General features: G+C 42.2%; 1 protein-coding gene across 4 annotated transcripts; it reads left to right on the plus strand.

Annotated features, from left to right (window-relative positions):
• Window positions 1-41,852: 41,852 nt before the first annotated feature.
• Window positions 41,853-56,256, plus strand: RBM24 (RNA binding motif protein 24). 4 transcript variants are annotated; one of them, XR_003943060.1, is made up of 5 exons: window positions 41,853-42,357; window positions 43,180-43,303; window positions 49,333-49,387; window positions 49,685-49,816; window positions 54,466-54,551. XR_003943060.1 is itself a non-coding variant. In XM_030211318.1 (5 exons), the coding sequence occupies exons 1-4, from the start codon at window positions 42,190-42,192 to the stop codon at window positions 49,704-49,706; spliced, it is 369 nt and encodes a 122-aa protein (XP_030067178.1). In that variant the 5' UTR covers window positions 41,853-42,189; the 3' UTR covers window positions 49,707-49,742; window positions 54,466-54,546. The 4 variants fall into 4 exon arrangements, 2 of the variants coding, with proteins under 2 accessions (XP_030067178.1, XP_030067161.1); XR_003943061.1 differs by having other exon boundaries at window positions 49,685-49,800; window positions 54,466-54,541; XM_030211318.1 differs by having other exon boundaries at window positions 49,685-49,742; window positions 54,466-54,546.
• Window positions 56,257-70,566: the final 14,310 nt, after the last annotated feature.

A 70,566-nucleotide genomic window follows, 5' to 3' on the forward strand; every position in this document is an offset into this window, starting at 1 on the left:
CTATGACAGTTTTTACCATCTGGCATACGCAGTCTATGGAACTCACAGACCCAATAGTGTACAGAGGACTATAACCGATTACTTCAAGTAAGCCTAACATCAGTTAACAGAGACTGTATACTGTACGTATATTAATAAACAGTACTGTACATATGTTTATCAGATGTCAAGCTTCTTTGGGTTACAACGGTTAAGTACACGCTCCGGTTAACTATATGTATTTCTTTGGTCCCAGACCCTTGCACTTAAGCGGATTGCACTGTATTTGATATACATGCAGAATATACTGTAAACAACAAATGATATGTAAGCTCATTGGGGTCTCTTACTAAGTCTGACTTCTAAATCAAGGATTATATCATCCTATTCCATGTACCCATATGATTTTTTTTTACAATTTATATTTTTTATTTTACATTTACATATTAACATAAATGTTTCAGCAATATCTCACATAACATTATCCAAAAATCATTGGAAAGAATTTTGGAAAGATCCAATTGTGTGGACAAAGTTGAAGAATATGTTTTCTTTGGAAACTTTGTCCACACAATTGGATCCAAGAACCAGGAAATAAAAAAACATTCAGTGAAAAATAATCATCAATAGAGCAGTAGACAGCTTAACACACGCAACCGATATACGGCAAATCAATTATTGAGTGTGACCGGGGTATCCCTAACACCTTCTTTAGAATTTCAAATTCTATCAGTTTCTTGGGGTCAAAGAAAACACAATTTATTGAATTCAAAGTCACTAAACATCTGCAAGGGAATTTCAAAACAAACGAACCACCTAAATTAAGAACTTTAGGTTTTATAACCAAAATTTCTGTCCTTCTTTTCTATGTTTCCCTTGCTAAGTCAGGGAAAACTTGTATTTTAGACCCCAGGAAAACTGCTTTCATATAGCGAAAATACATGCGGAAAATATTATTTCTGTCTGGTTCTGATGCAAATGTCACTAGAACGGTTCTTCTTTCCGTTATTACTTCCAGAAACCTCTCTAGGAATTCAGTCAAATTTAAATCAGGTTGAGATTGTACAGTCAAAGATCTGGAAGTTCCTGTGATGTATTGGGCTCTAACTATAGGTGGATAGCCTTCTGTCGGAATTCCCAATATCTCCCCAAAATATTTCTTCAGCATATCAAATGCAGGTATAAGAGGTGACTTTGGGAAATTTAAAAAATGCAAATTGTTTTTCCTCCCTTGATTTTCCAGGTACTCAAGCTTACGTGCTTGAAACTCCCTATCCTTGATAGCTGAGACTGCAAAACTCTGTAAGTGAGCAACCTCAACTTCTAGTGAGGTCATTTTATTCAAATAATTTTCAATTTGTCCAGACAGAGTTTGACACGACTGTTTCAAATCTGCTATCTCTCCCCTAAAGGAGTTGGATAACTGAAGAAGGGAGGAATTTCATCCCTGTATCGCATCCCATAATGATTCCATAGTTACAACAGCTGGTCTCACTATACCTCCTGGAGTGGCGGAGTAGCCTAGTGGTTAGTGCAGTGGACTTTGATCCTGGGAACTGAGTTTGATTCCCACTGCAGCTCCTTGTGACTCTGGGCAAGTCACTTAACCCTCCATTGCCCCTGGTACAAAATAAGTACCTGAATCTATGTAAACCGCTTTGAATGTAGTTGCAAAAACCTCAGAAAGGCGGTATATCAAGTCCCATTTCCCTTTCCCTCCATTCTCTCTGGAAACAGCATTCTGGGCAGTAGAAGAAGAAAGCTCCAAACTTTGGCTTTCCTCCGATAACAGCCTATCCGGAGTCAACACACCAACGGCCCCTCTTCTCACAGTTAGGGAAGACTGGCCCCTCTCTTGTGCCTCTCCTAGCTGTGACCCCATCAACGCGTAGCTACTTCCTGGTCTTGGAGGAGCTGCGTCAGGTAGAGGGCTTAACGAAACTCCCTCACCGCTGTGGTCCACCTCCGTAGTTGCGGATTCCGTCGAAGCGTGTGTCAGCTGTCCCAGCGCATTGACCCCGAAACTCTCCAGGGTGGTTTATTGGGTGGTTGGGGCTTCCACCAAGCCCAAAGAGGTGGGTATTTTGAGTTTCCCCATCCTTTTCCCCATTTCCAGCATGGGGAAAATTCCCAAAAACAATTCCACTCACTGGTGATCGGGAGCTCCACCACACCACAACTGTTCAAATCGCCACCTTGGATCTCTCTATACCCATATGATTTGAACATTGTAACTACTGTATGTCCTGCCAGTATTGCCCCTGGTCAGCAAAAGAAGTTGATGTCTCTTGCGGTTTGCCTCTAGGACCCAGCAGAGCAAAGAATTAATGTGGAATCTGATTCCAGAATGGAGAAGAGTAAGGAGAGATTTCCTGGAAGCAACTGGTACTTTGAATATTTGCAAACTCTTACCCTAGGAAAGAAATGAACTCTGTTCAACTCTCCTGGTGGTTAAACCTATTTGTTAGGAATAGATTCCTGTATATTGTATCTTTGGGTTGTTTCCCTCCTGATTTCAGAAATACTGTTAATCCTTTAGTTATGCTCATTTGGGATCAAGAAAATGACCCATGAGTGTTTCATGGCTATTAAGGTATCTAGTTTAGGTGGGCTTTTACTAAAGTTTAGCTTGAGTTATCTGCAGCAGGGCCCATAGGAATAAAATGAGCCCTGCTGCAGATAACTCGAGCTAAGCTTTAGTAAAAGACCCCATTAGTGATTTAAAATCCTGAATTGAAAAGAGCTGGAAACGGCTCAGTGCCAGTAGAAGGCCTCTACTGGGAATTTCTTTCAACTTGCTCACTTTGTAATCATCTATAAGTGATTTGTGGTGAAGGTATTTTCCTACATTGTAGATGGGTAATATAAGAGCTGTGACTTAAATGCAAAGGCACATCTTGGGAATCACCAGACTGTCAGTGGTCTGTTTCTTGCTGCGCAGACTGGGATCACAGTGTCTCCCACATGGTTTTCCCCTATGGACAATTCAAACCAATTGAGAGCAATATTGGTCATTGGTCAGTGTTCTAGTTTTTACATAGTGTTAACTTGAACATAATTCTATGCTTTTGGCCCAACTCTCCAAAATCCTAATGTTGAGTCACAGTTGACACTTTCAATCAGTCCAGGTTTTTAGTGGGATGCTCTAGGTATGCATAACGAATACTTCTAGGTATAATTTAAAGAATTATAAACACACACATTTGTTAATATGCTATAAAACTGTGCTTGCATTTTTTTTTAAAGGAACTCAATGATGTGTTGCTCACTAAAAGAAGAAACCAATAGCTATCACTTACAACTAATTGTTTTGCTAAGACAGTTCATTATACTGCTATTACCTGGAAGAAACAAGGGGGAGGACAGTTTCCCCCAGTCTCCCAAATGTCACCAGGTACTGAGCTTAGTTGCCTGAACAGAGCATGTATTCTGAGCCTCTTTATTTATTTATAAATACCATATGCCTGTCATGTCAGGGACCAGTTGAGGTAAAGTAGTCATTCATTAGACTGGTTAAGATAACAAAGCCCTCCATTGTGTTGCACTCCCCTCATTCTTGCCATGCTCCATTTCAGAATATGGTGATGATCTATAGGACATCTAGAATGGGGTGTCTCGGTCAATTCAGTCTTTCTTTGATATCTGAACCTGTAGTGATGTTGCTCGATTGAAAGCCTGCAATGACTTGCTGCTTGGTATAATTGATAAATGTCAGTTTTATTTTCCCTCCTTCCAGTATTTCAGAAAAAAGTAATTTTACTTGTAATGCAGTTTGTTCAAATGTTTCACTCCTGTAATTGTAACAACTAAAATTTTAGGCCATATGCCCAAAGGGGGAAATGAATGGCAGTCAAAGTTAGGCGCCAGGATGATCTGCGCTAAGCTAGTATTTCACAGCTAACTGTGGGCACATGCATTTGTGGCTGACGAAGGCTGGTGTAAATGTTTACACTCAACCAATGGCATTTAGGTGCGCAAATGTAGGTATTTTATAACATTGACCCTAATTTCTGGGAACACCCCTGACCCGCTCATGCCTCTCCCATGGCCATGCCCCTTTGAAGTTGTGCACTATGAAATTTAGGTACGCATGTTATAGAATTGGGCATAGGGCAGATCCTTATATAACTCCTAATTACTGCCAATTAAGTGCTTGTTAACACAAATAATTGATTGTTATCACCTAATTAGTAAATTAATTTACATATGGATCTAATACCCATGTCCAAACTGTGCGCCTAACTTTGGGCAACCTATACAGAATCTGGCAGCAATTACTCCTGCAAAAAAATTTTTTTAAATGGCAGCACACTAATGGTGCAAAAACAAAAAAGGAGGTAAAAACCCTCACGAAACCGTGGGATATAAAACAAAAAGTGAGGAGAGTGGATGAGTATACCAACAATTATATATTTATTCACTTAAAAAATGAGTTAAAAAATAACAATGTACATAAAAATGACCCGACACGGCCGTGTTTCGGCCCAATGGCCCGCCTCAGGGGTCTTTGTAACCTCGGAAGATGTAACATGGAATGTGTACTCCAAGGGAAATAACGGGACACGAACCTCTCAGGTCTCCTCTCTTTAAAAAGATATATATGAAATATATATTAAAGAGCAGAACAAACTTGTAATACTCCTCTCCGAAGAGATGTCTACAATTGTGAAAATATTGGAATATTCCAATATTTTCACAATTGTAGACATCTCTTCGGAGAGGAGTATTACAAGTTTGTTCTGCTCTTTAATATATATTTCATATATATCTTTTTAAAGAGAGGAGACCTGAGAGGTTCGTGTCCCGTTATTTCCCTTGGAGTACACATTCCATGTTACATCTTCCGAGGTTACAAAGACCCCTGAGGCAGGCCATTGGGCCGAAACACGGCCGTGTCGGGTCATTTTTATGTACATTGTTGTTTTTTAACTCATTTTTCAAGTGAATAAATATATAATTGTTGGTATCCTCATCCACTCTCCTCACTTTTTGTTTTATATAGCACACTAATGGTAACATTAACACATCAAACAACACAAAGTAGAGGGAAATCCAAAGCGAAACAACAAAAGCAAATAGCAAAAAAAGCACAAGGAGCCTTCATGAAAAGGAGTGTCTCAACCTTGCTTAATTGGTCAGACCCAACACGCTCCATGTTTCGGTGGCAACCGCCTGTGTCAGGGGCTATCAATGGTATCTGAATTCGAGAAAAAAAAAACATCCAGTGTTGCAAAACACCCTTCTCTTTAAAAAGACAGATACTGCTGTAAATTGAAATAAATGGCGCCAAACCAAACAGTGCAAAATCTTCCCGCCTTCAACACAACCGCCATAGATTCCAAAGTAACTGAACCCTGCACCCTTAACTATAAATTTCAAAAGGAACACTCACTCATTACTCACCCAGTCATTTTCAATATTCAGTATCCAAAGGTACTTATCTACTTAGTAGATGCAGGCAGGAGGCATATTCAGCAGCACTGCACGCATAATGCCAATGAATACGTCCTTTGACCATCTTGGCACTATTTGGACAGTGTCAGGGCAGTCCACGGGTGGAACTTGAACGGAGCTGAAGTTTATCGTTAGCAGCCATATTCAAACCGCTAACTGGATAAGAAACTGAATAAAGTTAGGACAGCAAAAGAGCTGTTCTAATTGTATCTGATTAGCAATCTGAATATTGGTGCTCACCACAAAACACTTCAGTGCTGAAAACTGATATTCAGTGCTGGCTGGTACCTGGGTACTGGTACTGCATATTTGGTTTTGATTTAATCATGGTGGCCAGCACTTAGTTAACATGCTGACTACCGTAGTTCAATATCAGCCTCTACATTATCAGATGAAGCAACACTTCAACTATGGTACAGTACAAGCAGTGATAAACATTCAGTGGCCAAATGCTGAAAGCAATTTTTAAAACATTAAAAATCTGCCATCTAGTGATTATTAGAAATAATTTTTCTTCATAACAAACATCATCAGCTGGTATATGTGAGGGCTGAATGAAAAGTAATGCCTCCACCTCCTTAATGTTTGTTTAAATTAAGATACTGTAATGAATAAAACTCAAAAACAGTGCTTGAAACTTGCTCTTTTATCATATGTATTTTCTACATAGTGTCTACCATTTGCCATACATTTTTGCCAATGATGAACAAGTTTTTGAAAACCTGTCGCAAAAGAACTGCATATCTTGTCTCATCAACCAGTTGCTCACAGTTCTTTCCACCTCTTCATTCGAGTCAAACAGATGCCCCTGAAGGTATTCCTTCAATTTTGGAAAAAGACAGAAATCACATGGTGCTAAATCTGCGCTGTATGATGGATAGGGTAAGACATGAGATCCATCTTTGCAATTGCCTCTGTAGTGCTTTGTGCTGTGTGAGACCTAACATTGTCACTTCGCAACAAAATTTTATTCTTGTGTTTTTGAACTTTTCTCAATCGTTCTTTCAGTTTTCAGAGCTGCAATGCAATGTATTGAGTGATCCTCCAAAGTTTGTCAATCTTTTTCATGTAAGACTCAACTGTTGCTATCACAGGTTGCCAACTTTGTTTTGATCACATAAATCAACCCTTCCCAGTCCACAATCTTCACATTTTTTGGCTAGTGATGCACAGTATAGACATCACTATAAACAACCTGCATGCAGTGGTGAATCTCAATTGGAAGGACTTCTTCAACAGTCAAAAATTCTATCACTGCATGTTGCTTAAATCACACCAAGTGCTCACTGCATGCTTACATTTCACAAGCAATAATAAAACAGCCTCTTACACAGATACTTCTCACCAACTAAGATGAAGTGGAGATTTCAAAGAAGAAGTAGCGTGTCAGTGCTGCCATCTGTTGATGAATTATGGAGGTGAAGGCATTACTTTTCATTTAATCCTTGTATAATTATTTTTCTCATAGTTAAGTATTGCATATATTGTACCAGTCATGTTACCTACACTCCTGATTACTAAGCAGAAAACTATGATTTGGATTATTCTTCCCAATGTGCATCGCTTTGCATTTGTCCACATTAAATTTCATCTGCCATTTCGATGCCCAGTCTTCCAATTTCTTAAGGTCATCCTGCAGTTTCTCAGTCTGCATGTGATTTAACAACTTTGAATAGTTTTGTGTCATTTGCAAATTTAACCACCTCACTCTTCATTCCCATTTCTAGATCATTTATAAATATGTTAAATAGCATCGGTCCCAGTTTAGATCCTTGGAGCACTCCATTATTTACCTTCCTCCATTGAGAGAAATAGCCATTTAACCCTAAGTTCTGTTTTCTATTTCTTAACCAGCTCCCAATCCACAACAGAACATTGCCTCTTATCCTGTGGCTTTTTAATTTCCTCAGGAGTCTCTCATGAGGGACTTTGTCAAATGCTTTCGGAAATCTAGATACATCAACTGGCTTACCTTTACCAAGATATTTATTCACTCCTTCAAATTAGTGAGGCAAGATTTCCCTTGGCTGAATCCCTTTAAACTATGTCTGTCAATGTGTTCAGTAATTGTTTCTTAATAATAGTTTCTATTATTTTACCCAGCACTGAGATCAGGCTCATTGGTCTGTAATTTCTTGAATCACCCCTGGATCCATTTTTAAAAACTGGCATCACATTTGCCACCCTCCAATTTTCAGGTACTATGAATGATTTTAATGACAGGTTTCAGATCACTAATAGAAGATCAGCAATTTCATGAACGAGTTCTTTCAGTACCCTGTGGTGCATGCCATCTGGTCCAGGTGATTTACTACTCTTTAACTTGTCAATTTGGCTCAGTACATCTTCTAGGTTCACCAAGATTTGTTTCAGTTCTTCTGTATCATCACCCTTGAAACCCACTTCTGGCACAAGTGGATCTCTTACATCCTCTTCAGTAAAGAATTCATTCATTCTCTCTGCTTTGACCTTGTCCTCCCTGAGTGCCTCTTTTACCTCTGGATGATCTAACTGTCCCACTGATTCACTCACAGGATTTCTGCTTCTGATATATCTTAAAAAGTCATTGCTCTGACTTTTTGCCTCTGTGGCAAGTTTCTCTTCAATTTCTGTTTTAGCCTTCGTTATCAGTGCTTTGCATCTAACTTGCCAAAGCTTATACTGCTTCGTGTTTTCTTCATTCAAATCCTTTTTTCCATTTTGTGAAGGATGTTCTTTTGGCTCTAATAGCCTCTTTCACTTCCATTGAAATATAGATGGAGTTCCTTTTCCCACCAGCTTTTTAGATTTTATTTTGTAAACTGGTCTGATCTGGTAAAGATGAGTTGTATATCAAAGTTTTAAATAAACATAAACATAAACCATCTGGCCTATCCAGTCTGCTCATCCATGCCATCTGCTCTCCTTATCACTCCCTTAAAGATCCTATATACTTGTCCCAAGCTTCCTTGAATTCAGATACTGTTTTCATCTGCACCATTTCCACCAGGAGGCCATTCCACGAATTAACCACCCTTTCCATGAAGAAGTATTTTCTCAGGTTAATTCTAAGTCTATCCCCTTTCACCTCCATCCTATGCCCCCTCATTCTACAGCTTCCTTTCAATTGAAAGAGACTCACCTCCTGTGCATTTATGATGCATAGGTATTTAAATGTCTCTATCATATCTCCCCTTTCCTGCCTTTCTTCTAAAGAATATATATTGAGATCTTTAAGTCTGTCCCAAAACGTTTTATGATGAAGACCACTGACCATTTTAGTATCTGCCCTCTGGACCGATTCCATCCTGTTTATATCTTTTTGAAGGTGCGGTCTCCAGAATTGTACACAATATTCTAAATGAGGTCTCACCAGTGTCTTATACAGAAACATCATCACCTTCTTTTTCCTCAACCAACCTTCTTTCTAGATTTTGCCGTTGCCTTTTCTACATATTTGGCCGCCTTAAGATCATCACATATGATCACACCCAAGTCCCGTTCCTCTTGCGTGCACAAAGGTTCTTTACTCCTTAAACTGTACCATTCCCTTGGGTTTTTGCTTTCCAAATGTATGATCCTACTAACTGGGGGAGGGATCAGAAAAGCATTTTATGCTATATAGGAGACAGGTTTTCAGTTGGTTAGAAGTTAAAACTTGAGGAGAGAATGTGTTGTATGTCTGAATATTCCTCAGGAAGGATTCTTTAGAAAGAAAAAAAATGATTTTCTAAATCTGAAGGTGTGCCTGAGAATAAGCATGTATTGTATATTAGAGAAAAAAGTTGATTCTGCTTTTCCTAGAAGAAACTGTGATAGAAACTGTTGTTTGATGTGGTAACTGAGTAGAGAAATACATTTAATCTGCCTACTGGCTTTCTTTTGACATTACCTAACAAGAAAGCAAAGGAAAGGGGCAGAAATTATTTTATAATGTACTGTGAGAACTCGAGAGAAAAAGGTGTGAAAAGCACTTATTGAATTCTAACAGAGAGAAAGAATCTAGAAAGCTTAAAGTGTGTTGATAGAAAAAAAATAAACCCCTACTGATTGGATTTCGTTATGCCAAAGGAAAAAAATGTATAACTTGTTCATTTGACTGAAATATAGGTTGGCACTATACTTAAACTGAAAGATTGTTGTGGGGCTGAGTGCCTGGACATGACACCGAAGTCAATTGAAAATCGTTTTTGTAACTGACGAGCGGTAGGACTGCTATTTAAGCAAATTTAAACTTATTTAAAATAATTATAACTTAAACTTTTACATTTATTTAAAATAATTATAAGAAAGGCTCAATTATAAATACTAGGAGCCTGAGTTAATCCTAAAGAAGAATTAAATTGACAACTTTAATTGATTAGAAATTCAGAAGGAACTTAGGAGCTCTTTTTACTAAGGTGCACTAAACTCTAATGTGGGCTTATTTCAGGACACGCTAAAGTGTCTCATGGTAATTTCCCTGTTTGAGCATGGTAATCACATGTAAACTATTTTTTACATATTTTTCTGAGAGGGGAGGAATTAGGGTGTCTCAGTTCTATTTTGTTTAATGGGTAATTTAGGAACACAACATTTAGGTTCCAGTAGTAGGCAGGAACGCTAGTTTAAATATGTCTAGATAGGTTTTTACTTTTTTGATTTAGCGAGTTAGAATAGTAGGAAGAGGAAAGAAGAGAGGAGATCTACTCATCAGTGTCTAGGATCAGAAATCCAGTCCTGCAAGTTAGCCTACCCAAGAAAGTACATAGGAAGATGAAAGAAACAATAAGTGCTGACTTGCACTTAAACATATTTCCTCACTGTGCACTCTGAGTAAACAATACATAATCTTATTGAGTACTGAAAATATAAGAAGCAATGTTGCTTTTTACCTTAATTGGTCTAATCTAGAGATCCCAGAAAATAAATCTATTAGTTAGAAAAATATAATTTTGTAAGAGGAGTTTCAATAGATGAAAGGGAAACTACAGTGGTTTTGACATAACACAAGAGTTTATCTTACTTATCTGAAAGATGTTCTTTGGAACTGAAACATTTTGTTAATATGATTTTTGCTGTACCTTGATAATTAATGGTCTAAGTGTTGTTGTGAATATTTACTATATCGTTACCTATATACCATCTTCTGATACAATAAAATTTATTAATAGCAATACGGAACTGATTTTGTAAATTTCTTCTCACACTTCTTGGTAAACTCCCAGTTTAGTAGGGTATCACCTTCAGGGATCCACCATTTGGCTCACATGACTTATTTATCATAATTTGTACAAAAAGGGAGTGTGATACCATCAACAGCTACTAGGGGACACTACAAAAGTGGCACCTTTGACAAGATTTGAGCTGGATAAACACATAATCAGAATACAGGAAGACAATGAATCTACATTAGTGTGGTGTGGCATTCCCCAAATCTATATTTGAATCATAAAGTAAAAGATATATATACCACCTAATTCTATAATCTTGTGTGACCATTTTTGCCCTTAGCCCACAAGCTTGGGCACGCAGGATATAGAATGCTGCCAGTTGCACACGTTACTTAATTTTTAATGTAAGGCACTAATTGGTATTAATGATCAATAATTGACTATAATTGGAGTTACTTAATGCTAATTGACAATAGTTTGCAGTTAGGTATATAACTGCACTTAGTTAGCATTCTATAATCTAGAATACAAATTCTATAGTGCATAACTGCAAGGGGGTGTGGGCATAGAAGGGGCAAGATCAGATCGGGATATGCCCTGCATTTACACGCTATGGTTATAGAATACTATCAGTTACACATGTAACTGAGTGCATTTAGATGCATGCATTTACACCAGCCTTTGACATGGTGTAAGTGGTCATACCTAAAGTTAGGCAAGTAAATGCAGACTTATGCTAGTATTGTATAATGGCAATTATGTGCATAATTGCCAATAAAGAATTCTTGCTTATCAAGCATCATTCCGGCACCTAATTTTAGGTGGCCTGTAGAGAATTACTCCTTAAAATGTTCTGGTTTGAGCTTCTCATATGAGGAAAAGTTAAAGAGGTTAGGGCTCTTCAGTATGGGGAGAGATATAATTGAGGTCTACAAAATCATGAGTGGTGTAGAACGAGTAGAAGTGAATTGATTTTTTACTCATTCCAAAAGCACAAAGACAAGGGGACACTCAATGAAGATACATGGAAATCCTTTTAAAACAAACAGGAGGAAATATTTTTTTACTCAACAAATAGTTAAGCTGCGGAACTCTTTGCCAGAGGATGTAGTAACAGCAGTTAGCATATCTAGGTTTAAAAAAAGGTTTGGACAAGTTCCTGGAGGAAAAATCTATAGTCTGCTATTGGGACAGACATGGGGAAAGCTACTACTTGCCCTGGCAGGATACTAGACTAAATGGACCATTGGTCTGACCCAGTATGACTATTCTTATGTTCTTATGAAGATAGATGAAAGAGTTGAGGAACCACTTGAGAAAGCAAGAAAGGATCGGAAGAGAACAGGATGAACTGTTAAAGACTTTTCAGAAAGAGAGACGGGAACCCACTTTCTTAGCCCAGACAGTTCTAGAGAAGCTTGATGCAACTCCAAGATATCCTACTGCTCTATATTACCAGGAGACAAAAAGAATTTTAGATTTCACAGGATATCACATAAAACCAGATAAACCCCTAGTGGAAAAATAGATCAGGATGACCAAGATGATCCAAGATCATCTTAAAGCTAATGCCAGTGATGTCATGATGATGTACAAAGGAGAGAAGAAGAATGTAGAAGAGATGTTCTAGAATTCATTAAAAGAATTCATTGACAAAGCTCCATTGAATTTGCTCAAAAGAGAATTTTATGAAAGAAAGCAAATGCTAGAAGAGTTTGTGAAAGCATGAAAAGATGAATAGCATATTGGTCAGGAAGCCATCAACCATTTTAGATGTAGAAGACATGCTAAAGAATTGAAAAATGACAACTTGTATAGGTAAAAATGAGAAACAAATAAAATCCTGAGCTTGCCTAATAACTGCATTTTCATAATCCAGGATGACCCCAGGGTACACTGAAGGAGGAGAGGAAGAAAAAGTACATGGGATAATAGGGACAAATGTGTTTAAAAAAAAGGTAACAGGGTTATTACAGGATGTGTATCCTTACCCATGAGAAGACTCAATTAATCCATCAATCAGGTAGCAGCTATTATAGCATCCCAAGAACAGCTCTTTGTAGAGACTAAGACTGAACTCAAGCAAAAGGCTCAAGCATTTACAGAAACAAGACCATTTTCAGAGCTCAGTAATTGTGGCTCTACAAGAAGGAAACATCGATGAGCAATTTCAACAGCCAAATAGCTAGAAGTACTAGAAACAGAGGAATAGACTTATCTGAAACAAGGGATATTATTTAGGAAAATACTAAGTCCCAGATGCTCTGATAAAGGAAATATTGTCCTCAAAGCATGATTTAGTGGATTACCTGGGCAAGGACAATGTACTAAAAATGCTAAGGGTGAAATATTTTGGGCTGAATAAGTCTCAAGAGGTAAACGAGTGGATAAAGAACTGTCACGGATTGACTCTAGTGAAGAAAATGGCCTTACATGTTTCCTTGTAATAAGACCATTAGAAATTGTAGCCACTGATTTTAAAGTTTTTGAACCACGTAAACATGGAATTGAAAATGTTCTAGTGGTAACACATTTGTTAACTATATATTTTGGCCAATCAAGGAAGGATGTTTGAATCAAATCAAGAAGTTCTATCAGCTATATGACACCAAGAAAACACATAATGGTGTCATATCACCTCAAGGCAGTGTGAGCATTTTCACTGCACTGTGCACAGTATGTTGTTAACATTATCAACCAAAAAGAATAATAACTGGGATAAATAGTTGCCTGAAGCATAGGAAACAACTTTTCAAAATGACTGGGGATGCTAAATCCAATGGAAATTAAAATGACCCTTCCCTGAACACTGTCAAGGGGTTTGCTCAATATTAGGGGTGCTCAAGCACTCACAGCACCCACAAAACTGGCTCCTATGGCTTGAAGTGACAAGGAGGGGCATTTTCAATATGACTAAGTCTGATTTTGGATGTTTTGCACAAAATGTTCAAAATCCAAATAGGAAAGAAGATCATTTCCAAAAGAGAAAAACATCTATCTTTTTTTTTTTTTTTTTTTGAAAATACTGTTTTGAAAAGGTTTTGTGATTTGGACATTTTATTTTTTGGTTCATTTTCAAAACATAGGTGCAAACCATAGAGATTCATGTCATTGGCATGTAGGAGGAGCCATCATTTTTAGTAGAATGAGGCAGCAATGGGGCACCCTAGAGAGCACTTCTGTGCACTTCATAAAAATGCTCCCAGGTACACTGTATCTCACCTTTGCTCCCTTATCTTGTCCCCTGAGCCCTCCAAAACCCACCCAAAATCCATTGCCTCCCACTGTACACCACTACAATAGCTCTTATGGGTGAACGGGGAACCTATTATGTGGGTACAATAGGGTTTTAGTGACCATGGGAGGGGTCACAGTTTCTACCACAAGTGTGACAGGTAGAGGGAGATAGAGACCTGGGTCCTCCACTGTGTACTGCACCAACCACTGCACTATTCCAGGGACCTGCATGCTGCTCTATTAGATAAAATCTGCAGCTGCCATAGAGTCTGGTAAGTCATATTTTTATTCACATTTTTGGGGGTGGGAGGAAGTCAGTGACCACTAAGGGGGCATTGGGGGGTCACCCCTGATTCCCTCCGGTGGTCATCTGGTCATTTAGGACACCTCTATTTGAACGCACTTCTGATGGACTTCATTAAAAAACATCTAAAAACAGGTTTTGGAAATACTGATTTGAATCTTTTTGTGAGAAAAATGTCCAAATGCTACTTTATGCCACTTTTTAGATGTTTTTCTGTTTTGAAAATTAGCCCCGTAGTAACACAGTAGATGGCAGCAGATAAAGACCTGTACAGTCTATCCAGTCTACCCAGCAAGATAAACTCATTACATATGGTATGTGATACTTCATATGTATACCTGATCTTGATTTGTCCTTGCCATTTTCAGGGCATAGACCGTAGAAGTCTGCCTGGCACTGTCTTTGTTCTAAATTTTCAGAAGTTGTCAAAGCCCCTGAAAAGCTCCACTCCAGCTCATCCAAGTCTATTCAGCCAAAATCAGAGCACAAACCGTAGAAGTCTGCCCAGTACTGGCTTTGTTTCTCAATTACTGGTGTTGCTACCTAATCTCCTCTAAGCTTCTTTGGATCCATTCCTTCTAAACAGGATTCCTTTGTGTTTATCCCATGCATTTTTGAATTCTGTACTGTTTGCATCTCCACCACCTCCCACGGGAGGGTATTCCAGGTATCTACCACCCTCTCAGTGAACAAAAACTACCTGACATTATTCCTGAGTCGACCCTCTTTCAACCTCAAATCATGTCCTCTAATTCTACCGCCTTCCTGTCTGTGGGTTAATACCTTTCAAATATTTGAACATCTGTATCATGTCACCCCTGTTTCTCCTTTCCTCCAGGGTATATATGTTCAGGTAAGCAAGTCTGTCCTTGTATGTCTTGCTACGCAAACTCCATATCATTTTTATTGCTTTTCTTTGAACCACTTCAAGTCCTTCTACATCCTTAACAAGATATGGCCTCCAAAACTGAATACAATACTCCAAGTGGGGCCTCACCAATGACTTGTACAGGGGCATCAACACCTCTTTTCTTCAGCTGGTTATACCTCTCTCTATGCAGCTTAGCAGCCTTCCGGCCATGGCCACTGCCTTGTTGCATTGTTTGGTCACCTTGAGATCTTCGGACACTATCACCCCAAGGTCCCTCTCCTGAACCGAGCATACCAATTTCTCTCCTCCTATCTGGTGCATCTCATTTGCATTTCCACACCCCAAGTGCATCACTCTGCTCTTCTGGGCATTACATTTTAACTGCCAGACTCTTGACCATTCTTCCAACGTTTGGAGATCCCTTCTCATGGTTTCTACTCCCACTATGGTATGCACTCTATTGGCTATCTTCATGTCATCCACAAAAAGGCAAACTTTTCCTTCTAACCCTTCAGCAAGGTCTTTCACAAATATATTAAACAGAATGTGTATATTGTGTATGACACACGGTAGCAATGTCCATTCATCCACTAGGGTGCGCTACAGTGTTTAAAGCTTGAGGTGTCAGGAACTACTTAGTAACTCTGCTTTCTTTGTGTCTTGTGATGTATCCATTTGAAAAGTTCATGGTCCATCTTCAACAGGGGCAACCCAAAGCAATCTGCCACCTGAGAGGGCTGAGATGCCGCCACCCCCACCCCCACCCGGGCTGCAGTCTGGCATATCGCCCCTTCTTCAGCCCCCTTCCCCGAGCCTACCTTTGTTTTTCAAAAGGCAATGGCGACAGTGATGCACTTAGGCTGCCCTTCTGCCAGCACTGGCCTCTTCTCTCTACTGTGGCCCACCTTTGAGGAAACAGGAAGTTACATCAGAGAGGTGGACCACAATAGAGAGAAGAGGCCGATGCGGGCAGCAAGGTAGCCTATGGTAATCGCTGCCGACAATGACTTTTAGTAAACAAAGGTAGGCTCGGGGATGGGGAATGAAGAAGGAAGGGGATAGAAGCCAGGCTGCAGCCAGTATGGGGAGATATGTCGCTCCCTGAAGAGTACTGCCTGGGGCCCTCAACTCACTTGGCCTAATGGTAGGGCTGTCACTGGTCTTCAAGATGAACTCTGTGCCCAAAAGTTTTCTAAGGTTGATTTTATTGCAAGACGTTTTTGTTCTACTTTTGTGTGTTTCAGTTTCCACTAGAACATTTTCCTTATTTTAAGTGTGTCTACTCTATGAGAGTATGGACTAAGTGTGAGATCAGATAGGTATTTGTTTTATAAACAAATTGCAAAACTTGGATGTGCCAACCATTTATTTTCTATAAAAAGGTGTTCTCAAATCTACAAAATCTTTGTTAGTCTCATTGGACCATTTGACAGCATTCAGTGCTCTAACCTTAGAGGGGCCATCTGTGTTATATAGCACAGGATAAATCTTCAGTAGTAACCTACCAATCTGATACTTGCTACTTCCTTTATGACTGAGGCCAATTTAGGACAGCCTCTATTTTGTCAATTTGAGATTTCACTTGAATCTTTCACCAGTCCCAAATAGTGGATCCTCCTTCATTGTAACACAGTATATAATGGCACATTAAGACCTGCACGGCTCATCCAGGCTACACAACAATGCTCCCAGAGCCACATCAGGATAGTCAAAGGATTGGGGATGGGGGTGCAGTCAATGTAGGAGTAGCAGCCACATAGGAATGGTTCGAAAGAAAGGAAGAAAACCAGGCAAGGACTGAGCCAGTTAAACCAAGTGAAGAAAGACAAGTTAGTAGCAATGAATGATTGGCCAGGTCAAAAGCTGCAGAAAGGTCCAAAGAAACTGTAAGAACAATAGTGTTTGTCAAGATGGGAATAAATTTTGTTGAGTAAAGCTGTAAGAACTGTTTCAGTACTGAAACGGACTCTAAAGCCAGACTGCTTGGAGTGTAAGGCAAAGGATTTTTCTATAAAAATTGACAGCTGGACATAGACTACTTTCTCCAGTACTTTAGAAAGAAAACATAGATTTGATACTGGGTGGTAACAAGAAGGAATTTGTGGATCAAGTGAGGTTTTTTAGGATAGGGCGCACTTCGGCAGATTTCCATGAAAGACTAGTGCTGATCATCAATGCGGTAGCCCACATTGATAACTTTCCCCACTTGGTAGTCCAAATAGGAATAGAATGAGTAGGAATAGCTCATTCCTCTTGATGAGTACAAAACAAATGGAACAACTTTTCCACTTTATCAGCCTTGGGTTTGCGAAGCAGATGAGAACAATGGATAATTCAAAATCACCTGAAGATGCTATTCCACCTAATCGTTTGAAAGATTCTATGGATTTTTTTCACCATATCTGTTAGAATCGATAAATACAAGTTTATCACAGGCGATAGTCCCCATGTGCTGGAAAGAATCTGTTATTCATCTCATATTAAAGAAAGTGGCATTGGGCCCTTTATTGGTGGCTAGTTACAAACTGATTTCTAATCTGTTTCATTTCACAACTGTTAACAATTTATCATTCCAATAACACTTTACATCTAAGGCAATTCAATTTTAGGAGCAATCATAGTTCAGAGACAGTTTCAGTAACTATGCTGAATGAGATCTATAAACACCTGAATGCTCATAGGGATATACTGCTGATTCAGTAACATTTGAACTCTGCTGTTGATTTGGTAAATAATTTCCTGTTGGCAGCTAGGTTAGAAGGGATTGGTATCACAGATACAGGTTGGTATAAGTCTTATTTCTCATAACGTATTTTGAAATACTAATAGGTGATCAAAGCTCTGACATTTATCATTTTGCTTTTGGGGGTCCCCCAAGGTTCAGTCTTGGTGTTAACCTTATTTAATATCTTTTTGGACTGAGTATCCTTACGAGTACTATCAGATTATGACTTGTCCTTTATACCACAGATTTTGGCTTTGTTGAGGAAGTCCTTCTAAATGCAGAGAAAAATTCAGTCCTTTCACCTTGGTTTAAATTCTAGGGCCTTGTCTATATTGATACACACAGAGAAAAATTCAATCTTTTCACCTAGGTTTAAATTCTAAGGCCATGTCTATATTGATTCATTCTTTAGTAATTATAATAGAATAGAACAGAATATTTATTTATACACTGCCTTTATCCAAGGCGGAAATACAAAAGACATACATAATAAAATTACAAACAAAGGCAAATTCAAACAGTGAAATAACCATATGCAGCAGCAAAGCCTCAGCTTAACGTGAGTCCATAAGTTCATAGAACAAAATCAAGAAGGTACAAAAAATGGGAAACAAAATAAACAATCCCTCAAAGTCCTCTTAAAATAAGTAAGCTGGGATTCAACCTTTTAACGCAAAAGCAGCTTATTCCACTCCACTGTAACTCCCTATTAGCTGGGTTCAGCTTGTAAAACTCCTGATGTAAAATTGCTGTATAATTTGAAGCAATTGGACCATATTTGTTTGTTTATTTATTTATTTAAGACACATATAACCTGCACTATCTACTACTCTAGGTAGTCTACAATAAAACACATAAAAATGCATAAAACACAAACATAGGTATAAAAACAGAACTAAAACATGTCGAGCGGCATTTTAGAAAGGATATCAAACTCAGAATATGGACAACCAAGTCTACATCAGATATCGATGACCATTTCTCATGTATTTTAGAACAGGATCTGCCAACATACAGCCTGTTCTAAAATACATGAGAAATGAATGTCCATTTTAAAACTGAAATGTCCAAATTTTAAATGGGGCAAAACAAGGGATAAGCACGTCTTTGTGGAAGCAGAGGAACATCCAAATTATAAAAGGGCCATATAGATGTTCATGCTTAGCAGAGGAGTAGCCTGATGGTTAGAGTAATGGGTTGATAATCAGGGGACCCAGGTTCAAATTCCACTTCAGCTCTTCGTAATTTTATTTTTCTTTTAAATTATGAACCCTCCAGGGACAGAAAAATTATACCTGAATTACCATTTCAATAGCCTTCAAGCTTGCAGGTTTCTTATACATTCAGGTACAATAATTATTTTTCTGTCCTTTGAGGGCTCACAATTTTAAAAAAATATCACAGATTGCTGAAGTGGGATTTAAACCTGGGTCTCATGGTTCGCAGGCAGCTGTATTAGCCTGTAGGGACAAACCACATCTACCAGACCTTATGAAAGGCTGGTAAGTGAGTGAGAAGCACAAATAAGACAAGTAAGGTTATTTTCAGAATTCTGGATATTAGATCACACACAAACTTCCCACTCGAAATCCTGAATCAGTCAGTCCATAGGCGATCAGTGGCCCAACTGTTTGGGGAGGCTAAAGGGGGCGGGGTTAGGGGTGGGGCCAGGGGTGGAACTTAAATCCATAATTGTCTGATAACTCACAGAAAAAATAAATAAATAAAAATAAAAGTCACAATACCTTTTATTAAATTTAGATATTAGATATGTATCATATGTCAAAGAATAAAGTGGGGGTGGGGTTGATGTGCCGGGGGTATCATTGCACTAGGGGGGGTGTCATGCTGCACCCGGGGGGGGGGGGGTGCACATCGGCAATCCACACCGGGTGGCAGCCAACCTAGGGTCATCACTTGGGGTTCTTATACCCTCTCCTCGGGTCTTGATGCCAGACTGACAGGAACATGACATCATGGTGTTCCTCAGTGTTGTCCTATATGTTCTTGGACTGTCCCCCAAGGACTTTAGACATTGTATGCTCCAGTCTCTGGAATCCGTGGTTTTAGTTCCCACTTTTCTCCTCTACTTTGTCTCATTAATCCATGCTTTTGAATATGCTCTGTAATTTTGTTCTTTATAATAGTCTCTACCATTTTGCCCGGCAATGTTGTCAGGCTCACTGGTCTATAATTTCACGGATCACCTCTGGATCCTTTTTTAAAAAATTGGCGTTACATTGGCCACCCTCCAATCTTCCGGTACCATGATTGATTTTAAAGATATATTATGTATTACTAACAATAGTTCTGCAAGTTCAATTTTCAATTCTATTAGTGCTCTGGGATGAATACCATCTGGTCCAGGCAACTTGCTACTCTTCAATTTGTCAAACTGCACCAATACATCTTCCAGTTTTATAGAGATTTCATTCAGTCTCTTCAGCTTTGAATATCTTTTCTGGCAGCGGTATCCCTCTCAAATCTTCCTCAGTGAAGATCAAAGCAAAGAATTCATTTAATCTCTCCTCTATGGCTTTGTCTTCTCTGAGTGCCCCTTTTACCCTTCTAGCGGTCTGATTCTTTTGCTGGCTTCTTGCTTTTAATATACCTAAAAAAACTTTTTAGTATCTGTTTTTGGCTCCAACGCAATCTTTTTTTCAAAGCCCCTCTTTGCCTTTCTTATCAGCACTTTGCATTTGACTTGCCATTGCTTATGCTGTTTCTTATTATTTTCAGTAGGATCCTTCTTCCATTTTCTGAAGGATTTTCTTTTAGCTTTAATAGGTTCCTTCACCTCATTTTTTAACCATGCCAGCTGTCATTTGGTCTTCCTTCCTCCTTTTTTAATACACAGAATATATGTGGCCTGGGCTTCCAGGATTGTATTTTTCACAAATTCCTCGAGGAAAAGTTCATAGTCAGCTATTGAGATAGACATGAGGAAGCAACTGCTTGCCCTGGGATTTGTAACATGGAATGTTGCCACGATTTGGGTTTCTGCCAGGTACTTGTGACCTGGCTTGGCCACTGTTGGAAACAGGATACTGGGTTAGACAGCATTTACCACCAACTGATTTTTACCATGAGCTAAAAATGCTAGGGCAGTTTTGCAAAAGACCCCCTTAGTGTGAGCAACTGTTATGTAGACAGACTTTTTGTTATGAATCATTCTGTTTTGGCAGTCTCCATATATCTCTTGCAAAGTTTAGGTATCTTTTTTATTGCCATATGTTGATTTCTGTATTGTAAACCATCATGTTGTTAAAGTAATTTTTCAAATGACAGTACAACAAATACCTCACAACAAAGGTGACACAAAAATGGAAACCAGATAATGTTCACTGGAGTAAAAACTTTATTCAAACGCATCCAAGACTCGACACGAATCATGCTTCAGCCAATGCTGTAGGATGCTTTAAAACTTCTAGCTTCCAAATTTAGCCAATAAAGCTGTGACTACCATTTTGTATACTCTGTCATAGAACATTTGAGCCAACATCTGTTTAGCTGAATTTCATGCCATTTATTGTTTTGTTTCACTACGTTGAATTTACTTTACCTGCAGAGAAAATGTGTGCAAGAATTTAGTAATGTTTGTAACCATTGGAGTTGTGAATGAGAAATGCCACAATAAACAGAATTACAATAATCCATCTATGAAATTAACAAAAGCATGTATCAGAGTACGAAGTGATTGAAAGTCCAGATAGTATCAGATATAACAAAGACAGCACAGTGCCAAGAAGCCTTGCTTGAGCACATGAGAGATCTGATCTGTAAATGAAAGCTGAAAGTCGATAATAACACCAATGTACCGAAATGAACTTACATTGAGGATGGGAACACCTAAGAAAAAAGGAATAAAATCTGGAGGAGTGAGCATTCCCGAGATCCAACAGGTAATGGCTTTTGAAAGAATAAAGACGAGTTTGTTATCAGGAACCCACGGCAACAAAACAGATAGACACTGCTGTAAAGGTCGAATACTGATAGCAGAGGAGGAGGTAGGAAAAATGGGGAGGATATCATCAGCATAAACAAAAATGGTAGTCAGAGGACTGAAGAAAATATTAAAAGGCAATGGAGATAACAATGAACCCTGTGGTACCCCACATCAAAGTGAATATGAAGAAGAACAGGCTGCATGAATCTTAGTAGAGAAAGATCTATCTGACAAATACGAGGAAAACCACGCCTGCACAGTACTGGAAATACCCAAAGATTGTAGCCATGTTAGAAGAAGGGAATGATCAATTAGGTCAAAGGCTGGGACAGGTCTAAAGAAACCAACAGAACAACAGAATCAGAGTCGAGATATGAATGCAGCTCGCTAACCAAAGCTGTTATTTCAGTACTGTGAACATCCCTGAAACCAGTTTGACATGGGTGAAGGATAGATTGACTTTCCATGCTTGAGAGTAGTTGTTCAAAAACTACTTTCTCCAAGATTTTTGAAATGAAGCACAGGTTGGACATCAGGTGGTAATTTTCAGGAAGCATTGGGTCCAAAGTAGATTTCTTGAGTACTGGACGAACTACTGCATTTTTCCAGGCATTGGAGACAATGCCCAGAGTTAAACTTTGACAGATCATATGCACAATCAACGGAAGAATACCATGGTAAGTAGTAAGCAACCATCAGGAAGGGAGGGGAACTAGTAGAGAGGTATTAAACTTCATAGAAGTCCAGTTGTGTCAGCAGGGTCAAAGATGGCAAGGAAAAGGATGACCACTTTGATAATAGTATAACCTGAGATAAGGAAGGTTCCAAACTGGGAGGCAAGGAGGAGGAGGTAGGGGCTAATGAGGAGCGGAGTTTATCCACCTTAGCAGACAAGAAAGAAGCCACGGAATGAGGGACGGTAAAGCTGACTCTGAAGAAACAACAGAGGTCAAATAAGAGAGAATGTTAAAAAGATTTCTGGTAGGATTTTTGGAATTAGAAATAAACTTTGAGAAGTACGCTTTCTTGGTTTGCTTTAATTGGGCACTGTACAAATGACAAACATCATTGAAGGCAGGGCGGGGATATGGAGGAAGGATGTCTGCACCATACCCACTCTGCCTTCCGACGATGTTGCTTAAGCAGCCTCAGGCCTGCATGATACCAGGGTTGGTAACTCTCACAATGAATGGGGACCTTGAGGTTAGAGGGATCTGTAGAAAAAAAACTAAGTACACGATTCCAACAGAGATAAGCAGATGAATTGTCAGGAAAGAGTGTAAGCAGATGGGTCCTTAAGACAGGGTTGGAGAGATGAGGAGGGGGAGGTGGATGAGCTATTGGAGTCTAAAAAGCCAGGGACAGAAGAATCCAAAATAAAGGCTACAAAAGCATGGTCAGACCAGGGTAATGGGTGGGCCAAGAAATGAAAGACAGTGACCTTAGCAGTCTCAGAAAGCAGGACTAGATCAAGCGCATGACCAACACAATGTGTGAGGAAGTGAACCAAGTTGAGAGAGACCTCTATCATCAAGAAAGGACAGGAAAGAAGAAACACGAGGGTGAGAAGCCATATCTACATGAATGTTAAAATCACCTAAAATAAGTGAGTTGGGGTAACGAACTGCTATAGCAGCTAAGGATTGAAGAAGGAGATTCCAATCTTGGAAGGGAAGGGGGGCAATAGAATGCAAAGATAGACAAAGAAAAGGGAGCCAATAGTTGAAGAGCCAACACTTCCGAATAAAGGGTGGAAGTGTCATAGATTTATATCTTCTAAAGGAGGAAGGAAAACAAAGAGCTATACCATCTTCTTTCTTGGATGTGCAAGCAGCATAAAAGGAAATAAAACCTTTAGGGAGGGATTGATAGAGATAGGATTCCACACCTAAGCCATGTTTCTGTCAAAAACAGAAAGTCTAAATGAGAAGACTGAAAAAGATCTTGAATCAGACTGGTCTTTGCACAAATTGAACAACAGTTCAGGAGGCTGAAGTGAAGAGGAAAGTGACTAGAAAGAACAGAAGGTGGTGACTTATTAGCCAAGCAAGTAATTAAATTATTGGGATTGTGAGGGACAGTGAGAGTGGCAATGGCTGGTTGGGCATGGACTAGTCAGACAATTGCCTAAAATAACAGGATTCGGGGAGTCCTGCATGGGAGCTAGGGAAAAAGAAACAAAAACTGGGATATAGAGGAGTAAAAAGAAAAGCAAACAGGCTAAGATAATATTGACATAAGTTGTTCGCTCCAAGGAGGTCACCCAAGGAGCACATCCTGCTCCTTGGGTGTGCTCTTTCAGTGGCCGCCATAGTGTGACACACCATGGGCAGCTTGGATTTAAGCGCCAGTATTCATCTTACATAGCAGTCACATGGAGAGCTAATCAGAACCAATGAGAGGCAATGAGAAACTGTCAGAAGTGTATAAGGAGAATATCCTGAAAAATAAAACAAAAACAGCATTGCAGGTATACAAAATAAATAGAAGTTAAATCAAAAGACAAGTCGCAGGCAGCTTGAATTTAAGCGCCAGTATTCATCTTATGTAGTAGTCATGTGGAGAGCAAATTGGGACCAATGAGAGCCAATGAGAAGCTGTCAGCAACGAGTATAGGGAGAATATTGTAGCAGCCAATTGAAGGTGCCATGTTAAAATGTCAGCTTGCATTAAGGGCAGCGTGTTAATCGCAGTGTCCTAGCAAATCCCCTTCTCTGCTCCTGTCCCACCTAGTCACACCCCCTAACAGAAAATGCCAGAAGTAACCTGTTCCGGGGCAGAGAGAGCAGGGAACCAGCGGGGCCGGCACCCCCCGAGCGCGTGCACCCGGGGCGGACCGCCCCTCCCCTTCCTACGCCACTGTCTACTTGATCAACTGCTGACTTTACCTCCTTCTGTTCTATACTATTAAAAACAACAACAAAAAAATAGACCCATTCTTTTCATTTGCAGAGGGTCTGACCTCTAAAAGTTTCTAATCTGTCTTCATCTTATTGCCTATAACTTAAAATTGTTCTTGCAATGTGATTTCATATTTGCTGGAACTGTCTTAAAGGTGTTTTTATTGAACTGGTGAATCTGGTGTCTTAAAGGTGCATTATGGGGGTCACGTGATGACAGGCTGAGAGCAGACATACTTCTCCTGAGCTCCCGCAGAGCCTTTTAGAACTGCTAATAAACTGCTTTCCTGAGGCTGCTTCAGACATCTATTTTATACAAGACGGGGTCCCAGATGCAGAGGGGATCCAGGAATTTCACTAAGGAGAGTCAGCTCTTGCCTGAGACGCAGAAACCAACTAGACAACAGACCATAAAGGAGTGTATGCAGTCTCAAGATGGCGGTGCTCCACATGCAAGCCTACCTTCCCCATCTTGTTCCGGTGAATTGGCGGCCTTGGTGAGTGTTTCTTCTGGACTCTCTGCTGGTAATGCGGTGCTTCAGCCATCTGCAGCTACGGAAATAATTCTGACTACAATAAGAGAAGGCAATGCTGCAATTCACTCAAAATTTATCTTGTAAGTATTGTATATAAACTGACTTTCATATATATTTGTGCAAACGTTTCTTTGGGAAGGAGATGAAAATGACTAATGTAAGTTTGTATATATGTTTATATGAAGGTTTCCCTTTTAGAAAGCATAGTGAAACTCGGCCAGAGTCAAGGGGGCATGATTCAGAGTGTGAATGATGGGAGTTTGGTCATGGAGTCACGGGAATTGGGAACATCCTCAGGGGAAGGTGGAATCAGTAATAGCTACAATATGGTGGCCCATTATTAGGTGTGACCGTCACCGTACATGGGTTTGGATACAATGAAATATACTTAAGGTCGCCATTTCAGGAAACGCAGCACCACATCCAGGTGGGATAAATTCAATTTGTGATTCATCTATTCTATTTGAGAAATGCATATGTGGTCTTTAGAAAATTAAAGATGCAGCATGATAGATACCCTGTGATTAAGAATATTGTAATAGGAATTGAATGCATAGGTGGCTTTAATGACCTGCAGGTACATCTAGATGTGTAAGTATAGTTTATTGGTTAAGATTGTATTATAAAAAAGTTTTTTTTATCATACCCAGATATCTAGATACATGCATGGTGTTTAACATCAATAGAGCATAGTTAATAGCCTTTTATGAATACCACAGGGGAAGGTAACAGCACATGAAACACCAATATTTAATTGTGATGCAGGAGACAACGGAGTATGCGCATATTATTATTTGATAAATAGGGACAAGTAGATGTGCAATGATGGTTCCTATGTGTTATGACCCGGTAGTAGTGAGCCCCTGTGCCCCGACTGAGCACGGCAGAGATGGAGTGACACCGCACTCGGTCAGGCAGCCAGACAACCCCTAGCTTCACCTGGGAAGCGACCACCGTTCACCGGGAGTTGAGCCCCCAGCTGCAGGCGGCCACCAGGACTTTAGGAACTGGCGGGGTTGCACAGCCGCTGACCAGGATAGCAGGAAACAGACACAGTCCAGAACCAGTACTCCAACAGGCAAAGAAATAGTCGAATCAGTCCAGAGTCAAGGCAGGCAGCAAACAAGCGAAATCCGAGATAACTAGCCAAGGTCTGGTACACAGGAAAAACAGGAACAGAAGGAAGTCGGTGAACAGCACTCTGACAGCAACTCCTCAGAACAAATGAGGCCGAAGCAATGAAGGCAGGGGCGTAGCTACGGGTGGGCCTGGGTGGGCCCAGGCCCACCCAATCTTGGCTCAGGGCCCACCACCTCCCACCTGCTTTTAGGCAGCCAGCAGCTCTCCCAGTCCTTCTGCTTCCAGGCTCCTACCTGCCTGTGAAAATGCAGTGGCGTACCGAAGGCGGGGCGGTAGGGGCGGACCGCCCCGGCCGGGTGCAATCAATGGGGGGGGTGGTCTGCTCCGTCAGTCCTAGCTCACTGTCTCCTTCTAGCGCCGCAGCTCATCTCTCTCACCATCGCGAGACTCCCAACTGTAACTTCCCTCCCTCATCACCTTCCTCCTGGCCTCTGCCCCTATAGCACCCTGCACTAGTGCTCATCATGCGCCTTCCTGCCACTGTGCCTGCGTGAGTGATGTCTCCTCTCCTCCAGGTGGCTGGCTCCGCGCTCCTCCTCTTGCTCCCCGTGATGGTCGCGTGAGTGCTGTAGTGTGCACTGCAGCAGAGCACCAGGGGAGCAGCTAGGATCCAGGTAGGGGGAGGGGGCTGCAGGAGCGAGGGGGCTGGGGGTTGTCGGATTGGCGGGAGGGGGGCCGTGTTTTGGGTTTTAATAAAATGCAACTGAGCTGTAAGGGAACAACCAGGGCCCAGGCGGGGGGCCGCCTGTCAGACTGGAGGGAGGGGGAGGGGGGCGTGCTCTAATAAAATGTTTGCTGTTGTAGGTGGAAGGAGGGGGGGCTGTTAAAAAAAACAAACTCTGAACTGCTCTATCCACCTTATTTATTGTTGTATAATTTATTTGCTCTCACTTGGATTTTTTTTTTTGTTGTTGGCTCGGGCTTCATGATATGTGAATATTTCTTTATCCAGCCCTTACATACACGTGGTCCAAGCCGGGGAGGTTAGATTCAGAGCAGGAGTCAGCGAGGCTAGTATCTAGCGACTAGCCTATTATATGGGTGGAAGCCAGTAGGAATAGCTTTCTGGCAGTAGGCGGAGTCACAAGTACACCCAAAATAATTGCAAATGCTATTGAAAGCAATAGTAAAAGATTATTAAAAATAATGAACCGCTCATGTGTGGTCCATCTGTTAAAAAGTGAAAAGCTGTTCCAGTTGGTTAGGTAGTGCCTTAAAAGGTGGAAGTCCCGTATATAGATTATGAAATAATTTAATAGCCCTAAAACACCTTCAAAAATTATTATTATTATTACATTTGTATCCCACATTTTCCCACCAGGCTCAGTATGGCTTACATAGTACCATAAAGGTGTTCGCCAAGTCCGGTAGATAGACAGTTACATAGTAATATGTGGTCGAAAGAGGTTCGTGCATTTCAGACACAATGGGGATCGGATAAAGGGAAGGTTATATAGTGTCTGGTGGAAACAGCACTAATAAAGACTATGCACTAATAAAGAGAGAGATACGTCTGGCGAAAGCGCAAGCGGAAGAACAAATGGCTAGAAATGTAAGAAGAGGTGCAAAGAAATGCTACTAGAATGGTAAGGGATTTGCATTACAAGACGTATGAGGAGAGACTTGATGACCTGAACATCTATACTCTGGAAGAAAGAAGAAACGGGTGATATGATACAGACGTTCAAATATTTGAAAAGTATTAATCCACAAACGAACCTTTTCCGGAGATGCGAAGGAGGTAGAACGAGAGGACATGAAATGAGATTGAAGGGGGGCAGACTCAAGAAAAATGTGAGGAAGTATTTTTGTGCCCTGAAAAAGACAGGTACAAATCAAGGTAAGGTATACACAAAAAGTAGCACATGTGAGTTTATCTTGTTGGGCAGACTGGATGGACCATGCAGGTCTTTTTCTGCCATCATCTACTATGTTACCATGACAGTGCTGCGGCCGCAGTGCCGCATGGGAAAGGCTTTCAGCTTCTGGCTGCCGGCTGTGTCACGGGTGCGGCTCCTCCGCACTGTGCTAGGTCATGGCCTCATGGGTGATGGGTGCCTTCGCTGGATGCGATCAGCCTCATTGATTTCTCCCCCCCCCCCCCCAGCAGCACTTTCCTGCAGCCCCACACAACAGGCACAGAAGCCAGCACAGTGCTCTGCACCACCTGCCACCATTCGCAAGCAGCTGTCCAGGTAAAATAAATATAGTTTTAAATTTTATTTTTTTAATGTGTGCAGGGTGTTTTCAAACTGCTGGCTGGTGGTGGGCTTCTGGGTGGGCGTGAGCTCCTCACTGCCTAAGGCAAAAAAAAGTATATGTAATCATTAAATATGACTTTTATTGCCCTAGGCAGCCCACCCCCACCCAGAAACCCACCAACAGGAGGAGTGGCCTAGTGGTTAGGGTGGTAGACTTTGGTCCTGAGGAACTGAGTTCAATTCCCGGCACAGGCAGCTCCTTGTGACTCTGGGCAAGTCACTTAACCCTCCATTGCCCCATGTAAGCCGCATTGAGCCTGCCATGAGTGGGAAAGCGTGGGGTACAAATGTAAAAAAAAACCAATAAATTTTAATATTAGCTAGGTTAAAATGTGTAAAAAAGGTTGTCTGTTTCTCAGGTTGGTGGGTTTTTGAGTGGAGATGGTCTCTGCAGTGCCCAGGTTAAAATAATTTTTAAAAAGTGTAGGCAGTTTTCTCGGAGGAGGTGGGCTCTGCAGTGCCCAGGACATTAAAAAAAAAGTCTTATATTTAATGGGGATGTGTAGTGGGTAGGACAGGGCCAATACCTAGCTATGGAATGGATGGTGGGGAAAGGAAGGGCTGATACCGGGCTACAGGAATAGCTGTGGGGGGATAGGGTAAGGTAGAGAAGGGAAGGCATTATTTTGTATCCCAAGAAACACTACTCATACTTATATTCATAGTGCCCACCCACATTAGCTCTGGGCCCACCCAAAATGTCAGGTCTGGCTATGCCACTGGCTTCCCTACTAAATATCCACAGCTGAATAAGCCAAATCACACCATTACCATATCTCAAACATTTGCTGTTAAGTGAGGTCATTATTGACCCCATAGATGGTACACTGAGTCACCAACACACCTATGTCAATGAGTATAGATATTAATATGAATATAGAGGTAGCAATTTTCATTCTTATCCATATATGATGTAAATGGACAGAGTTTGAAAATTCCTGAACAGTGGTCCTTATCCAGGTAACTGCCTGCTAACTGCATTCATGTATTAGTGATATTCAAAAAATAGTGATTAAAAATTACTCATATAACAAATGCCAATATATCCAGATGGTGGCTCATTTGCAAACAGTTATCTACATATAATTAAAATGCTACAGTATCTAGCAAAACACTCTTTTCTTTTTCAGCATCCATACACCGTGTACAGCCTCTGTAAAGTTTCCATACAGGAGACTGAGGGGCTATTGGTCTTGTCCAAAGTCACTGCACCACCCTTCTTGGAGTTGATGATACCCAACTGCAGGGGTAGACTGACCATTCGGGCAACTGGGCAGTGCCTGAGGGCCAGACAGAAGCTCTAGGGGGCCCAGAGGGTCTGCCCGGTTGCCCGTCGCAGCCACACATTACAGCCCTCCTCGGTCCTACCTTGAAGGGCCCTGGTAATCTAGTGGCCTCTAAGGGGGCAGGAAAGAACCCCACTCTTTCCTGCTGGTGCCACACTGGTTTAAAAACAGCTGCCGAGACTTCCTGCAGCATTGCTGAGACCTGTGAGACTACCACAGTAAGTCTCGGCAGCCATTTTGAAAACACAGCGGCACCACCACCAGGCATAGTAACAATAGCAGGCCGGAAAGAGTGGGGTTCTTTCCTGCCCCTGAAGAAGCCACTAGACCACCAGGGTGGTGGCTACTGCAGTGGTGCTGGAGGGGGCAAGTGGGGGGGTGCTCAGGAAAGATGTCAAGAAAAAAAAATTGTCGGCTTATAGCCATCTCCCCTTTCTCAGCAGTGGGCCCTGAGTGCCCTGAGGTAGCCATCTCATGGTCAATGGGAATGACAGCTCACAGTCACAGAGACATCAGTGTGACTACTCTCTGCTCCCCTCCCCCAATCTCTATGAGAGCAGAATGACTATTAGTCATGAGTTGAATACATCTAACTCCTCAATCTCCCAGATCCATGTCTTTCCTGGCTTTTCTTTGCTCTGTAGGTACAAGTGTTACATGTGCAATGTAACTGTGCTACTGGTTGTTCTGGGGAGGAATTGGATATCTTGTATTTCTATGTGTTACCTGTAAAACAATTATGTGACCACCTAGATGCTTTAATCAAAAAGGCAGTCAAAATCTTGTATAAATGGGAATGTATAATGACCACTTTAAAGTAATATAATGTCAGTATATAGAACGAAGAGAATGCCTCTAAGAAACTTAAGCGTCTGCACCCATACATTTTTGGTGCAAAAATTCAATTTAATCATTGGCAAAAAAAAAAAAAAGAAACGAAAAGAAAAAAACCCTGCTGGTTGGAAAGAAAATGAAAATCAATGTACAAAGATACACTTATCTTAAATCTTATTGGAACCACTGCCTCAGGAATGTCTTTGTAGCTGTACATCTGCATGAGATCAAAACAGATTGATTACTTCCTTGAGTACTAGGGCCAGATTTATGCATATTGTGACAGCTAAGCTATAATATTTAAGAGACCCCCCTCGATTAAATATGAAGTAAATTTTAGGTTTAACAGTTTTCCATGCTAGTAAATTGCAATATGAGGCCCTAAGTTTTACCTTGTCTAGCTTATATATAAATCTGATCATAGGAGTCAGCTTGAGAGGCATAATTTCCCTTGGGTTTAGCACCCCAAATGCTTTTGAAGTTGGAGCCTATGAATCTGACCATGTACTGATGTTACATATAGTATGTGCTAGCCTTTTCGTTGTGTGTGGTGGTCGGGGGGGGGGGGGGGGGAGAGATCTGGTCTTACTGTGAGTTACCTGTCAAATTACGCCATACATGTATGACATATCAGAGGATAAGAGTACAACATGCCTGCCAGATAAAACCTGCTAGAATGCAGCTCTGTGTGTCCCATGCATGCAGTGCCATGTATTATGGATTTAGCAGATAGGATACAGATTGAACCAACCAAAGACAAAGGATACCATTCTACCTTTGGGACAAGTATTTTATTTATTTCTTTATTAGGATTTATTTACCGCCTTTTTGAAGGAATTCACTCAAGGCGGTGTACAGTAAGAATAGATCAAACATGATGAGAGTGTAATGAAGCACATACAGTCCTGGGCTACTGCTCACTTCCAAGTTTATATGGCCTTCTAGACCTAATTACTAACAGCGGTAAAAGTGCCAGTCCAGCACTGAAAAATAATCCTTTGTGATAATAATGGGTACATTATACATGTCATCTGTGAGAGGTCTGCAATACTATTATTCTCTCGTGTAGTTTGGCTATAAGAGAACCATAGTTTGGAACCTTCAAGCAGCAAAACACAGCATCACCAGAGAGGCAGCGAACATGGCCCTGATATACAACAACTGGGATCACAGTGCCTGAGCCCTCCATCACCACCTTTCCCAACAGAACAGGCTGAAAACAAGGATGGGGAAGAGGAGGAATTGTTGCGGAGGGAACAAAGGAAAATGGTCTCCTCCACCCGCCAGATAGTGGTGGATATGGAGGCCATCAAGGAATATCTGGGTCAGCAGGTGGAACCGCAGAGCTAGAAGGCAGAATTGCAGAGAGTGCTGGCCCAACTGTAGAGGGAGCAGGCCCACATGTGACCAGCATAGCTGTCTCCCTACAGCAAATAATCAACTATCTGGCCAGTTGTGAAGCTGCCCTGCTCTACTGGCTACCTCTCAGGCAGCTGAGTCCCTACATGAACATTCTGAGTGGTGTGTGTGTGGGGGGGGGGGGGGGGGGGAGGTGAAGGAGAAAATGAGGAGCATCAACAGGGGAATTCCACATCAGAAACTGCACCACTGAGGATAAACACCCAGATGGGGAGACGATCACTCTGGGGGAGGGGGAAAGGGGAGAACATACTTTGTTGACCCTATTGTCCCGATGATCAAATTCCCTGTGCTGTTCCGAACAGTGCTGAAAAATTAGCGCCACAACAGCTCAGAGAATTAAAGCCCTCATGATCAAAACTAACAGCATGCAAATTTATGTGCGCGATTAACCGCAGGAGTTGGTTGATAGGTCCAGGCTGTCAAAAAAAAGCCCAGACCTGTCAAACAGGGCTGGAGGTCCCCCATCCCACCCCAGACATGAGGGGCTGCAGGTCCAGTAGGCCTCTAGCCCCCCAACCCCCCTGACAGACAGCCCCAACCCCCCCCCCCCCGACAGAGGCAAACTCAACCCCCCCCCCCCCCCGAAGCAAACCCGACCCCTGCCCCGGACAGAGAGGGTTTGAGGGCTGGCGGTGCACTGGACCTCCAGCCCTCCAGGCCACCCTTGATGCTCTAGTGCTCCCCCTTGAACCCTCCCATGTACCTCGAAACAACAGAGGAGGGAGTAGCACTCCCTCTTTCTTCCAGCACTGCCTCCAAAATGGCAGCACCCAGAGCTGCCCAGAGCATCCTGAGATGCGCTGGCTGGGGCTTCCCTACCATATAAGAGAGCTTCCCTTATGTGGTAGGGAAGCCGCGCCCAGCACATCCCAGGATGCATTGTGCAGGTGAGGACGCCACCATTTTGGAGGCAGCACTGGAAGGAGGAGGGAGTGCTATTCCCTGTTTTGTTGTTTTCAGGTACACGGAGGGGGGTGCTAGACCTTCAGGGGACTGGAGGACCACCAGACCTCGCTGTCTGGGGGGGGGGGGTCGGGTTTACTTCTGAGGGAGTTCGGTTTGTCTCTGTTGTGGGGGGGTTAGGGGTTGCTCTGTTTTGTGGGGGGGTTGGGGGCCCTAGACCACCAGGGGGGGGTGTCAGTTCCTCTGTCCAGGTTGGGATGGGGAGGCATGTTAGACAGGGCTCTCCATTTCTCCCCAATGCTCTGCAAACCCTAACGCCAGCTCTGAGCTGGCGTAGGGTTTGCCATTGGAGCACAACCCTTGTTTGGCATGCTGCCCATGAAGCATTGGGGAGGAATAGGTAATGCCCTGTTTAGCATGCACTTGCATTCTGATCGTGTTCAGAGCCGGTGAGCATGTTGTTATAGATGCTCACCGCTCTGATCATTGGGCAAGAGCAAATGTGGGCACTAGTATGGCACTATTGAACTCTGGTTGGAAAGCGCCCGTGTTTGCTTTTGATCATCTGCCCATATATGCAAATCCTGCACAATTGCACCTTCCCATCACCTGTAAATAAAATCTTACTGTCAGGAAATGCCTAGCCACCTGCCTGGGGTTACCCTGTGACCACTTAGAGGGTCTCTCCCCAGCACAGCTTAGGTCCACCTGCACCTGCCACTCAACACTAGCACCCTCCTCCCACCATTGAAATGTTCAGCCAATGGAGCCACTAGAACTTCCCTAAGTTCCTTCAGTACCCTCAGATGTATGTTATCCAGCCTCTTCGCTTTATCCACCTCCTCACAAACACAGTCATCTGAAAATCATTCACAGACTACTACCCCTCTATTCCTATTTCTATTTGTCTTCTGCAGTCCTGCTCCCGGCCCTTCAGCTGTGAACACAGAACAGAAATATTTGTTAAGCAATTCTGCCTTATCTTTATCAGCTTCTATATATTCCTCTCCTTCACCTTTTGAGTCTTTGTTTTACTGATTACTCTACCAGCTTCTTAGCTTTTCCAGATATAGTTGCCTGTCTTCCTCTTTCTGTGTGATCTCTTGTAGTTTATAAAAGCTAACCTCTTTTTCCTTACCTTTTCAGCTACCACTTTTGAGAACCAAAGCGGCCTCCTCTTCCTCTAACTTTTATTTACTTTCCTTACAAAAAAGTTTGTCGCCCTTACAATAGCTCCTTTCAGTTTTACCCACTGCTTTCCAACTTCTTCCAGATGTTCCCATCCAGTCAGCAATTCCTTGAGGTAATCCCCCATCTGAATAAAGGTAGTCTTTTTGAAGTCTAGAACCTTCAGTTTTGAATGAACCCTCTCCACATTAATCCACACCATCTGGTGGTCATTGGATGCCATACGATCACCTACTATAACATCAGAAGCCCTCTCCCCATTAGTAAGCACTATGGCTCCATCCTGTGTGGGTTCCATTACCAACTGCTGGAATAGTTCCCCCTGTAGAGAATCCAGGATCTTCCTACTTCTATAAGACCCTGCAATAGGGACAGAGCTTGACCAAAATTTGGTTTTGGTCCTGGTGCCGAAACTGACTCAAAAAGCTGTTTTTTTTGGCAAGTTTCTGATTCTGCAAAAAAGCTTTCTGCGGGTTGAAACTGGTCTCTTATTTTATGGTGGATGCCAAAACCCTGCCCCACCTCCGGACCCCAGAAGAGGAGAGCTCCTCCAGCAGCAAAAGAAACAATTCACCGGTTCTAGCAGCAGCTCAACTCCAGTAGCAAAAGAATCTCACCTGCAGCAGCAAAAATAGTGTGTTCTAACTGCTGCTACTATGGGCAAGGTACTAGAATTCAGTAAATAGCCCCGACAGTGAAATCAGTGTATCAGAATAATACCAAACAGAACCCAGATCCAAACAGATTCAGATTCAATACATTAGAGCCAGGAGGTGGTAAGGGCTCCTACGCTACTCCTGCAATAATTAGATAGTGTGTGGTAATGTGCCCAATTAGCACAGGCACACCTACTCTCCGCCCCCAGACCCATCTCCTACAGCAAAAAATAAATATTGTTTCCACAGGAGTAGCCTGCACTGCTGGCCAACCTACTGTGGGACACCTCAGCACTTCCTGCTGTAGTGCCCTTTTACCACATGATAGGCCCATGTTAAGTCTACTGCATCTTAGTAAAAGGGCCCCATACTGCACTTTATGCTGGTAATTACCCCCCTGGGATTTTGAAAATTGACTGACTGTTCTTTTTCTGTTGTTTGTAAATGAAAATAACATTCAGCTATGAGGACAAGACAATGTTTTCTAACCTCCTTGAGGCGTTCTAGAAACAAGATTTATAAAGCCTTCTCCCTCCCTCCTAACACCTAATGTGATTTGATTTTTTTTAAACTTTTGTTTTGCTGTTTTTTCACCTTCCATAGCACTGTGTATTAAAAAAAAAATCATTCCTGGTTAGCTACACGAGTAACAAGAGAATCTCATCTTCAGGCTGCTGACCAACAGCTCGTAACGGTGCCAATCACACCGGGGCTATGTATGTAGGGTGACGCTTCCCTGCCGTGCCTGCTGCACCAACAACAACACGCTCTCTCTCCCCCCTCCTCCCCCAGATTAGCGCGCGTGAGAGCTGACAGACAGCCCCAACCCCCCCCCTCCCCGACAGAGGCAAACTCAACCCCCCCCCCCCGAAGCAAACCCGACCCCTGCCCCGGACAGAGAGGGTTTGAGGGCTGGCGGTGCACTGGACCTCCAGCCCTCCAGGCCACCCTTGATGCTCTAGTGCTCCCCCTTGAACCCTCCCATGTACCTCGAAACAACAGAGGAGGGAGTAGCACTCCCTCTTTCTTCCAGCACTGCCTCCAAAATGGCAGCACCCAGAGCTGCCCAGAGCATCCTGAGATGCGCTGGCTGGGGCTTCCCTACCATATAGAGAGCTTCCCTTATGTGGTAGGGAAGCCGCGCCCAGCACATCCCAGGATGCATTGTGCAGGTGAGGACGCCACCATTTTGGAGGCAGCACTGGAAGGAGGAGGAGTGCTATTCCCTGTTTTGTTGTTTTCAGGTACACGGAGGGGGGTGCTAGACCTTCAGGGGACTGGAGGACCACCAGACCTCGCTGTCTGGGGGGGGGGGGTTGGGTTTAATTCTGAGGGAGTTCGGTTTGTCTCTGTTGTAGGGGGGTTAGGGGTTGCTCTGTTTTGTGGGGGGGTTGGGGGCCCTAGACCACCAGGGGGGGGGTGTCAGTTCCTCTGTCCAGGTTGGGATGGGGAGGCATGTTAGACAGGGCTCTCCATTTCTCCCCAATGCTCTGCAAACCCTAACGCCAGCTCTGAGCTGGCGTAGGGTTTGCCATTGGAGCACAACCCTTGTTTGGCATGCTGCCCATGAAGCATTGGGGAGGAATAGGTAATGCCCTGTTTAGCATGCACTTGCATTCTGATCGTGTTCAGAGCCGGTGAGCATGTTGTTATAGATGCTCACCGCTCTGATCATTGGGCAAGAGCAAATGTGGGCACTAGTATGGCACTATTGAACTCTGGTTGGAAAGCGCCCGTGTTTGCTTTTGATCATCTGCCCATATATGCAAATCCTGCACAATTGCACCTTCCCATCACCTGTAAATAAAATCTTACTGTCAGGAAATGCCTAGCCACCTGCCTGGGGTTACCCTGTGACCACTTAGAGGGTCTCTCCCCAGCACAGCTTAGGTCCACCTGCACCTGCCACTCAACACTAGCACCCTCCTCCCACCATTGAAATGTTCAGCCAATGGAGCCACTAGAACTTCCCTAAGTTCCTTCAGTACCCTCAGATGTATGTTATCCAGCCTCTTCGCTTTATCCACCTCCTCACAAACACAGTCATCTGAAAATCATTCACAGACTACTACCCCTCTATTCCTATTTCTATTTGTCTTCTGCAGTCCTGCTCCCGGCCCTTCAGCTGTGAACACAGAACAGAAATATTTGTTAAGCAATTCTGCCTTATCTTTATCAGCTTCTATATATTCCTCTCCTTCACCTTTTGAGTCTTTGTTTTACTGATTACTCTACCAGCTTCTTAGCTTTTCCAGATATAGTTGCCTGTCTTCCTCTTTCTGTGTGATCTCTTGTAGTTTATAAAAGCTAACCTCTTTTTCCTTACCTTTTCAGCTACCACTTTTGAGAACCAAAGCGGCCTCCTCTTCCTCTAACTTTTATTTACTTTCCTTACAAAAAAGTTTGTCGCCCTTACAATAGCTCCTTTCAGTTTTACCCACTGCTTTCCAACTTCTTCCAGATGTTCCCATCCAGTCAGCAATTCCTTGAGGTAATCCCCCATCTGAATAAAGGTAGTCTTTTTGAAGTCTAGAACCTTCAGTTTTGAATGAACCCTCTCCACATTAATCCACACCATCTGGTGGTCATTGGATGCCATACGATCACCTACTATAACATCAGAAGCCCTCTCCCCATTAGTAAGCACTATGGCTCCATCCTGTGTGGGTTCCATTACCAACTGCTGGAATAGTTCCCCCTGTAGAGAATCCAGGATCTTCCTACTTCTATAAGACCCTGCAATAGGGACAGAGCTTGACCAAAATTTGGTTTTGGTCCTGGTGCCGAAACTGACTCAAAAAGCTGTTTTTTTTGGCAAGTTTCTGATTCTGCAAAAAAGCTTTCTGCGGGTTGAAACTGGTCTCTTATTTTATGGTGGATGCCAAAACCCTGCCCCACCTCCGGACCCCAGAAGAGGAGAGCTCCTCCAGCAGCAAAAGAAACAATTCACCGGTTCTAGCAGCAGCTCAACTCCAGTAGCAAAAGAATCTCACCTGCAGCAGCAAAAATAGTGTGTTCTAACTGCTGCTACTATGGGCAAGGTACTAGAATTCAGTAAATAGCCCTGACAGTGAAATCAGTGTATCAGAATAATACCAAACAGAACCCAGATCCAAACAGATTCAGATTCAATACATTAGAGCCAGGAGGTGGTAAGGGCTCCTACGCTACTCCTGCAATAATTAGATAGTGTGTGGTAATGTGCCCAATTAGCACAGGCACACCTACTCTCCGCCCCCCAGACCCATCTCCTACAGCAAAAAATAAATATTGTTTCCACAGGAGTAGCCTGCACTGCTGGCCAACCTACTGTGGGACACCTCAGCACTTCCTGTTGTAGTGCCCTTTTACCACATGATAGGCCCATGTTAAGTCTACTGCATCTTAGTAAAAGGGCCCCATACTGCACTTTATGCTGGTAATTACCCCCCTGGGATTTTGAAAATTGACTGACTGTTCTTTTTCTGTTGTTTGTAAATGAAAATAACATTCAGCTATGAGGACAAGACAATGTTTTCTAACCTCCTTGAGGCGTTCTAGAAACAAGATTTATAAAGCCTTCTCCCTCCCTCCTAACACCTAATGTGATTTGATTTTTTTTAAACTTTTGTTTTGCTGTTTTTCACCTTCCATAGCACTGTGTATTAAAAAAAAATCATTCCTGGTTAGCTACACGAGTAACAAGAGAATCTCATCTTCAGGCTGCTGACCAACAGCTCGTAACGGTGCCAATCACACCGGGGCTATGTATGTAGGGTGACGCTTCCCTGCCGTGCCTGCTGCACCAACAACAACACGCTCTCTCTCCCCCCTCCTCCCCCAGATTAGCGCGCGTGAGAGCTGACAGACAGCCCCAACCCCCCCCCCTCCCCGACAGAGGCAAACTCAACCCCCCCCCCCCCCCCGAAGCAAACCCGACCCCTGCCCCGGACAGAGAGGGTTTGAGGGCTGGCGGTGCACTGGACCTCCAGCCCTCCAGGCCACCCTTGATGCTCTAGTGCTCCCCCTTGAACCCTCCCATGTACCTCGAAACAACAGAGGAGGGAGTAGCACTCCCTCTTTCTTCCAGCACTGCCTCCAAAATGGCAGCACCCAGAGCTGCCCAGAGCATCCTGAGATGCGCTGGCTGGGGCTTCCCTACCATATAAGAGAGCTTCCCTTATGTGGTAGGGAAGCCGCGCCCAGCACATCCCAGGATGCATTGTGCAGGTGAGGACGCCACCATTTTGGAGGCAGCACTGGAAGGAGGAGGGAGTGCTATTCCCTGTTTTGTTGTTTTCAGGTACACGGAGGGGGGTGCTAGACCTTCAGGGGACTGGAGGACCACCAGACCTCGCTGTCTGGGGGGGGGGGGGGTTGGGTTTACTTCTGAGGGAGTTCGGTTTGTCTCTGTTGTAGGGGGGTTAGGGGTTGCTCTGTTTTGTGGGGGGGTTGGGGGCCCTAGACCACCAGGGGGGGGGTGTCAGTTCCTCTGTCCAGGTTGGGATGGGGAGGCATGTTAGACAGGGCTCTCCATTTCTCCCCAATGCTCTGCAAACCCTAACGCCAGCTCTGAGCTGGCGTAGGGTTTGCCATTGGAGCACAACCCTTGTTTGGCATGCTGCCCATGAAGCATTGGGGAGGAATAGGTAATGCCCTGTTTAGCATGCACTTGCATTCTGATCGTGTTCAGAGCCGGTGAGCATGTTGTTATAGATGCTCACCGCTCTGATCATTGGGCAAGAGCAAATGTGGGCACTAGTATGGCACTATTGAACTCTGGTTGGAAAGCGCCCGTGTTTGCTTTTGATCATCTGCCCATATATGCAAATCCTGCACAATTGCACCTTCCCATCACCTGTAAATAAAATCTTACTGTCAGGAAATGCCTAGCCACCTGCCTGGGGTTACCCTGTGACCACTTAGAGGGTCTCTCCCCAGCACAGCTTAGGTCCACCTGCACCTGCCACTCAACACTAGCACCCTCCTCCCACCATTGAAATGTTCAGCCAATGGAGCCACTAGAACTTCCCTAAGTTCCTTCAGTACCCTCAGATGTATGTTATCCAGCCTCTTCGCTTTATCCACCTCCTCACAAACACAGTCATCTGAAAATCATTCACAGACTACTACCCCTCTATTCCTATTTCTATTTGTCTTCTGCAGTCCTGCTCCCGGCCCTTCAGCTGTGAACACAGAACAGAAATATTTGTTAAGCAATTCTGCCTTATCTTTATCAGCTTCTATATATTCCTCTCCTTCACCTTTTGAGTCTTTGTTTTACTGATTACTCTACCAGCTTCTTAGCTTTTCCAGATATAGTTGCCTGTCTTCCTCTTTCTGTGTGATCTCTTGTAGTTTATAAAAGCTAACCTCTTTTTCCTTACCTTTTCAGCTACCACTTTTGAGAACCAAAGCGGCCTCCTCTTCCTCTAACTTTTATTTACTTTCCTTACAAAAAAGTTTGTCGCCCTTACAATAGCTCCTTTCAGTTTTACCCACTGCTTTCCAACTTCTTCCAGATGTTCCCATCCAGTCAGCAATTCCTTGAGGTAATCCCCCATCTGAATAAAGGTAGTCTTTTTGAAGTCTAGAACCTTCAGTTTTGAATGAACCCTCTCCACATTAATCCACACCATCTGGTGGTCATTGGATGCCATACGATCACCTACTATAACATCAGAAGCCCTCTCCCCATTAGTAAGCACTATGGCTCCATCCTGTGTGGGTTCCATTACCAACTGCTGGAATAGTTCCCCCTGTAGAGAATCCAGGATCTTCCTACTTCTATAAGACCCTGCAATAGGGACAGAGCTTGACCAAAATTTGGTTTTGGTCCTGGTGCCGAAACTGACTCAAAAAGCTGTTTTTTTTGGCAAGTTTCTGATTCTGCAAAAAAGCTTTCTGCGGGTTGAAACTGGTCTCTTATTTATGGTGGATGCCAAAACCCTGCCCCACCTCCGGACCCCAGAAGAGGAGAGCTCCTCCAGCAGCAAAAGAAACAATTCACCGGTTTCTAGCAGCAGCTCAACTCCAGTAGCAAAAGAATCTCACCTGCAGCAGCAAAAATAGTGTGTTCTAACTGCTGCTACTATGGGCAAGGTACTAGAATTCAGTAAATAGCCCCGACAGTGAAATCAGTGTATCAGAATAATACCAAACAGAACCCAGATCCAAACAGATTCAGATTCAATACATTAGAGCCAGGAGGTGGTAAGGGCTCCTACGCTACTCCTGCAATAATTAGATAGTGTGTGGTAATGTGCCCAATTAGCACAGGCACACCTACTCTCCGCCCCCCAGACCCATCTCCTACAGCAAAAAATAAATATTGTTTCCACAGGAGTAGCCTGCACTGCTGGCCAACCTACTGTGGGACACCTCAGCACTTCCTGCTGTAGTGCCCTTTTACCACATGATAGGCCCATGTTAAGTCTACTGCATCTTAGTAAAAGGGCCCCATACTGCACTTTATGCTGGTAATTACCCCCCTGGGATTTTGAAAATTGACTGACTGTTCTTTTTCTGTTGTTTGTAAATGAAAATAACATTCAGCTATGAGGACAAGACAATGTTTTCTAACCTCCTTGAGGCGTTCTAGAAACAAGATTTATAAAGCCTTCTCCCTCCCTCCTAACACCTAATGTGATTTGATTTTTTTAAACTTTTGTTTTGCTGTTTTTCACCTTCCATAGCACTGTGTATTAAAAAAAAAATCATTCCTGGTTAGCTACACGAGTAACAAGAGAATCTCATCTTCAGGCTGCTGACCAACAGCTCGTAACGGTGCCAATCACACCGGGGCTATGTATGTAGGGTGACGCTTCCCTGCCGTGCCTGCTGCACCAACAACAACACGCTCTCTCTCCCCCCTCCTCCCCCAGATTAGCGCGCGTGAGAGCCACGCGCTCCTTTTTCCTGAGGCGGGGGGAGAGGGGGAAGCGCTCCAGCTGTCAGGCAACAGCTGTTCGGCAGGAGCGTGTCCAGGTGGGCAGGCAGCCAATGAAGGCGAGGCGATCACGCCCCGCCCCCTCGTGGTGGGGTGGGAGGAGCCCGGGGGCCAGGCCGCCGGCTTTTAGGGGAAAAGCGAAGGCTGAGAGGCTCAGATGTAAACGCTCGGGCCCTGCGCGCTGTACCCCAGCACCCACCGACGCCCTCATCTACCTCAGAAACAAGCACCACAAGAACATAAACTAGTAGAACGCAGCGCCCTTCTGCTCTGCCTGCGCCAAGTTTATTTATAAGGGACAAAGAAAACAACCTAAGTGGAATTGCACTGTGTACCACCTGCACTGTTCACTTTCTTTTTTTTTTTTTTTGGCTGTGCGCGCCCCCGTGCTATTGCTGCATTTGTGTGATTGCCTTTAGCGCCACCCTGCGAAGGTTGGTGCCGGTGGGGGGAATAGGGAGCGAGACAGAGAGAGAAGTGTAGGAAAATGCACACTACCCAAAAGGACACCACGTACACTAAGATCTTTGTTGGGGGGCTGCCCTACCACACCACGGACTCGAGCCTGCGCAAGTACTTCGAGGTGTTCGGCGACATCGAGGAAGCCGTGGTCATCACCGACCGGCAGACGGGCAAGTCCCGCGGCTACGGATTTGTAAGTTGTGGGCAAGCGGAAGAAGCCGCCCTTTGGGGCCACATCTCACCTAAGCACTTTCCCTCTGGGCACGCACTTGGGGGGCGGGGAACCCCCCTTCGAACTCCTGTCCCTCCTTGGGAGGCTCTACCTCGTCCCACTTTGTTTTCGGGAGGTGGAGGGAGGGCAGAGCCGCACTTTTCGAGAACAACAGTGCCTGAAGTGTGGTTGTGCTTGGGAGTGCGCTTAGCCGCGGGAAGTTCGCTTTGAGTTTCTGGCAGGCATTAGGCCACCCTGGGATCTTGTATGGTCTCCAATTGCTTCCTATCTTGATTCCATTACAAACGAAACTACATAAATGATAACAACTACCTATCTTAGAATTATTATTATAACTATAATTGCATAATTCCTTGGCACACTATAATCTATTATGTATTTCCATAATGCATCTTTTTTGGTTATTTAATGTTATGTACTATTTACGTTTTACTAAAACCAATAAAAAATCTTGGGGGGAAAAAAAGGCCACCCTGGGATCTTGTGCGGTGTTGCTCTCTCAGGTGGTGGCGGCGGCTGCTGCTACTCCAGGGCATGGTACAGAGTTGCTGTGACACGATTTGGCAAGATGCATGCACCTGTAATGTGAGCGTGCATTCATGTGTATTATTGCTCCAGAGAGTACTGTTAAAAAAAAAAAGCCTTGCCCAGCTAGCTTATTTCCTTTTATTTATTCCTTTTTTCATTTATTTATTCCCCTGCAGGATATATAGCCATAAAGGGTATTTGTAATGGTACTGGGATGGGGTTTATGGTTTACTTGGTTATATATTTGTTGTACAGGTCACCATGGCTGACAGAGCTGCTGCTGAAAGGGCCTGCAAGGACCCCAATCCTATCATAGATGGCAGGAAGGCAAATGTAAACCTTGCTTATCTTGGAGCAAAACCGAGGATCATGCAGCCAGGTGAGGAATGCTCTTGCACCAGTAAGTGAATTTCTTGAAAGGAAGTTAAGAGTGTGAAAAGATCAGATTTCTTAGCAGATTAGATTGTAAGCTCTTTTGAGCAGGGACGGTCCTTCCCCATGTTAAACTTGTACAGCGCTGCGTAACCCTGGCAGCGCTATAGAAATGCTAAGTAGTAGTAGATCTAATCCATCCTCCCATTTCCAACACCACCGCTACTTTAATGTGGACAGTTTATAAACAATGAATGATACCATCATGTTTAGTTTTTGATGTACTTTTAAATATTTTTAAAACAAAGTACGTAAGTATTGCCATACTGGGACAGACCAAAGGTCCATCAGGCCCGGCATCCTGTTCCAACAGTGGCCAATCCAGGTCAGAACTACTGGATTCCAGATCCCAAAACAGTACAATACATTTTATGCAGCTTATTCTAGAAATAAGCAGTGGATTTTCCCCAAGTCCATTTTAATAGTGGTCTATGGACTTTTCTTTTAGGAAGCCATCCAAACCTTTTTTTTAAACCCCACTAAGCTAACTGCTTTTACTACATACTCTGGCAGCGAATTCCCGAGTTTAATTACACGTTGAGTGAATAAAAACTTTCTCCAATTCTTTTTAAATTTACTACTTTGTAGCTTCATTGTGTGCCCCCTAGTCCTAGTATTTTTGGAAAGAGTAAACAAGCGATTCACATCTACCTGTTCCACTCCAATCATTATTTTATAGATCTGTATCATATCTCCCCTCAGTCGTCCTTGAAGTGTAGGTTGGTCCTGAAATTCCACCTGTTGGGAAGCCTGTACATTTATGTTTTAAATAGAAGGAAGTGTTTTTTGTTGTTTTTTTTTGGGGGGGGGGGTAACCTCCTTGCCATAATTCCATAGTACAGGGAGCACATGTGGTCTGCAAAAAAACAGCCTTCAGTGGGTGCCCCTCTAATTTGAGCTCTATATAGTTAATTTAATATAGGAATGAATTGCTGACCATGAAGAGGGCTATACATTTGTTTCTGCTATCATGCAGGCCATGATTTAGCATTTTTCAAAGACTTCTCATGAACCTTGCCATTTTCTGACATCCTGCGATTTTACAGTTTCCAGTCATGTGACCTCTTCATTTTTATGTGATTGGGCTGCATTCTTACTGAAGGGCACATCCATAAGAGTTTTCTAAAACTTCATAGGCAAGCCTTATTTCTTACATTTCTATGTTAGGTCAGGCTTGATGAGTTTTTGGCATTTTTAGGGCATGAAAGCAAACTATTATTGAGCTGCAAAGAAGCATATATATGATACACTCTGTGACCTGTCTTCTTGGGTTGAGCCTGCAGTTCATATTCTTACTGTCCCTTTTGAAATGTTTTAGTCATACTTTTACTGTGCTGTTATTCTATTCAAAGGTTTGATTTGCTTTATTGAATTGATTATCGTTTAATGCAGCACTTGTTCTCAAGCGGTTTACAATGCTAAAATATGAACCAACAATTTACAAAACAGAAAAAAATATCAAAATTTACAAAACAAAATGATATAACATACATGTACTAAAATATCATCATTGCCAGAAATATGCATGGGGAGAACATATTACCAAGAATATACTTAGGTAAAATATTTAATGAATATTCAATTCAAAAGCTGTTTACAAATAGCCAGGTATTTAAGGCTTTTCAAAATGATAGCTAGGCATGCTGCTCAGTTTTCGTGGTAGTGAATTCCATAAGTTTGCTAATTTAATGGAACTCGCAGAAGGCAGCTGAAGTGAACAATTTTGAGAAGAACGTAGCTCATGCTGAGGCTCATATTTCACTAATTTGTTTGTAAAATAAGCAGGAATACCTATATGAAAAGCCTTATAAACCTTTTGGGTGAAAAAAATGTATACCTAAAGCTTCAAGCTTTGTAACTTGCTGTTACAAAAAACACTGAGATGCCATGTAACACTGATGTTGAAGGTCCAAGATATTTGACAGTACAGTATTACAAAAGAATCCATGTTACAGTGCATCTATAGTATAATATGCAATAGCATGCATAAATAAATATGAGTCTAACACTAGACTACATTAAATGAGGTTTTCAATATGATTTATGCTTTCTCCTAAATTTGCTATGACAAAATTATCACCCTTGTAGTGGTAGTACACTAGTAAACATTGATATAGTAACGAATGAGAAGCAATTGTTCCTTAGCACAAAAAAATATCCAACAGGCAGGCTTCGAGTCACTGGTGGGTCTCAAAAGACTTTTTTTTAATCGCCTTTTTTTTTGATTATTCAGCCAAGAAAATTAAACGTACAAAGCAGGACATCAAGGCAGCAGCCTGAGCTACTGAAATAGCATCATCTATACAGCCGTAAGGCTGTAATATGAAAAACAATGCTTTCAATCTGACCCTAAAGCACGTTTTGATTTGTAACAGTTGCTGTGACTAGGCAGTGGGATGCAAACGTTGGATTAAAGACATTTTATGAGGCAGTGAAAAATCGTTTTACATGTTTACCTTTTATACTGTGAATCATCATCTACACAGCAGCTTGTGCCATGCTGCTTGTTCTGTTCAGGGGATTGAAAATATCTCAGTCTGGCTACTTCTGGACTTAAGCACAGTATTTCAGACCTGATCTATTAAGATGTTTCTCCCATGTGTGTGCTTACATAGAGCTCTAATATATTGTAGGTTTTATGTTATGAATGTATACATTATCTTCCAAGGATATTTGGATTGAGCACAATAAGTTTTTTGTTTTTTTTTAATCATTTATTTATAATTTTTTCATTTTACAAGGATCACTTGCAAAACAGTAAAACAGAGATGATTGTACATTAAAACAATATTAGAAGAAAACAATCTCAACAAGATAAATGGATTTTATACAATCTTTCTCTTTCTTAGACCACAAAATAAATAGGGAGAGTGAAACAAGACAAGGAGATCAATTTAAGCAACAGCAAACAAAGAAATCGTGGTATTAACCCGATTATCCCCAGTTATTATTTATCTAAATCATTATTCCACATTGATCATCTGGTTGGTTTCTTCAAGACCATAACGGTGCATAGTCCATCAATTTCATTGGAAACATACTTATTGTCCAATATTAGTGAAAGTAATACACCTGATTTCATTTTTTTCCCTTTTAAAACCAGAAATTGTTTAACAATACAAACCCTTGAATCTCCAATCCAATTCCCGCTGATTAAAGTAATCCCAGTTTCACAGGCTTCACTCCTTTTGAATTAATATATTAAGAGGAATTATTTCAGAGGAAAAAAAAACATTAGGAGTCATACCCGGAACTCTGGGAAAACAACAATCTCGATAATCATCTACAACAATATTCATTTTGTTCACATTTTTTCTGGTCTTTTATCATTTTCAAATCTTAACCGTTTCCTACTTCAGTAGAACTTCATTTGCTGTATATTCTCAAAGGATTCGATTAGATTATCCATGTGGCTCATTAACAAGACTATTTCTGAAGCAAAGTCATTCTCTACCACTGTCAGGTCCTGGAGCACCCTCCAGATGACATTCAATGCAACCTCCACGGGAGCCAAAAACTCCAAGCTGATAACTCTTAAGGGTTTAGGAGTAGCACCGCCGACACGGGTTCAGCTGTAAACGACTTTCGTTTCAGCATACACTCCTGACTCACTCCTCCACTCCTTTGGGCATGGTGGTTAAATGATTTTTGAGCGATGAAGTTGTTTCCAGGTCCAAGAGCATCGACGCTTCTTCGTCGGCGCTAATCAAAGGACTCATCAACCCAGTCATCTATGGGCAGCTCGTCATACAGCGGTCCCATACTTGCTGCACAGGGGACAAAACGCTGGTCATCGGCGGCTGACCCCCCCATTGTCCCCTTCCTCTGTTAAGGCAACTGCAATGCAGAGAGGAAATTTCAAGTGAACAAAAACTGAACTTCAGAGGACAGCTGGGCCGTTGAGTGTACGAGTTTCAGGTCACCATCTTTCCCCTCTCCCTAATTTGGGACACTCTTTGTCTGGTTTCTCCTCAGAGGCCTGTCTGATATGGGTAACCCTTCAGCATAGCCCTCTGAGTCATTGAAACACGGAAGCCCCTCCACCACTTACAAGGTGGTGTCCCTTCGGAGGGGATAAGTTTTTTTAAATAAATAAATAATAGCTTTACGCCAGTCTAGAGAGCTGAAAAGTAAGTTGGATGTTACTATCAATCAAACTTCCCGTGATTTGTGTGAGCTCATCTTTTTAAAGCAAGGTGATGATTAGCTGAAAAATAATTGCTTTGTGAGTTGGCCTGGGACTCAGTGCACTGCTGATTGAAGGACCTGGCTTTGATTGCCTGGTCGAATCTTCCATTCTTTGGGTCAGCTGGGGATAGGTTTGCTGTGGAAGCAATGTTAAAAGCCCCTGAGAAGAGAGAGCCTTTGGGCGTTGCAAACAGTGTTACCCTGGCAGGACTTGGGATGTATGCATACCAGGCAGCAGGAAGGCTTAGGGCACTGTAGCCCAACAGAGGCCAGTTCCAATTTGAAAACCTAAAGAAGCAAGAGGAAATACATACCCCCTAATATTCAGCACTATTTAACCAGCTGTTATCTCTCGCTGAATATTCGTAGTCAGCGAATAGGGAGAGATTCTATATATGGCGCCTAAAAGGTCCGAGTGGAAATCAGTGCCGACTAGGCGTATTCTATAATCGGCGCCTAGATTTAGACGCCAAATATAGAATACGCTTAGTTAATATCTCAGCTCCTAAAACTATCCACATCCATTTACACCAGTGAAAATGTGGCGTAAATCCTGATGCATAGACTTACATTCACTGGGCCATATTCTGTAACTGCTTACATAAATTTCGGAACTTCCCACGAAATGCCCATTTCCCCACCCATAACTGTGCCCATTTTTGCCTGCGTTTGTTAGAAGTTAGGTGCACTGTGTTACAGAATGTGCTTAGCGAAGTGTGCGTGTAAGTTCTAATTGTCAATTAGTGTTCATTATTGCTTGTTAAGTTATCAATTCTGATTATCTTGTTAAGCCAATTAAGTTACGCACATCATTATAGAATACGCTTGGATTTTGGCACGGATCTCCAGGCACGTGATCTAGGGTCTGGGGGATAGTGGGTAGCCAGTTATTTTGCGAGATATAACTGGCTATCTGCAAATATTCAGCGCATCACCGTTTGTTGGGCGGCCAAATCGGGCCACCCAAATTGCAGACCTATCTTTGGCCACTATAAACTTAACTGGCCAGCACTGAATATTGTAGATCCCCTAAACTTTGGAATGAACTTCCTGTAACCCTTCATAAGATTACTTCCTATTTTCAGTTCAAGAAAGATGTTAAAACATGGTTATTTAATGAAGCACTTGGAAATTAGATTTTTTACTGAGCTTGTATTGCTGTGTTTGGGAAGAAATCAAATATAGAGTTATCTTTTGAAGTGTATGGTAATTAGATTAGCCAATCAGTTTATTTCTTTTATATGTGTTGTTTTTAAAATTTAATGTTTTAATGTAATGTTGATTTTATGTTTATTTTTATTATGTATGCTTTCTTGTAATCAGTCCAAAACTATGGATGGTTTGGGATATAAATATGTTCAATAAATAAATAAAATAAAGGTTGGCTTGGCCAGTTAGGTTTAAACCAGCCAAAAATAAACCAGATATTCGATGCTGGTCACCGGGCTCACCACCGACTGGGGGAATTAGCCAGGCTGCCTTCTGTGGTCTGAATATCAGTTCTAGTGGTATAACATATATAATTTTGGTTTGGTGTTTTAGAAGTATCATAGCATATATGACATGACCTACACTATCGCTGGATGCATTGTCATGAATTATTCCACAGCTTGAAACACAAGCTATAACAAACTTGTTCTGCATTAAGAAAATATGCTTAGCCTGGGCTACAATTTGCTTAACTTTCAAAGTGTTTCTGTAGAAATAAGTGCTGTATTCACCCTCTTATGAACGATGGGAGATTGATAAGGTGAGGACATTGTTTTGTTTTTCTTTTTTTATAAATAGGTTTTGCCTTTGGAATTCAGCAGATTCATCCGGCTCTTATACAAAGACCATTTGGGTAAGTCAAGTGATGTTTTAAGAATTCATTCATAATTATTTTTTCTACCTCTTAGAGTACTGAATAAGTTTGGAAGTACGGATCCGTGTCCTTTTATTTTCTCAACCAAAGGTGCTGCAGCTATGTTCTTAGTGGGGTTATGCTTGTGCTATTGTAGAGTCAAGATGTGTAGCCACAACATAGCTTTCCCACCTTAACTTAACAAATTGTTACTAAAATATACAGCCAAGACCACTGTGTCCTACTCCCCATTTCTCAGCTTGACTCAATTTTATTTATCTCTTTCTAATCTGACAGGGATCGTTTATGGTTAAGATAACTGATCAGAAGGATTTGATGATAAGAGGTGGAATAGGTCTGTTTGGAATTAAACTGTGTAACCTGTAGAGTCAAACACACAAAACGAGAAACTGGTGATTAACAATGCATGTATGTTTATTTTTTATGTTATTTTATTCAGTAGCCCTCAGTGTGCCTTTTTTAAGCAATGACGTGTTCATAGCTAAACTGTGTGCTTTCTATTTCATTGAAAAAGAGCTGTAGTGGCATTTTGGGGGTGGGGGAGTTTTTTTTTTTTTTTGGTTTGTTTTGGTGTTTGGTGAGAAGTGTTGACTTTGCCATGGGGAGCACAAGGGACTTTTTTTTCCTGCTTTGAAGCTGTAGCCTGTGATTTTCCTTTAACTGTATTTTGTAGTGAGTGTTACATTTTGTGTGACCTTTTCATACAAGAAGATCAACTTGTCTGCATGATGACGTTTTTCAACTATTTTATTTTTTGGTTTGGTTCTTCCTATTAACAGTTAACACTTGGTCATAGTCTCCCCCCTCCCCCCCCCAAAAAAAAAAAATAAAATAAAAAATTGCAGTCTTACCTAGAGGGTTGTTAATAGTTATCGCCGTAAAACATATATAACATTCCTAAGTAGTTCTAATATTTGCTTTAGGTACAAAATGAAAGAATTATTCTATTTTCTTGATTTTTATTACTTTATATCGTGGGCTTTCCTATAGCAACAACTCAAAGTGGCAGACAACAACAACAACAAAAACATCCAGTATCAAAATAGGGAAACATATTTATTGCATTGAACTGAATTCCCTGTACTCAGTTATGTATAGTTAACAATACTTATCCTTCAGGCAGCAGGGTGAACAAACCATAGATTCCGAGACTTGGAGTCAAGTAACGATCATGGCACGTTCATTCCACGCCAATTATCTGGTGTTTTATGGAGATGGTTTCCGTTCACCATAAATATCATAAAATGGTCAGCTCTTATAAAGAGCACCAAAATGCAGCATGCTGAGCGCAAATTATATAACGGAATCCGGGCTCCCAGCTTCTGTTTTAGAATACTAGCTTAAGTAGGCATTCATGCAGTAACATTTAGATATCTCCACTTATGCCATGTCGACAGGCATAAAAATGCGCACCTAAATAGAGCACTGTGGCATGAAAAATTCAGGTATTCTTTGAAAATAAATGTTTGACAGGCCCATGCGCCTCCCCTTTTATGCCCCCTTGCTCTGTGGGCCACGTTCAGTAAACGGTGCCTAAAATTCGGCACCAGAAAGGTCCATGCTAAACTAGCATTCGGTAAAGAGCAAGCATCGCAGAATAGTAGATTAGCATATATCTTGTGACTCTTTGATTCATGCCTGCTGAAACCGGGTGTATTGCCAGCGCCTAACTTAAGCATGGATACGGCCTTATTTCATAGCATTGCACCTAGCTTCTGAGAATGCCCCCATGATCCGCCCATGCTTTTCCCATAGCCACGCCCCTTTTTAGTTTGCGCTATGAAATTTAGGCACGGATGTTATAGAATAATGACTAGGGCAGATGTGTGCAAATTTAACTCCCAATTATTGTTTGACACCTCATTAATTAACTACTCCAGTGGTTTGTGAATGGCACATTCATAAAATACCACTGAGCGTACGTCTAACGCTTACGTGTGTGAATATTCACATGCTGAAATACAGATATTTTATAATCTTAGCGTGCAAGTGGTGCTTGCATTTAGGTGCTAATTGCTGGAGGAATTAATGGGAAAGTTTTATCCTGTTTGTTGTTTCTTCTGCCCTCTGAACACTTCTGCACCACTTTATCCAGCTATTGGAGTTCCTTGGCTCCCTGGCATTGTTTCCTGCTAGTGCTCTGAAGTTCGCAAGTTTATGTTCAGCTCTGCAAAGGTGTTTTTCACTAAGCTGTAATTTTGGAAAGCAGCCCATGATTTATGTGATAACTGAGAAATACATGTAGGAATTTCTTATTTGGAGGATGGAATCCTTTCTTTGGATAAGAATCCTAAGAAATTTGTTACATTTAATACTATTTTAAATCAGTAATGAAGGTACTTGACAAAATATAGGAAGAGATAAAAGACCATAGCTTTCTGCCTTAGGTGAATGGTGTTGGGTACTGAAACATAAAATAAGGCATGTTTCTATAACCATACCCTTTGTGTAGACTACTATTCCCCTCTGCCTATTAACGTTAAGCACATTATTGCTTGTTAACACTTATTAGGAATGAATAGGGTACATGGTAAGATTTTAGAATTTAGTTTATGGAAATCCTGTCTAGCTTGAGAAGTATAACTGAATTGGAATGTAGTTGTGGCCATAAAATATAGTTTATGATTGGTTATAAGGAGAAGCTGACTGAGCTGCTGTGTAGTCCTTATGTTTTTGTGTGTTAACTTTCTCGCTCTTCCTGTATTCTGGAATGGATGAGCTTGTAACGTTGGTGGCTAAGTTAATGTATAGGAGATTGTTACAATCAAACTTGTGCTAGTTTTTTCAGAGTGAAAATAGTATGTATGTTCATTAGGTAAAATATACTTGAAGTTTAACACTTGTGGTATTTTTTGGGGTGGGGAAAAGAGGGGCACTTAGAAAAGCAGTGGTGGAAGAAGACTTTTTTGGATGCTTTGTTCAAGATAAATGACAAATGGTTGTAATTTTCTCCGTGATCCATTTATTTGACAGTAATATAGTTAAGTTTTCATTGGGATACATGTGGGTTGATCTTTTTGATACATTGAAAATGTTCACTTCGTCCATGTAAAGACACTTTATTCTCCTTGAAACCCTTCTCACATGAGAGGTGATTAAAAATAGCCCCACTGCAGCTTCCCCTATCAATCACTCTGTGAAACGCTAACCAAGGCATGCACAGTAGACTGAGAAGGCCGAGCGAGATAAAGTTTCACAGTCTTCCACCTGTTCCTCAGTTGCTGCAAGGTTGGTGTCTTTCCTACAATGATTTAAGCAGAAGCACCTGCATCCTTCTGTCTAGGCTTAACTAGGCACTTGTGAAGCACATGAAGTCGTCTCCAAAGAATAGCATTTCACAGAAAGAGTTTACGGATTCTGCATGCCAATAGATTTTCTCTGATTGGCTTTACTGAGTTGGGTTACTTATTGTAACAAGATGTATTGGCTACAAATTGATAAGAAATGTAACAAAGTGGCACACTGTGACTTCAGATGTTTTTGAGCATTGAACTGTGGTCCTGTTAGTAAAGCGTTCTGATACTGACATATTCTTTTAATCTGACTGAATTGATTCCAGAATGGCTGTATATTACAGGTCCATTGTGTCAATAGTAGCATCTGTTTAGTGGATGACCATTACGTGTAGAGGGACATGCACGTGGCCCTTATTTAACTTGCCATAGAGATCACTATTTTCATTGCTGGTATGATGACTTTCACCATATTTGACCAAAGTACTGAGTCTGAGTGCATTATATTTAGTAAAGACTGTAAAAAAATCATTGTGTTTAAAATTAGGTCCATTGCATGTGTGTAATTCAAGTAAGACAGTAGATAAAGTTGGTATCACATTTTCATGGTGAGATTAAATACTGTAAAAATATAGTTGATTTATTTCTGTTTGGCTGCCTAGAAAAGTGGAAGACAGATGTTTTCCATCAGGAGCAGCGGTCTCATTTTATTTTTTTCTTTAAAAAGCCATAATGGTTGCATGCATCCAGGTAGCAAAGCTGTTTTTGTTACTGGGATGAAAGAGGGGTGCATTTTACATTCATATGCTGATCTGGTAGGAATAATTAAATGGTGCCATGAGGTACTTTTCATAACCACTTTTCTGTTTACAAGTACAGGCTCTCCAAGCATTCCACTTTTGCTTGCAAGCAAAAAATTGACACAGGACAATACATTAGCAGCCTAATATTTATGTAAACAGGTTTGACCTTTGTGTCCTCATGACCTTGTAACAGTGGGTGATGCACATGTACTTGGGATTTGATGCCTTGGTTTTGAATAGGATCAGCGTAGTGTCCCACAACACCATTTTGACAGTAAGCTGCACTAGGTTTTGTTTGCAAAGTGTGTGACTTTGCTGTGATTTACCAGACTTGTGATTATTTAAACCTTCTTTGTCGCCTGCACTCTTTTTTTTTTTTTTTTCTTTAAATAAGGGTGACTGAAATTGCAGAGAAATTAATGTGTGCTGAGTCTTTGTAGCTGCCTGTGTAGGGTTGCCACGATATTTCGTTCTTGAACTATCCCTATAAATTCTTTCTTTTAGGGGGGGGGGGGGGCTGAAGAACTGATCCTCTGCTAGTCATGTGACTAACTTTAAACATGCCTGCACACAGGTATAAACCCAGCACAATCAGCAGCTATATTAACACTAATGGGTAACAAAGTGAGATGAACTTTAAGTGAAGTACATATGTACAAGAGGGCTAGTAAAAAGACTGGAGATTTTGTGTATAGAGTTTAGTTTTTCGCAATAGTCTTTTTACATTGATATTATATATAAACTAGTTTTTACTTGAAGACAACACCTAACTTTATTAATATCAGGCTTATATTACATTATCAATTTGGAGCTACTGAAATTATTTCTTCAAATGACATCTAGAAACCCAGTTATTGTGGCAACCCTATTCATATAATAACCAATAAATCAAGTTTTTTATTCTTCCCTTCCCATCTCCCCCCATATGTGAAAAGATACAGCAGTTCTGCTCTGTGGTCGATTTTGAAATGTAATTTTTAATTATTTTGTTTCTCCCCCCCCCCCCCTTCCTTTCTAACAGGATACCTTCTCACTATGTCTACCCTCAGGCCTTTGTGCAGCCAGGAGTCATAATTCCACACATCCAGCCTACTACTGCAACAGCTGCAGCCTCTGCCTCGCCATACATCGACTACACTGGAGCAGCCTATGCACAGTATTCTGCTGCAGCCGCCGCTGCCGCCTATGACCAGTACCCTTATGCGGCGTCTCCAGCCACTACTGGGTACGTCGCTGCTGCCGGTTATGGTTACGCCCTCCAGCAACCGATTACTGCTGCAACCCCAGGGACAGCTGCTGCAACGGCTGCAGCTTTTGGTCAGTATCAACCACAGCAGCTGCAGGCAGACCGTATGCAATAGCAATCGGACTTCTGAGGAATTTGTTTTCTTCCCCTTCAGGCTTCCAGTGTCAGTAGTTTTGATGAGAGACAATGTTAATTTACTAAACCACTTTAAGAATAAATAAAAAAAAAATCCCTATGCTGTTGCAAAATGAGAGAAACTTATTCCAGCAAATATATTCTGTATACATCCAAATCAGGTTGGTGCGGGTGAAAGAGAAGAGGGAAGTGAGAAAGAATTGGGGACTCTATTTCTGGTGTTAAACAAGAGGAGGCTGAAAGTATCACCTACTGACGGGAGAAGAGAAATAAGACTTGAGAAGGGTTAAAAAGCTTTGAGTGTATTTTTTTACATAATCAGGGAAACAAATTAACTTTTTTTTTTTTTTTTACTCATGTGAAACTATTTTCTTGAAACACTGAACCAGGAATGAAGAAGAAAATTAATCAGAGAAAGCAATATGTAGCTTCCAAGTTATAGACTGTATTTTTTTTAATTGTTGAAGCACAATTGTCTTTTTGTAGATTTTTTTTTCCGCTATTGCCTATAGAGCCTGTGCCGATGAAGGGAGGAAAAAAAAAGTTCCTACTCTAAACACAACAGAGATTGAACAGTCTAAAGTGGCACATGGATCTGTTCTGTAATGATGATAGGCACCAAAGTTGTTTTCTCATCTGTCCTCTGGATGAGTGGAACTATGGAGCAAGTGATGTGGAATTAATGGGCGCAACAGCTGCACAGACAATCAATAACATGGACAGCTCTGGAGAGAACACATCAGTGGTGCTGGCTCAATGAGCCTGTCACATTCTAATCCCTCTCCCCATCCTGTTTCACTTTTGGGAAACTTTAACTGCTGGTGTCAGCTATTCTGATCCCAAAATGGGATCAGCCCCTTTTACTACAACAGCCTTCTCTTTCTGTTTTATTGCATCTATTCTTAGCTCTGAATAAAGGCAGGAAAAAGCTCACTGAATTTAACCCTTTAAGAACTGTTTTAAATTATTTTTTTTTCTTTTGAAATGATTTGTACACATTTTAGTATCTATGTCAAGAGTAATATTTAAACAAAAGTATTTATTAAATGGATATGCAGTACAGATTTCTTCTGATTAGACTGCAGTTCTTCAAGGGTTAATGATATATAATACAAACTATGCCTTATTTTGTAATACTGTTTAAATTGTAGATATATTTATTTTGAATGTTTTACTATGCTGTGCTCTAAAGAAGGGAACTTTAGATGCAACTCTGTAAAAAGTATGTATTCATCTCATGGCATAAATTATTTAGCAGCTTTGCAGGTAGTATCAGATATTAGTCTACTCAACTAAAGATATCAGCTTGCATTTATTTAATTTTTGTATATGCATTGTATGATGGAATGCCTACCTTAAGCATCTAAAAGTTGACATAGCTACTAGAGTCCTGCTTTCTTTTCTTTTTTACATTAAAACATCTTCGAAACATTTGTTCTATAATTTTCACTCATTTATACCTAGATGTAACCTTTTTGTTTCCTTTGTAAGAAAAAGAGAACGCTGCTTTATATTGGGGCTTGTAAAACCAGAATACTTGCAGTTTTTACTCTTGACCTAAATGGGAACTGACCATTTACACTGTATTGGTGGGGTTTGTTTTTTATACTTGAAAACATTTCATACAAGAGAACAAACTTTTTATGAGCTTAAACCCATTGTCACTGGATTTCTTTTAAGTATTTAGAATACTACCAGTGTTATGTAATGTAAACATGAATCTTGTGCATATTTATATGGTATATGTTCTGCTTTACAATATTATTCCTTTCCAATCCTCATATATTAAATAATATAAATAAATTTTGTTGCATACCATTTACTCAATTTATTAAAAAACTGCTATCTGGTAGGGTTGCCTGTGTGAAGCAATCTTAGATCTGTACAAGCCGCTGGTGAGGCCCCACCTGGAGTATTGTGTTCAGTTTTGGAGGCCTTATCTTGCTAAGGATGTAAAAAAAATTGAAGTGGTGCAAAGAAAAGCTACAAAAATGGTATGGGATTTGCATTACAAAACGTATGAGGAGAGACTTGCTGACCTGAACATGTATACCCTGGATGAAAGGAGAAACAGGGGTGATATGATACAGACGTTCAAATATTTGAAAGGTATTAATTCGCAAATGAACCTGTTCCGGAGATGGGAAGGCGGTAGAACTAGAGGACATGAAATGACGTTGAAGGGGGGCAGACTCAAGAAAAATGTCAGGAAGTATTTTTTCACGGAGAGAGTGGTGGATACGTGGAATGCCCTCCCACGGGAGGTGGAGGAGATGAAAGCGGTAACGGAATTCAAAAATGCATGGTATAAACATAAAGGAATCCTGTTCAGAAGGAATGGATCCTCAGAAGATTAATGGAGATTGGTTTGCAGCACTGGTGGTTGGGAGGCGGGGCTAGTACTGGGCAGACTTCTACAGTCTGTGCCCTGAAAATGGTAGATACAAATCAAGGTCAGGTATACATATAAAGTAGCGCATATGAGTTTATCTTTTTGGGCAGACTGGATGGACCGTACAGGTCTTTTTCTGCTGTCACCTACTATGCTACTATGTTTTAATATCCATACTATAAAGATCAACAGATGTTTTGAATTCATATAGGGTGCGTAGAACTATCATTGACATTTTTCTTTTTTTGAAACAGTAAAAAATGATTTTTACCCATTTCACTCCATTCAGGATTTTGTAGACCTCTATCCACATCTTTCATGCAATACTCAAGGTGTAGTTTCTTTGTTTTATATGCTATTCTTTCCTAATAATTCCAAGCTTTGTTTACTTTTTTTGGCTCCCACTCTGTACAGGGTAGAATATTTCAGTGTTATCCACAATGACCCCTAGGGTCTGTTTTGGGTGCTGACTGTCATGAAATGCCTAGCCACCTGCCTGGGGTACCCTTTGGCCACATAGAAGGTCTATCCCCAGCACAGCTCAGTTCTGCCTGCACCTGCCGCTTGTGCTCTACAGTAGCACCCTCCTCCCACCGACTGAGTATGGGTGAGTCTCCCGCTCTTAAATTATTCCCAGTGATTGCTAGGTTACTGGAGGCCACACTCCTACTGGTCCCAAAGTTCCCAAAAAGCACTCGCAGACCCAACACACAAACCACCAGGATTCTTATTGGTCCAGACCAGCAGAGTCAACAAACTAATAGTGTTTATTGTCACAGAACATGGAACAGTGAAACAGAAAATGTGCAATCAGCAGAACAATAACAAGTAACTGAAATATGGATCAATTATAACACTAACTAAACATTTGTATACTATCTAAGTAGTACCTGGGAAATTCAGGACATATAACTGTTCACAGAGTCTCAGCAAAGAGATCCTACACTCTTTTCTTCCTGGCTAAGACTGAAGACAAAACCGGTAACTTCAAACTCCAGGCCAATCAGAGCCCAGAACAACAACAGTTTTTGTTGGCCACATCACTGCAGGTCTTTTCTCTGTAACAGCTTTAAGCATAAGCATGCACCACCTGCTGGCCAAACTAGAAAAATACACTTCAAGAATTAATTAAGCAGTTTTACAGGCTTAAAAACCCCACTCTTCTGTCACACTAACTAAAAGTGGACCCTAGCATCATCCTATATAATAAAACTCACCCTCAACGTTCTGAGGACACTGACGTCACTGTCAGGTCATCCGGGCACTTCCGGTTCGAAGCCTTCGTGGTAGTGAAGCCACCGAAAACATTGTGTTGGGGCCCCGTTCTCGCATCAAACGTGATGATGTCGAGGGCGGAGCAACGGCGTCAGTGGCTTCACAACCAACGATGCAGCACATTGAAGGTTGTGTGCCGAGGACCACAACAATGGCGGACAGTGCCATCAGAACACCGAAAGGGGTGAGTAGGGAGGGGGGAGGTTCGGAACGAAACTGTGCTAGCGCCCATTTCATTAACGCAAGAAACAGGCATGTTTTACTAGTGTAGCTATAATGTGGGTTTTTCTTCTCAATGTGTGTCACTTAGCACTTGTCCACATTCAATTTCATCTGCCATGTAGACAGTGGCGTACCAAGGGGGGGGGCGGTCCACCCTGGGTGCACGCCGCTGGGGGGGGTGCCGCGCGCCGGTCAGCGTCGTTCGTTTCCATGCTCCCTCTGCCCTGGAACAGGAAGTAACCTGTTCCAGGGCAGAGGGAGCATGGAAACGAACGACGCCGACCTGCGCGTGGCACCCCCCCCCCAGTGGCATGCACCCGGGGGGGGTTCTTTCGCCATGGGGGGGCACTGCACCTGGGGGGGCGGGGCGCATCGGCAATCCACCCCGGGTGTCAGCGCCCCTCGGAACGCCACTGCATGTAGATACTCAGTCTTCAGACTTCCAAGGTCCTCCTGCAGTTTCTCACAATTTGCATACAGTTTTGAACAAACTTTGGATAGTTTTATGTCATCTGCACATTTGAACACCTTACTTATTGTTCCCATTTCCAAATAATTTATAAATATCTTAAAAAGAACGGGTCCTGATACGGAACCCTGCGGTACTCCACTATGCTCCTTCTTCCATTGACAGAATTGTCTATTTAACTCTACTGTCTGTTTTCTAACTTTTAACCAGTTCCTAATCCACAACAGAATATTGCCTTCTTTCCCAAGGCTTTTTAATTTCCTTGGAAATCTCTCATGAGGGACTTTGTCTAAACCTTTCTAAAGATCTAGATAAACTGTCTCATCTTCTTCCACTTGTTTATTCACACCTTAAAAAATGTAGCAAATTGGTGAGACAAGATTTCCCTTGCAACCCATGTTGACTCTGTCTCATTAAACCATGTATCTCTATAGATTTCTGTTACTAAGCTGCGGTAAAAGCGGCCATAGCATGCTGTTAAGCGAGTCTTTCCCATGTGCTATGGCCATTTTTATCACAACAATAAAATGGCCAATTTTCTATTTTTGGAATTAATGGCCATGTGCTAATGTTGCTGTTAGCGAGCAGCCATTAATAGAAATTACTGAATAAGCACTTACTGCCACCTAATATGTAGGCAGTAAGGGCTCACATGCTAATCAGTGCTTGGTAATGTAGAAGCGGAAACGCCTATTCGCTGCCCAACACACCCCCTCTGCAAAAAAATATGTTTGGGGTTTTTTTAGCACGTGGGTTCCACAATTTCATTTTTGAGCTCTTTCTATATTCTGTACAACATCCAGTCCAGGCAGTGGCGTAGCGAGGGCAGCTGCCACCCAGGGCAGTTCGCCACTGCGCACCCCCCCCCCCCCCGGGGCAGTTCGCCACTGCGCCCCCCCCCCCCCCCGGGTGCAGCATGACACCCCCCCTTGGCGATCAACCCCCCCCCCGGTGCATCACCCAAGCCCCCCCCCCTCGAGTGCATTCTTGCCTGCCATGTGCACGCCACTGGGGGGGGGGGGGTGTCAGAAGCAACCTGTTCCGGGGCAGAGGGAGCAGGGAACCAGCAGAGCTGACACCACCCCCACCGCCCCACCCTTGCTACGCCACTGAGTCTAGGTGATTTTCTGTTCTTTAGCTTGTCAATTTAGCCTATTACATCTTCCAGGTTCATCAAGATTTGTTTCAGTTCCTCCGTATCTTTGCACTTTTTTATTTACATTTTGGGATCTTATCCTAGAAAATTTGTATTTACTCCCTTAGCAGACCCTAAAAAGAAAGTGTTCATTGGAAAATACCCAGATATGTGAGTCCCAATCCAACTGACACAGGCAAATCCTAGGAATATTGCATCATGGTACAAAGCACAGTGTTAGACTTGCTAAGTGAAATCTTAGACACTATGAGCATTTCTGGCTGAAACAGCAATCTCCCAAATTCCTTTATATTTGTAATCCAAATTACCCACATTAAACAGCAATATTTTGCCATGCAAATATAGAAGAGCCCTGAACATAGCTAATTAATATAGGGGCTCTTTTACAAAGCCATGCTAGCAATTCCCATGTGGCAACTGAGAGGAAGACCATAGGAATTGATTTGACTGCTGGTGACCACACTGTGAGGGCATCTCTCCTTGTGGGTTTCTTGTCATGATGCAGGAATGGTTTGCCATTGCCTTCTCCCAGCTGCTCACGACCCAAAGCCTTCTTGTATACTTAAACGGTACCTTGGAGTACTTAGTCCTTACATTCTCTCCATAATTATTTGTAGTCTTTCTGAAGGATACATACCTACCATTTGGAAAAGTGCTATCGTATGTTCTAGGATTAAGATCTTTCCCCACCTATCATTGATTACAATAATTTTTATCCTATTGCTAACCTTCCTTTCATCGCAAAAATCACAGAAGCCATTGTTCACTCACAGCTTTTGGATTTCCTCAGTAAAATGCATGTGCTCCATCCTAATCAGACGGGTTTCCGGCAGAACCATAGTACTGAAACCACCTTCTTAAGCATCACAACGTATACTACCATTTGGATCAAGCTAAATCTGTTCTGCTCCTCTCTTTGGACTTATCTACAGCCTTTGATCTTGTCAACCACTCACTCTTGCTCCTTAGATTGCACCAGATAGGGTTAAAGTATACTGTCCTTCAATGATTCTCATCCTATTTATCAAATCGCAGCTGTACAGTTCATTTTAATAACTACTCATCTAGCCTATTCTCTCCTGGTTGTGGAGTCCCCCATATTGTTTAATATTTTTATTGCACCTCACTCATTAGACCTCACTGTATTTGTCTATGCCTTTGGAACTGTTTCCTTCAAATTTTCAACTTTTGATCATTTAGCTCCTCGTACTTTTGCTCAGAAACAAACCATCAACCTTGGTTTCTCCATGGTCTATGTTTGTGCCAATGTCAAGCACAAAGGGCTAAGCATCTTTGGTGTGGACACATTAGTTGAAACACTCAAATATAGTACACTTACCAGTATTACACAGCTCAACTTCGTGCCGCAAAACCTCACCAACAGATTTCAATTAGCTGCTAATTCTACCAAGCAACTCTTTTGTACTTTTAATAAGCTTGTGACCCGTCCACATGAGACCACATAAGTACAACATCTTACCTCCGATACTTTGGGTAAGTATTTTTTATCTAAGATCGAGGCATTTCAAGTCACTTTCCTGTCTTTGGATAATATCTCTCTCGCCTTCCCGGCACCACAGATCCATCTTTCAGATTGGTCATCTTTCAACATCTCTTTGGTTAAATCTTTCTCTAAGATCTTTTTGAAAGTGAATGCCACATTTTGTTCCCTAGATCCATTCCCCTCAAACTGGATAAAACTGTCATCCCTTGAACTGTCTACACTCTATTCTGACCACTAGTATAACCACTGGGAAAATTACTCAGATACTTGACAGCTATCATTAAACCAATTCTTAAAAAATCAAACCCCGACCCTATGCAGGCAAAGAATTATAGGCCAGTCTCAAATTTACTCTTTCTTGCCAAAATCTTAGGAACAGTGGGGGGTTTTCACAACTATCACATATAGAATCAATTAACGGTAACGGAATTCAAACATGCGTGGGATAAACATAAAGGAATCCTGTTCAGAAGGAATGGATCCTAAGGAGCTTAGCCAAGATTGGGTGGCAGAGCCGGTGGCGGGAGGCGGGGATGGTGCTGGGCAGACTTATATGGTCTGTGCCAGAGCCGGTGGTGGAAGGCGGGACTGGTGGTTGGGAGGTGGGGATGGTGCTGGGCAGACTTATACGGTCTGTGCCAGAGCCAGTGGTGGGAGGCGGGGATAGTGCTGGGCAGACTTATACGGTCTGTGCCAGAACCGGTGGTGGGACGCGGGGCTGGTGGTTTATTTTTTTTTATTTTTTGTTACATTTGTACCCCGCGCTTTCCCACTCATGGCAGGCTCAATGCGGCAATGGAGGGTTAAGTGGTTGGGAGGCAGGGATAGTGCTGGGCAGACTTATACGGTCTGTGCCCTGAAAAGGACAGGTACAAATCAAGGTAAGGTATACACAAAAAGTAGCACATATGAGTTTATCTTGTTGGGCAGACTGGATGGACCGTGCAGGTCTTTTTCTGCCATCATCTACTATGTTACTACAGTGGGGGAAATAAGTATTTGATCCCTTGCTGATTTTGTAAGTTTGCCCACTGACAAAGACATGAGCAGCCCATAATTGAAGGGTAGGTTATTGGTAACAGTGAGAGATAGCACATCACAAATTAAATCCGGAAAATCACATTGTGGAAAGTATATGAATTTATTTGCATTCTGCAGAGGGAAATAAGTATTTAATCCCTCTGGCAAACAAGACCTAATACTTGGTGGCAAAACCCTTGTTGGCAAGCACAGCGGTCAGACGTCTTCTGTAGTTGATGATGAGGTTTGCACACATGTCAGGAGGAATTTTGGTCCACTCCTCTTTGCAGATCATCTCTAAATCATTAAGAGTTCTGGGCTGTCGCTTGGCAACTCGCAGCTTCAGCTCCCTCCATAAGTTTTCAATGGGATTAAGGTCTGGTGACTGGCTAGGCCACTCCATGACCCTAATGTGCTTCTTCCTGAGCCACTCCTTTGTTGCCTTGGCTGTATGTTTTGGGTCATTGTCGTGCTGGAAGACCCAGCCACGACCCATTTTTAAGGCCCTGGCGGAGGGAAGGAGGTTGTCACTCAGAATTGTACGGTACATGGCCCCATCCATTCTCCCATTGATGCGGTGAAGTAGTCCTGTGCCCTTAGCAGAGAAACACCCCCAAAACATAACATTTCCACCTCCATGCTTGACAGTGGGGACGGTGTTCTTTGGGTCATAGGCAGCATTTCTCTTCCTCCAAACACGGCGAGTTGAGTTCATGCCAAAGAGCTCAATTTTTGTCTCATCTGACCACAGCACCTTCTCCCAATCACTCTCGGCATCATCCAGGTGTTCACTGGCAAACTTCAGACGGGCCGTCACATGTGCCTTCCGGAGCAGGGGGACCTTGCGGGCACTGCAGGATTGCAATCCGTTATGTCGTAATGTGTTACCAATGGTTTTCGTGGTGACAGTGGTCCCAGCTGCCTTGAGATCATTGACAAGTTCCCCCCTTGTAGTTGTAGGCTGATTTCTAACCTTCCTCATGATCAAGGATACCCCACGAGGTGAGATTTTGCGTGGAGCCCCAGATCTTTGTCGATTGACAGTCATTTTGTACTTCTTCCATTTTCTTACTATGGCACCAACAGTTGTCTCCTTCTCGCCCAGCGTCTTACTGATGGTTTTGTAGCCCATTCCAGCCTTGTGCAGGTGTATGATCTTGTCCCTGACATCCTTAGACAGCTCCTTGCTCTTGGCCATTTTGTAGAGGTTAGAGTCTGACTGATTCACTGAGTCTGTGGACAGGTGTCTTTCATACAGGTGACCATTGCCGACAGCTGTCTGTCATGCAGGTAACGAGTTGATTTGGAGCATCTACCTGGTCTGTAGGGGCCAGATCTCTTACTGGTTGGTGGGGGATCAAATACTTATTTCCCTCTGCAGAATGCAAATAAATTCATATACTTTCCACAATGTGATTTTCCGGATTTAATTTGTGATGTGCTATCTCTCACTGTTACCAATAACCTACCCTTCAATTATGGGCTGCTCATGTCTTTGTCAGTGGGCAAACTTACAAAATCAGCAAGGGATCAAATACTTATTTCCCCCACTGTATGTTACATCCACAACAGTCATGCTGCAGAGCATGATTCGGCACTGAGACCCTTATCACTGTGCTTTTAAGTGAAATTTATAGTTATTTACAATGGGTCAGATAGCCCTTGTCTCCTTAGATCGCTTGGCTGCATTTGGCTTGATTGATCATGGTCTCTTACTTCAATGCCTGGCCTCTTTGGGCATCTCAGGAACAGTTTTGGCCTGATCAAGTCTCAAGTGAAGTTTAAGTTTTTAACTCTTACTCATAAGATTCTTTACAACAACAAACCAGCATATCTGGCATCCATAGGCAGTCGGTGGCCCAACTGTATGGGGAGGCTAAAGGGGGTGGGGTTAGGGGTAGGGCCAGGGGCAGGGGCAGGGGCAGGGCTTACATCCATAACTGTCTGACAACACACATAAAAAAAATAAGTAAAAATAAAATAATCACAATTAATACCTTTTATTAAATGTAGATTAGATATTAGATAGGTATCATACATCAAAGAATAAAGTGGTTGCTCAAAGCATATACTAACCACAATCGCTCAACTGCAAAACACTATTCACAACTTTGTGCAAAAACACACTCAGAACCTTACTGTACCATAAATATTACACTGGGCAGACCCTAATACACCAATATACCACCATATGGAAAATGCAGATTGTCAACAATATGAAACAAGGGATCATAATATCACAATTCTCATGTAGAGCCACAAAACACCCTTTTAGGGTGGATAGTGTTCACAATGAGCTCCTTTTATTAATGACCATATGTAGATCCTTCAACAGGTAGTGTGTCATGATTTAGGCTCTACACCCTTTCTAATGTTTTGGTGCCACCTCAGTAAGGCCAACACACAATCTCTCCACTGCAAAACACTATACACAAACTTGTGCAAAAACACACACATAACCTTACCAAACCATAACAGCACTAATTCCAAGGACAGGACGAGCTACAACCTTATGCATGGAAAGGCAGCACTATAATTACACTGGGCTCTAAAACACCAGTACACAACTTAGTGAAACAAAAAACAAAACAAAACAAAAAGGGCTGCAAATACTACACGCTAGCAGAATACTGCATCTTGATCACACATGAAAAACACATGACACAACAGATATGAAGGCAAAATACTGAACTGGAAAGTTACCTCAAGAAGTCAGACTCAGCATGCAGCAATACTAGAAAAATTGAAACTTGCATGAAAAATATAACAGATGCCTTTCTCCTACATTGGGGAGCAGGCCTTCTGTATGCATATCTTCCCATACCTCTAGTAGGGAAGACTTTGCTGAAACTCAAGCAAAACTGCAGAACCATGATTCTGATTGCACCCTTCTGGCCACGTCAGATTTGGTTCCCTCTTCTTCTGGAGTTGTCCTCCGAGAAACCGTGGAGGTTGGAGTGTTTTCCAACCTTCATCACCAAGAACGAGGAGTTGCTTCTGCATCCCAACCTCCAGTCTCTGGCTCTCACAGCCTGGATGTTGAGAGCTTAGAATTCGCCTCCTTGGTTCTTTCAGAGGGTGTCTCCCGTGTCTTGCTTGCTTCCAGGAAAGATTCCACAAAGAGGTGTTACTCTTTCAAATGGAGGAGGTTTGCCGTTTGGTGTGATAGCAAAGCCCTAGATCCTCTTTCTTGTCCTACACAGACCCTGCTTGAATACCTTCTACACTTGTCATTGTCTGGTCTCAAGACCAACTCCGTAAGAGTTCACCTTAGTGCAATTAGTGCTTATCATCGCCGTGTAGAGGGTAAGCCTATCTTTGGACAGCCTTTAGTGGTTCACTTCATGAAAGGTTTGCTTCTGTCAAAGCCCCCGGTCAAACCTCCACCAGTGTCATGGGATCTCAACGTCGTTCTCACCCAGCTGATGAAGCCTCCTTTTGAGCCACTGAATTCCTGCCATCTGAAGTACTTGACCTGGAAGGTCGTTTTCTTGGTGGCTGTTACTTCAGCTCATAGGGTCAGTGAGCTTCAGGCCTTGGTAGTGAATGCACCTTATATCAGATTTCATTACAACAGAGTAGTCCTCCGCACGCACACTAAGTTCCTGACGAAGGTGGTGTTGGAGTTCCATCTGAACCAGTCAATTGTCTTGCAAACATTCTTTCCCTGTCCTCATATCCGCCCTGGCAAAAGCAGTTTGCATACCTTGGACTGCAAGAGAGCACTGGCCTTTTACATGGAGCAGACGAAGCCCTTCAGACAGTCTGCCCAGTTGTTTGTTTCTTTCGATCCCAACAGGAGGGGAGTTGCCATCGGAAAACGTACAATCTCCAATTGGCTAGCAGATTGCATTTCCTTCACTTATGCCCAAGCTGGGCTGTCTTTAGAGGGCCATGTCACGGCTCATAATGTTAGAGCCATGGCTGTGTCAGTGGTACATAAAGCAAAGATACTTACCTGTAGCAGCTATTCTCCGAGGACAGCAGGCTGATTGTTCTCACATGTGGGTCGACGTCCGCGTCGGCCCAGGAACCGGCATTTTGCCAGCAAAATAAAAACAAAGACAATAGAGAGGCCACATTCTTTTCCATCATTTCCTCAATACTTTTCCCAAACTATTCCCTAGATATAAAAAATGAGCTTTTACCCACTGAAAGAGATAGTATTGAAATAAATCCTGCAAAACAAACATTCAGCGGCAGGTCTTATTTAAAATATCCATGGTACCTCAGGACTGAAAGGTGGTCAATGTAACACTACTTTTCAAAAAGGGATCCAGGAATGATCTGGGAAATTATAGTCTGGTGTGCCTGATATTAGTGCTAGGTAAAATAATAAAAGCTATCTTTAAGAAGCATAGTTATTGAACATATAGATAGGCATGGCTTCATGGGAATGAGTCATAAGAACATATGAATAGCCATAATGGGTCAGACCAATGGTCCATCTAGCCTAGTATCCTGCTTCCAGCAGTGACCAATCCAGGTGACAAGTACCTGGCAGAAACCCAATTAGTAGCATCATTCCATGCTACCATTCCCAGGGCATGCAGTGGCGTCCCCCATGTCCATCTCAATAACAAACAATGGACTTTTCCTCCAGGAACTTGTCCGAACCTTTTTTAAACCTAGATACGCTAACCACCATTACCACATCCTCCGGCAACGAGTTCTAAAGCTTTACTATTCTCTGAGTGAAAAAATGTTTCCTCCTATTTGTTTTAAAAGTATTTCCATGTACTCAGTTTCTCATAGAGAACCATAAGAACCAAGGTTCCATATTTGGTGTTACTGTATATATTTGTTAACTTTGCTGTTTAACTGAGTTCTAACTTTTTTTTTTTATATAATTCATGCTGTTGGCTATGATTCAGGATTTCATCCTGTTCTTGTTTCTTTAGGGTTGAGTGATAGGTGGAATGTTTTAGGATCAGGGAGGGATGGGGGATTATTATGATAACCCTAGGTGGCTGATCATTTTGAGTTTGGTATTAATTTGTATTGACAATTGACGCTTTGCATAATCCATTTGCTCGATGTATTTCATGAATTCTGTCAATAAAAAACATTGAATCATAAAAGTATTTCCATGTAAATTTCATTGAGTGTCCGTCCTCTGGTCTTAGTACTTTTTGAAATGGTGAAAGGCTATTTTATTCTTTTGAAAATCATTAGAGGCTGTTATCATTGCATGTGCAGTTGGTTATTCTTATGTTTTTATGTATGTTCTCTACAGCAGTGTTTCCCAAGTCCCGGGGTACACCTTGTCAGTCGGGTTTTCAGGATATCCACAATGAATATGCATGAAAGAGATTTTGTTAAGCTCCCATTAAGTGTAACAGGCCCCCATATGAGCCACATTGACCCCCAGCATAGTGTTGCTGGATATTGGGATCCAGCGCCGAACGATTGTATTCTTTGGGATCCCAATTACAGATATTTGTTGTGTGAACCCCTATTACACGCCTCCGGTCCAGGCCCCGCCAGAGTCGTACAACATCTTGCCTCAATACTTAACAACGCAGTTACAGTTAAGGTAGCACGAGGTACTCTCCCATTCATTAGACCTCACACAGGTGAAGAAGTTATCTTTTGGATTGTCACTTATAAGCTTTATTGTACAGATTGGTTGCCTTGGCTTTTCGTCAGAAAAGTCGGGAACAGACCCCTTGAGAAGTATTGCATCTCACCAGACGGCAAGGGTTCATTTGCCACAGTCCGTTTACACCCGTGACATATAAATATATGTCCCACAGAAGAATAGATAACCAGCATTCACCGCCACAAACAGTACCTTCCCTTGAATTCCCATCACTGTCACCTTCCGACTTCAGGGATTCAGTAATTCCTGAACCCCCGATTCACTTTTCAGATCCTCGAGGGTTAAGATATCCCCACCACTGGGACCCAGCTCCACAAGACGATCCCAGTTGGGATCCCTTTACCCGGTATCATACACTGTGTGAACCCTTACTTGACAGTTGGACTATTGGCCCCAGTCGGACTGTCATTCATACCCTTGCATTGTTTGGAGGAAGTTTAGGTTTACAAGTAGAACAGACTGAAGTGCCTCTAGTGAGACCAAGAACTCGTGAGGTAGTAGATTTCTGGTTAATCACATACGGTGTGCTTAACACTGATTGGATACCCTTTCTATTCATTAGAGAGGTAGGATCCAGACCTTTGGAGGTATTTAGCCTCTTTGAAACAGGTAGTCCCACCGAAACAGGAGCTACTAGAATTTATCCACCTCACACAAGTAACACCTAATGGTATATCAGTTCCTGGTGTATTTTGGGATAGTGATTGTTGTAATTGCAGCCCTTGCTAAAACCCTAGGATTAATTTTGTTACTCACACTATTCATTACTCGTCAATTGCCATTCTTACAGTCCTGATACGGTGTTTAATCATGAAAACTGCCAACATGATGTGCCTAGTCCTCCTACTATGTGTGTTCGCCATGCCCATTGTACAAGGAATGCAGACACTAGAAAGTTTAATTCAGAAAATGATACCCAATAACAAAATAACATTAGCTACAACTAAGGAGACGATTACAATAACCCTCGATGTGTGCGCTTACACCGCGTGTGGTGAACATCCTGTGCAGCTATATCTGTCAGCTTTTGAGGTATACCTATGTCCCTTCTCCACGTGTGGAAATTGGGCAGAAGTATGGTGGTACACAGGTACATGGGTTCCCTATTCAGGTAAAGAGATTCCAGAACTCAAAAAGAGTATTTCCATTATGAAACCACGAGTGTTTACCAATTGTCCAATGACCAAGTGCAATCAAGTGGCTATCACTTTCAGAGGAGTAACTTCTGTTACGTACAGAACTTATTCCTTAGGAATAGATGCCACAGGCAGGGATCCTATTGGCATATTTCAGATTATTCCCCCTCCCCAACCTGAAAGAAACCCCTTAATGCCAACCAAGATCCCAGAAGAAAAGATTCCATATCAAGTTGTACAGATTAATAATTCCAAAGATTTAGTTGCACTAGAAACTGGGTTTGGGGATACAAATATGTGGCTCGAATGGGCCCACTATACTACAGCGAGTTTGAATGTTTCTAACTGTTATTTTTGCGCTCATGCAAGGGCAGAACCTACAGTAATCCCTTTTCCTTTAGATCTTTACAACGATCCAGATGGTTTTTGGTGTATGTTAGAGCTATTGCAGGTAAAAGAAGAAATTAATCAGTCTTGTCAACATCTTGACAAACATCACCCCTACCTGCCCCCTCGGCTGAGGGTACCACCTGCATTCAGAATTCCAGACCCTGCCACAAGGTATCATAAATGTCTGGACCGACATGCAGTTAAAAACCCACGGTTTCTGGGAAATTTGACCAATTGCAATACCACCCTAGGAAAGGGGGCTCTGTGAGGTCTGAACCTCACAGACTTTTCACAGGCTAGAGCAGATGTATGGTGGTATTGTGGAACCCACACCATCCACCATACACTTCACAGAAGTTGGACAGGCAGATGTGCCCTAGTCAAATTGGTAATTCCAATAATTATAGCATCTTTGATTCCTCCTCATAGCAGCTCTTCCTCACGAGTGAAGAGACATGCAATGCCTGGATCTTTTGATGATCGAGTCTATATAGATGCAATTGGAGTTCCAAGAGGGGTCCCTGATGAGTTCAAAGCCAGAAACCAGATTGCTGCAGGATTCGAATCTGCCTTCT

This window comes from Microcaecilia unicolor, chromosome 1 (assembly GCF_901765095.1).
Source record: "Microcaecilia unicolor chromosome 1, aMicUni1.1, whole genome shotgun sequence".
NCBI classification, from domain to species: domain Eukaryota; kingdom Metazoa; phylum Chordata; class Amphibia; order Gymnophiona; family Siphonopidae; genus Microcaecilia; species Microcaecilia unicolor.

Coding starts and splice junctions, on each gene's coding strand:
- RBM24 (XM_030211301.1), top strand. CDS start 42,190: ATGCACACTACCCAAAAGGACACCACGTACACTAAGATCTTTGTTGGG. Junction 42,358..43,179: donor AGTCCCGCGGCTACGGATTT/GTAAGTTGTGGG, acceptor TTTGTTGTACAG/GTCACCATGGCTGACAGAGC. Junction 49,388..54,465: donor CTTATACAAAGACCATTTGG/GTAAGTCAAGTG, acceptor CCTTTCTAACAG/GATACCTTCTCACTATGTCT.